Source organism: Astyanax mexicanus, chromosome 19 (assembly GCF_023375975.1).
Source record: "Astyanax mexicanus isolate ESR-SI-001 chromosome 19, AstMex3_surface, whole genome shotgun sequence".
In the NCBI taxonomy this organism is placed as follows: Eukaryota; Metazoa; Chordata; class Actinopteri; order Characiformes; family Acestrorhamphidae; genus Astyanax; species Astyanax mexicanus.
In genome coordinates, this window is record NC_064426.1 from 19,912,314 (window position 1) to 19,973,504 (window position 61,191).

Sequence of the window (61,191 nt, forward strand, 5' to 3'; positions counted from 1 at the left end):
TTGCTCAGACTTTATCCTTACAGTACTGCTTCTTTCTTTTACAGTTTTTTGTGATCCTTCTGCTGCTGTTTCTCACTGAAGTGTCGCTGATTCTAATTCTGAGCATCTACCACAAAGAGGTGAGACTCTGCAACAAACTGTACTTCTACAAAGCATCTCATTTCAGTTTAATTTTTTAAAAATCTATCTTTACTTTTTTTTCCTTATTTCCTTATAGAGTTTTTTGCTTCTTTGTTTGATTGTTTGTTTCTCTTCTTTCTAGCTGGACGAAAAAGCTAAGGATGATTTGGTAAAAGGGATGAAGGACTACAACAAAAACAACGACCTGAAGGACTCCTGGGACAACATGCAAAGAATTGTAAGATAAACAGTTACATTTTTCTGCAATTTTAAGAAAAAATAAATAAATTAAATAAATGCATTTAATAATTATTTAAAAATGTATTAAATATACAGCTCAAAAAATTAGAGAACACTTAAAATTTTTGATGTTTTTTTTTTATTTTACCAAATTGAAAACCTCTGGAATATAATCAATAGGAAGCCAGAATTTATTTCACCAAATATTGATTTCTGAACTTTCTAAAACTTTATTAATATGAAGTTGTTTTCTTTGCATTATTTGAAGTCTGAAAGCTCTGCATCTTTTTTGTTATTTCAGCCGTTTCTCTCATTTTCTGCAAATAAATGCTCTAAATGACAATATTTGTATTTGTAACTTAAACATAAACCTATAAATAGCAAAATCAAACAAACTGATTCAGAAAATGAAGTGGTCTCTTAAGTTTCTCCAGAGCTGTACGTGTATTTTTAAATGTCTTGTGGCAATCCTTCTAATGAATGCAGTTGCACAAATCCACGCTTCTTGTCGAGTCTCTATAGATAAGTATTTGAGAAGTTGGGAAATTGGGGTGAAGAGATGAGATGGGCTGGTGTTCATCCAACATTCTGACCTTACTAACTCTCTTGTCGCTAAATGAAATCCTCACAGCAGTGTTTCAAAAAAAGTAGAAAGTCAACCCTGGACAGGACAGACAGTTACTTGAGCAACAGCAGGATGAAATTATGTAATTATTGAGTAATTGAGTATTGAGTATTGAGTAATTCTGTAATGTACTTAATTAATATCTAAACGTGAATGGGCAGTGTTGAACTTCAGCTGTAAGAGTATGATTTCTGTCTTCTGCAGTTTAAATGCTGTGGAGTGAGTAATCACACTGACTGGCACAACATCACTGGAACACCAGGTCAGCCCCCCTCATCTTGCTGCAGGCCTGGCACTAAACCCTGCCACCTATGGGAAGAGGTCAGAACCAGTTATTAATTTTTGTTAGCAGAACACCATACAGTCTTTATAATGAAAACTATATTCAGTTAGGACATTCAAAGTATTCTTTTTTATCATTTTCATGTTAAAACCATTTTATGACACTAATAATAATAATAATGTGACAGTTTTTACCATTATCTGTGTGAAGCATGGTCATTTTTACTGTTGATGATTCCATTTTACTCTCTCTCTCTCCGATACAGCCGTGCTATGAGAAGGCCAAGAATTTTCTCCTCAGCAACATCACATCTGTGCTGGTGTTTGGCGTCTGCCTTGGCATTGTCCAGGTAATTTTAAAGATAACAGCTTACCAAAATTAAAAATTCTAAAAAGTTAAAGTGGCATTCCGTTAGGACTGTCAGGATAACAAAATTTTCAGGACGATACATTGTCCTAGAAATTATTGCGATAAACTATAATATTGTAATTTTAAAGGGGCACTATAAAAAATGCTTTTTCCTGCTTCTGGGCTCCCAAAGGAGCTTTAAGACAATGTGCCACAGTAATAAAATACTAGCACAATACTATTACACCATTTTACAGTGAAACTTACTTTTTATTAATAAGAACACACATCGGGCTTCCAGTATAAAAATATTTTAATATCCTAAATAAATAAACAAATAAAGTACAACCACCCAGGGACTCTGAGAAAACTGCACTAAATATTAAACAACAAAAACAACATTTAGATTAAAGTAACGTTTACATTGAATTCCTTTTTCTGATCATATATGCATATGCTATAAAACACACATTATCTCAGCTTCGTTTCCACTGTTTTAAAACAGTAAACATACCGGCTTGTTTGCGTTGATGGTTCTCATTTGGCCTAAAGCCACAATATTAACCTTGAATACGTTAGCAAGCTAACGTTCGCTCAGATGTGTGTGACTGTGTGCGCACGCGCATGCGTGTAGACGCCGTCACAGATGCATAAGCTCCACCTGCACTGTTCTCATTTCCTAACCGATAGATGTCGCTGTCGGACAAATTCGTCGAGAGCCGGCAAAAGAGCAGCACAGCGTGAACAAATCCACGCGCCCACTGGCTGTTATCGACGTCGGCAAAAAATAACGCGGTAAAAAAAATCGTAGGATAAGTCGACAACATAGTTATCGCGACTGGCCTACGTTCCGTATTATTTTGTTTCTAAACTGAAAGCAGAAGCATTTCTGAGTGGAGAAAGGACAAAATATTGTGTTTAATGGTACCAGTGTGCTGAAACAACCACCCCTGCTAAGCCTAATATATTCATTCTAAAAACTGGGGTGTTGGGTCTAGAATACACAATATCCTAGAATACACAATATCTAGAATTTCCAGAATACCAAAAAATATTTTGAGGGCATATCACATGAAATTATTGATCTTATTGATATATTTTCTTGTGGCCTCAATGTATAATTCAGCTCTAAAAGCAAGACAGTCTAAAGTACAGCTTTCAACATAGTGGAGGTAGTTTTGCCCACTGTAACAGCACCTTCCCAATTACATAGAAATTTAACTGAGAAATGTGATGAAGAGAGCTGGGTTTTATATCAGCATATATGTATGCTCTTAACAGGACTATTCTTAGATTCTCACTCTGTGAATGCATGAAAACAGACTGCGGAACCAGAAAAGAGCGAGCAGGATTTAACACTGCATCCCAGGAACCTAAAGAATTTAATTTTAATTTGATTTGATAGTGGATATACATTAATATTGTGCTTTGGTGTTTCATAAATACAGTGCATGAAGTTTTAGTTTTACATGTTGTGCGTTTATCTGTTATCTGATTAATGACAATTAATGACAATGATATTCTTCAGTAATGTAAATTCACTCAGTGATTCCTAAATTCCTGCAGTATAAAGATGTATAAACATACACGCATTCACAAACACAAAAAAGTTGATAACTGCACACACTGCATTTTTTCCTCATTCCTTCTCCAGATCTTAGCCCTGGCTTTCTCCATGCTGATGTACTGCCAAATCTTGCGTGCGGAAAAATACATGGACTGACCTGGCGATGGCCCAGCGCTGCCTGGGGCCTGGAGTTAACCAGGAGAGTGTGTAACAGTTAGGAGTGAAATGTACTATTTTAGAACTCAGCCAAACTTCAGCTTCAAGACTCAAGAGTGCTTTGAATTACTGAGGCAGCTGGATATTCTTACATGCATCAGTTTTGATTCTTAAAATTGCATCTTGTGTTGGATTGAAAGTGAGAGATATACTCTATGGCTTTGTTTCTCAGAGGGAGATTAAGCCTAGTCCTGGAATACACAACATTCTGAATGAAGATTCCTTATTTACAGCCAAATATAATCCACGACTAGACTGAATCTTTGCCTGGAAGCCTGGTCAAACGTCCAAAAAAATGTAGACAGCTGCTCTTCTAGTGTTTTTCTGAATATATGTGTATTAAAAGGGTGCCTATAATGTACTGGGAATGCTTTATACTAGGCTGTTGTACGGTGGCCGAGAAAGCCCAGCGCAGTGCAAATTGAAAAGCGCTGCAAAAGCACAAAACACATCCATCAAAATTACAACACAGGCGCAGCAACTAGAAAAACGCGCTGCAAAAAGAAAAACGCGCTGCAAATAGAACCACAATACAACGGAAGTGAGTCACAACACAACGGAATTTTCCCGGGGGACCTTAAAAGATGCTGTACCAGCTGTATACAAAGGACAATAAGTGGCAAACAAGCTTCTGAAAAGTAAGTTATGTTTATTACCTGTGATTACCACGGTTGTGTGCATATTATTAAAAGTTCTGCTTCACAAAACGCCTTGTTTGCCACTTATTGTCCTTTGTACACATAGTGAAGTCCGAGACGTTACTGAAGACGCAGCTTAGCTGGTACAGTATCTTTTAAGGTCCCCCGGGAAAATTCCGTGTTGTGACTCACTTCCGTTGTGTTGTGGTTCTATTTGCAGCGCGTTTTTCTATTTGCAGCGCGTTTTTCTATTTGCAGCGCGTTTTTCTAGTTGCTGCGCCTGTGTTGTAATTTTGATGGATGTGTTTTGTGCTTTTGCAGCGCTTTTCAATTTGCACTGCGTTGGGCGTACCTGTTGGGAGGATCTGATGCATTCAGGCAAGTTATGGATCACAAATGCTTACTCAAGCTCATTCCAAAAGTACCCTATGGAGCACTATCATTCCAAACAACACAGCTCAGTGCTGGTGGCTTTATACCCCCCTAGCTTAGGCTTATGTTCTGACAGTTCTCCAGAGTGCTCTGTTCTATTGGTCAATGCTTTTCTACAGTGCTGTGAGAAATTGAACAAATCAATGATGCCATAGAATAACTATATTTGGTTCTTTTACAATTTAAACATTTTAAAAGAGATTGAAGAAGCCAAAGCCAAAAAGGTTCTTCTTTGTGAAGGTCCTCTTTTGTGAAAATAGTTCTACTATGGTGTCGCCCAAAACACTTTTGTTGCATCTTTATTTTTCAGACTGTAAAATATTCGCCTACCAGATAGGTTTGTTTGGATATCAGCCATAACATTAGCACCACTGACAGGAGAATGTAATCTACAGCTTTGGAACAAAACAAGACACCTTTTAAAAATAATGAGTTTCTTTGATTTTACCAAATTGAAAACCTCTGGAATATAATCAAGAGGAAGATGGATGATCACAAGCAATTAAACCAACAGAACTGCTTGAATTTTTGCACCAGGAGTGGCATAAAGTTATCCAAAAGCAGTGTGTAAGACTGGTGGAGGAGAACATGCCATGATGCATGAAAACTGTGATTTAAAACCAGGGTTATTCCACCAAATATTGATTTCTGAACTTTATAAATATGAACTTGTTTCTTTGCATTATTTGAGGTCTGAAAGCTCTGCATCTTTTTGTTATTTCAGCCATTACTCATTTTCTGCAAATAAATGCTATAAATTAAAACATTTTTATATGGAAATTGGGAGATAGAATAAAATGACACTTTTCATACATATACCTATATATAGCAAAATCAGAGAAACTGATTCAGAACCTGAAGTGGTCTCTTTTATTTTTTTCCAGAGCTGTAGAGTGGCATTGGTCATAGGGGCTGTATATACAGTATAAGCAGCAAGGGAACAGTCAGTTCTTGAAGATGATGTGTTAAAGCAGCAACAATTGGCAAGCATACAAATTGGATACACTTTGACAAGAACCAAATTTCTGGTGATTGTTTGAAGACTAGGTCAGAAAAATGTCAGTCGGGTCTTGTGGGGTGTTACCAGTATGCAGTGGACAGTGCTTACCAAAAGATATCCAAGAAAAAACAGCCTGTGAACCAGCAACAGGATCATTGGTGCTTAAGGCTCATTAATGCACATGGAGGCCCCACCCCACAATTTACTGCAGAATCTGCTGCTAACATACTGCTGCCACATACCACAGAACGCTTTCAGAGGTCTTCTGAAATCCATGCCTACTCAGTATTAGACAGGTGGTGTTAATATTATGAATGAATGATTAGCATAGGGAAGGGAGTATATCATGTATTATAAAATTGTACAATTTAATAAATGCTCCAAATTGCTTTATTTAAAAGGTTTCAGCCCTCAGCTAGCAAAAATAAAAATGCAAAAGCAAAATGTGCAAATTGCACACTGTAGCTATTTTGAGCTTATTAGTATATTGTGTTTGATTGATTTAGTACTGAACGCTAATGAGTTTCAGTAATTCCTTCTTTGAGTTGTTATATATTTTAGGTCATAATGATTGATTAAGAAGTTATTTTATAATGTACGCTCATCATCTCAACATCTTAGGGAGAATCACACACGTTAGAAGACCACAGTCAGCCATAAACATTTTATGAGACTTATGAATAATTATTTTCTGTTGAATTGATTTTGACTTTATTTCAGTTATTCTATGAAACTATTAAACTGTGGTTTATTTCCTCACCCTGTTCTCTGTGTGTTCTGGTTATTGAGGTACAAAAAAAGACAAATTCACAGTTTTCCTTAGATATAACTTTTTTTTTATATAAAAAATGACAGTTTTGAAAAAATAAAACTGTATCAGCATTTTAAAAATATAAATACAACAGTAGAAAACTGACAGTTATCATCAGCAGTGTAGGTGTTCTGATCGTTTTGCTCTCCACCTCGTCACAGTTCATAGTGCAAAGTTCATATTCAAGTGAGATAGAGTACTCCACTTCTGCAGAACAGTTATAGAACAGGCGGTTAGTCGTACTCTGGAGCCTCCATCTGAATACTCTCCTGCACAGAGAGAGAGAGAGAGAGAAAGAGAGTTAGGACATAATAGCAACGGCCAATGAGCTCAGTGCTGCCTCTCTGTGGTACAATATACAAATCTACACAGGGAAAATGAGAATACAAGCACATAATGTTTATATAATGTTATAGAGAAGTAAGAAAGAAAAGACTGAGATAAAAGAATAAAGAGAAAGACAAAAACGTGAGATAAAAAATGTAAACAAGAAACGATTAAAAATAAATTTAAGGAAAAGTGAGAGAAAAAAGAAAAAAGGAGGAAAAAAATTATAATAAAATAATAAAATAATATATAAAATAATAATAATAAATAATAATAATAATAATAATAATAATAATAAAATAACAGATGAGAGACAAAAAATGAGGTTATAAAAAAATTGGAAAGGAATGGAAAGAAAAGTAGAAAAACAAGAAAAAGTGAGAAAAACAAATTGACAGAAAACAAAAGGAGTAACAGGAAACAATTTAGGGAGAAAAGAGAGTAAAGACTTAGAAAATAATAAAGAGAAAAAGACAAAAGCATGAGATTAAAAACTAAACAAGAAATCAAAAAGAGAATAAAAAGAGAATAAAGGAAAGAAAAAAAGAGGGAAAAATAAAACAAAAAGGAAGACAAAAAGTGAGCTTATAAATAAATAAAAAAAGGAAAACAGAAAAAAGGAGGAAAGAATGAGAAGAGAATTTGAAAAATAGGAAAAGGTGAGACAACAAATAAACAGTAAACAAAAGGAGTAACAGGAAACAAGTGATTGAGAAAAAAAGTGAGGAAATTAAACACGACAAAGTGAGAGACAATAACAATAAGTAAGATAGAGAAAGTAGTAAAGAAAAAAAAGAATAGAAAAATGTTGTGTGTGCAAGAACAGTGATAGGAATAGGAAAAGTATAGGAAAAGAGTGTGAAAAAAAGGGGAATAAGAAAAAATATGAGAAAAACAAAACAGGAAAAAGGGGGAAAAGAGAAAGTGACCAACAAATAAAAATATATGAATAAGAAGCAAGAGAGAGTTGAAGAAGCCAGAAAGAAAAAAAGGATAATTATAGAGAGAAAAGAAAAGGAAAAGGAGAAAAGAAGTGAACCTTGTACTTTGGGTGTGTATAGAGTTTAGAGTGTGAGCTGCTCACCCATCCTCCATGGCTCTTCACCCAGGGGACGAAGTTCTCCATGTAGCGCTCAGCGTATCCCTCCACTCGCTGCGGAACCCCGGTCGCCGTGACCACCCGCCGGGTCACCTCCATAGTAATAGCCACACGCCGGAGGGTGGGGCTTACCGGAGCGGGAAGGGGCGGGTCTACGGATTCACTCGCACATGTGTCCAGCAGCTTTGCAAAGGATGCGTAGGAGAGACGGTTGAGTGAGGCTCGCAGAAGCGGGTTAGCGTTAATCTGTAAGAAATAATCAGTCAGATTACTGATAAACATCTAGTCTGTGTTACTGCTGTTTTCTATCAAAGGTAAAATGTAAAAAAACTCATCTCACAATGATTATTTTATAATTCTTTACGAAGTGATTCATTTTTACCAAATAAAATACCATAAAACAATACCTCTAAAATTAAAAAAAGCCCAAATTTTATTGTGGCCAAAGAAGGAGTGCATACAAAGTTATAGTAATATTCCTACATGTATGCAGATAATGCTTCATTTCCAGGCTGATCCATAAAAAAAGAAGATTAATCCACCATAGTGATTCAATCCAGGATTATAGTGCATAGTGATATATCACTGTCATGCAAATTTCTTATACCTCCAACATAGCAGCTTTACAGGAGAAGGAAGAAACTGATACTGATACACTGATACAGACCCGGATTCTAAAGCACACAGGACAGTGTGTTTCAAAACAACAATGCAAAAAAAGAAATCTGAATGTTCAAAACATTTATACACAAATTATCATGTAACTGTCACTATGAGATTATCTTATGTACATGCAAAAATATTTTACCTCTCACATAATAACTAAAGAGGAGGTAGAGGAATACTTAACTTTGAATTAAATTTTAGTGTTACAATATTTTATTCTACTCATTTTAGAGCATTCCTATTGGGCCTGTTGTCATAAAGTATGGCAGCTGTTCTTTACTATCAGTATATTGAATCATCATTATGTAATTAATTAATATACTAATAATTAAGAACAGCTGCCACAATTTATGACAAAAACTGAAAAACAAAAAAACACAGTAAACCTAAATGACAATAATAACAAAGCAATAACAAATGGTGCAGTACTGAAATGAAAATTAATAATAAAAAAAAACAACAATAGAGAAAGATGTCCAGAAAATGCTACAATGAAATAGCTACATGCAAAAGGCATAATATGGCAGACTCAGTGCCTGACAGCTCAGATAAATAAATAATACTTAAAAAAAAAAAAATTTACGGTAACTGTCATTTTACATCCATACAAGTAGGTTCCATGAAGAAGTATGGTTATAACAGTTATGTGTAAAGGTCTAAAGAATATAAAGACTTTTTCTTTATTTGTAGTTAAGTTGTTCTTCTAAGTCATTCCACATAAAATTATGTGTAGCCTGTTTGTAAAAGACATTCAGAAAGAGGTTGATGCTCACCTTCTCATTGATGGCATCTCCTTCTGCCATCAGCAACTGAACAAGAGCTTGAACCTTATCCTGTTCTGCAAACACAAAAGTAAGTAAATAGTTAAATGCAGTTCCTGTCTGACAGGATCAGTGCAGAAACAGACTCAGTGCTGACGGACAGACTTGCTGTTGAAGTTGTAAACACTCTGTTTTACCTTTGGGCTGGATGGGTTCTGGTTTAACAGGGGATTTCCTCCTGACACTGTGCTGCGCGATTTTGTCCAACCTGTGGGCCACTCCATCGTAGAACTCAGGAGGATGGGCTGGAGATAAACAAGAGAAAAAATATATACAATTTTTATTTATATATCATATCATATGACATCATCAGCATAATCCTCATACCTCCAAAATAGCCACTTTACAGGAGAAGAAAAAAAAATCTAAAATCCTAATAGAAGTCAAGGTAAAAAGACAATTTAGGAGCATTTCTATATGTGCATTCATCAAAATATAATGGACAGCTTTATCAAAATATTATAAATAAATATAAAACCAGTTAATGGTGCGCCATATTGCCTTGTAAACAATAATATTGGCAAGATTTTGAATATCGTTATAGCAAAAATACCCTGAAATATCATTACATTATTTTAAGGCCATATGGGTACAACTTTTTGCTGTTTGTAGCAAAAGGAAAAATGTATACTGTTTTTATTTCTCATTAAATATCTACTTGAGACTACTACTAGAAATTATATCTGTTCACTATCATTTATTTTACATTAATCCTGAATATATGGAATGCATTATTAGTATCATGACATGTTGGATTATTAAGTTCTGTTCTAGTGAAAACTTGATTAGAAATTTGCCTTAATAATTGCCTTAATTAATGTATGCAATACAAAAATTAATGTATGCCAAATTAAGCTTAATATTAATTTTGTTGCAGTAGTATTTTCTTTATTTTCTTTTTTTATTAAATGTTTTGTCATATTGACAAGAATATTGTTATTGCAAAAATATTCAAACACATCATGTAGCAATTCACATCCATGCAGGAAAAAGCAGTCAGTGAGACATTAGTTAAAACAGTACAATACACCTACTATAATCACAAAAAAATAACCAACTACCATAAAATTACATAAAATAACAATTTACTAAGGGGAAGAAATGGATCAATAAATATTGATGTATTTTTTACATCACTTTCAATAAAATTTGCTCAATACATGAATAGAAGCAACATGAACAATTACTTCTTCTGTGCACTAGGTGGCAATATGCACAGAAGAAGAACTCTAAAACAGCCGTTTGCACCTTAGTAAAAATAAGTAGCACTAATTAATTATTTATAATGAAAACCATTACAATCATAGTTTTGTATATTATAACAAGAATCTTTTTTCTTCAACATTCAGAAATGACTCAAATTTGAAGCATATTAGGAAATACATTTATTAACTAGCAATAAAAACAGACATTAAATAACAGTAAATATAAACTTCTGGAAACTGGAGGAGGTAATGTCAGCCCTATTGCCTTCTCACAATGTCTAGCATTTTTGAAACCTTATTCTTTTGTTATATTAATAAAAATTATATATTATAATTATAATGGAAAAATTAGGAATAATTTTGTGTAATTGTATGTGTACATTGTGTATATTTTGTGTGCTGGTTAACTTACATGGTGACAGTACAGGTTGAGCAGGGTCTTGGTTCTTGTCGATGGGAAGTGTGGCCGGCCGCATAGGACGAACATCTTCTTTCTTTGTGCTCTTTTTTCTAAAAATCTCAGTCAGTTTTTTTTTGTTCTTCTTTTTCTTTTTCTCGCCTGTTTTTCGGTCAGTTTCCTCTTCAGATGCAGAAGATTTTTCATACTGATGGAAAACATAATCATTTTAACAACATTAATAAAGATATAATGAAGATGAAAATGAGAAAGATGCTACCTAAGTTGCCTTATATACAGTCTTAATGCAAAAGTTTGGACATGTTTAGCTGATTTTCTACATTTAAATGTTTAAAGTTAATAAGAAACAACAAACTACAAAACTACAACTACAAAAAATATATTATTTTCTGCATTTAATACTGCTGTATTTACGTATTTTAAGGCGCTCTGTATTATAATATGCACTCTCAGTGGATGTCTGTTGTCTGGTTAATTTTCATTCATAAGGTGCACAGGATTATAAGACACATTGTAAGCGAGAGTAAGGACAAGGGTGTCGCCATGTTGTTAATCTACCCAGATTTCTCTCCTGAAAACTGTTTATTTGGGTGAGTAAAGTGCTTCCTTTTATTTACAGTAAGCTTAGATTTCCAATATTTTTAACAGCTCAGTTAGCAGCAGCGCTAGCCTTGGTTAGCAGCAGTGCTAGCCTTGGTTAACCTGACTGGTAAATGCATAAGACACATCGGATTATAAGGCGCACTGTCGATTTTTGGTAAAATTAAAGGATTTTAAGTGCACCGTGTAGTGCGAAAAATACGATACGATTAATGTTTTTCTATATCATAGTTAGAGCTGTCAACATTAACGCATGCAGTTAATCATCTGATAAAATTGACAGAACCTGGTGACACTTATTGTTGAGTTCAAAAGGTAGATTACCTTTTATTTATGCACACACAAAGCTGACGGCATGTTTCTTCTTTTCAAACAGTTAAAGGTGGAATATGGAGCTACACTAGAGTATTTACTCCATTAAAACTCTCTGTTAAAGATATATTTATATATATATATAAATATATATTATTATATTTTAATTAAAAAAATATTTTAAAAAGCATCAAAACTACCCTGAGATTATTTATTATTATAATACAGTAAAAAGGATCTAGTTTGGCGGGTGTAAAAGACACTACACCATTATTACTGTTGTCTTTTCATAAATACAGTTAAGTACCAGTAATCAGGATTTTACCCATGATTAAGTCACAGAATATTGTTGTGATTCATACAATTATTTTTTAAGGGACTTTAATTCACTAACAATTCAAATCTAAGTGTTTCTAACACTGATTCTTTTATACACATGTAAATACTCATTATCAAAAGCTTAGTCTTAAGGAAGAAAAAGTGTGATTGTTCTTGATGAACATGTAATTTGAACGAGATTGCTAACTTTTGCATGACACTGTATACACAGTATTAGTAAGTAAATCCAAGGAAATGTAAGTGTAGATTTACTAATGAATGATAATACATGATTATATTAATATATAGTTAACTGCCCGAACAAAGAAAGAAAAAATAAACGTGCTGTCAAAAACAAAAAATAATAAATCGTATTACTATTTCACCTCATTGAGTGACTTAATAGTAACGCTGCCGTTCTTGGACGGAACCCCTTTCTCCTGCCCCGACTTCCTCTCCAGAGTACCCTTTTGCGCATGGCCGTGATGTGACTGATCAGCATTGTGGTCTTTTTTCAGGGGATGTGGCCTTAATCGCCTCTTTATCAGGTTTTTTATCCCGTGTTTCTTCTCCTCCGCTGCACTGATCTGTTCATCCAGAGAGTCCCACCCACTTTCTTCTTTTTTCTTCTTCTCTTTTACCAACGCCCTGCAGGAAACACAGACAGACAGACAAGTGAGACAGAGGTCATACATTTAACAGCATACACTTCTTTTTTAAGACACATCTCCAGGACAACAGGCAGCAGAACCTGAAACACCCATAGCTTGTCCAATGACCCACCAAATGTTATTCTATACCTTCTACCTTCAAATAATAAATTTTAGCTACTATTTTAGGGTGTGTTTGACCCATTGCACTTGACACAGATGTGCAAATGCAAAGTGATAAGGGGAAAGAGCGCCATCTACCCACTCAGAAAAGGCAAGGCCAATTGTGCTCTCTCAGGGTTCCGGCAGCTGATGGCAAGCTGACATTTAAACTAATGATCTTCCAATCATAGTGGCAGGGCTGGACCACTCTGGGCCCCTGAATTAGTTTTTACTTTACTGGAAAAATAACCCAATATTCATGGCTCACTCGCTGGCCACACACAAAAACACACAAACACAAGACGTATTAGGAGTTGCACATCATGTCAGACAACAGTAGCATAAAGAGTCCTCTCAGTGCAAAGAAAGTGGATTATAGGGGTGTGTGATATTGACATTAAATTATGTTTCGCTAATGTTCGTAATTTTATTGATAATCACAAGCCGCTAATGCTAATGCTGCTGCACCCAGCCTTAAAATAGACCAAAAAATAGACGTTCATCGATAGTGCCCCTCATAATTTGAAAAATACAGTAGTTCTCAAGCCATGCAGTAAAAGGTATGTGTGTGTTACCTGAATATGTTGGGGTCTTTATATGCTCCCCCAACCCGTCCAGGCCGGTCTGCAGGGGGAATTGAAAGAGCTTTCCGAAGGAAACTCTTCAGCACCAAACTTGTTTCTGCTCTCACCTCGATGAGAGAAGGAGTGGGGGAGAGAGGGACACCAACCTCTACCTCAGACATCCCTAAGAGAGAGAGAGATAGAGAGAAAGAGAGAGAAAATAAGAGAGAGAGAGGGGGTAAGATAGAGAGAGAATGTGAGAGTGAAAACAGGTACAACAGTGGAAGCTCTGGTATTAACTCAACTTGGGAGAAAACTCAAACACAAAATTCCAACATAAGAAAACACTCTTCTACTGAAGCTCACACTACTGTAAATCACACTCACACAACATTGCACAACATTCTTCAGAAGTGAAACGACATCACAACCATTATGGGCAGCTAAATCTGAGCTGAGCTAAAGGTTGGAGAATAGGTTTGGGACTTAATGGTTGTCAGTGCAATCCATTGGACTGGTAAAAACCCTTAACCTTCTTAGCTTCTACCAGGGTGCTGAGGTGGCTTCCCACTGCTTCAGGTGTGTGTGTTCATGGCCATGATGATCAGGAGTGCATGTGTGTGTGTGTGTGTATGTATGTGTACCCACTATGATGCCTCCTATGTCACTCCACATCCTCTTGAAGCATCCTGGAGTCCCCTGGAGTGCCCTCACCATACTAAATTCCAAGTAGTGATACACATAGTTGATGCATATGCAACACTGGAATGTATTATTATTTGCTTACTAATGCTATCGGAGTGCCCCATTAACAACAGCCTTCGTCACATTGTGTAATTTGGAGGTCTGACAGTATATGCTTCCCTAAAAATGAGGAATTCTTAGTTTTACTTTGTTTTTACTGCATCACTACTCTCATTACTACATCACTACACACGTACACCAAACATGTGATGTATCTGTCAATTTAAGCATCACGTAGGTGTTTTTTATTTTGTGGCCAGTAAATAGAAGAAGAAGGCAAGGGTTTCCAAAAAAGTGACCAGTGAGTGATAGCACAAAGTGAGTGTTTCTAATAAACTGCCCAGTAAGGGGAAGCACAAGGTATGTGTTTCTAATAAAATGTGCAATGTAACTTCTAAATATTAAAAAAAAAAAATAAACAGGTTAAAAATATTGGTCCTGACTCCGGCAACTTATTATGTCTTATTAATGTAAATCATTCCTCATGTAATGCCAACAAAATCATCATTAAGATGCCAGCCCGTGTTTGTGTACTAGGGGGTCTTAACCTGAGGGTTATGACCTCCAAGGGGGGTTCTGAGATGTTGTGTTGTGTGGGGTTGTGAGACTGATGCCAATTAAGAGTTTATTCTCTGCACAATGTGTGGAGTATGAGATCTAGACATCATCCACAGTCATCCTTATACTGAATCAGATCGAATCTTTTACCATTCTACTCGACCCTTTGAGTCGACTCAGGTTAGAGCGATTTTTAGAAGACATGCATAAAAGCTTGATTCCAGAAAATCCAGAAATGTCTCAACAGAAAAAGGAAATAAATATGATGCAAAGTACTGGAAGTTCTTGAGCCCTTGAAGCAACATGTGTGATTACTTTGTGCAAACCTAATGCAGGCCAACCCCGCACATTAAGTGTGATAAAATATTTATTAAGTATATTTATTATGGTTTAATTATTATTTATTAATTGGTAGAAAGTAATACTGTACTGTATTGCTTGTTTACATTATTGACTTATCATACCATGTATGGACATGGCCGCAATAATGTCCATTAAGTTTTTCTTTGCAAATGGAGCCCATTAACATCAATAAGACAGTATGTTGATTTAATAAACTATCCTAATAATTAAAGTTAATTGCTCTTTAAAAGAATGTAATTCCATTGGTAGATGCTAAAATGACAAAAGTATTACTTATTACGATTATTTCTGGTAAAATATACTGTGCAAACAAAAACAGTTACAGTGACAGGGCTACTATGAAATGTATCATATAACAATGTAGTGAATGCTTTATTACTATTATCTACTGCTATTGCTACAAAATGACAAATGTGAATCACATGAAGTGTGGCACCACTCTCTCAGAGAAGTGAAAGCAAAAGTGTCTAACACACACACACTGAGTCAAACCTGGAAGTTCCAGTGTGATCACATTTCAGTCATTCTACGCACGATCTAAACCCATTCCTCATCAGAACAAACCAGCAACCACAAAAATGTGCAGAGGCTGCATGACGCAGACTTAAGGCCACTAAACTCTGCCTGATCAGTCAAGCTCAGCTGCTTCTCTGAAGGTCAACGGCACCATCAGCTAATACAGAACAGACCTAATGTATTTAAAAACAGCAGCAAAACAAGTGCTTGCATGTTTAACCACATTCTATAACAAGATTCAATGCGTCTAAAAATACAAATGTACTGAGGAGCAGTCGCATGCTGTTCATAGCTGCAGAAACAGCTGATGCATTTTTAATGATGCTAGCTTCACACTACATACACTGATCAGACATAACATTAAAGCCACTTGCTTGATGGACATCACAAGAACACCAAAATGTTAGCAGCAGATTATTTGAGTCCTGTAAGCTCACTGTCACTGTTTTACCAGTTGCTCTTTTTCCATTTGTCATTTTTTTCCCATTTATTTTGAACTTTTTTCACCACTGAATAAATTAATTACCTGGGTACACCTGGGTGTATTTTTGTCTTGCTTTTCAAAGAGGGACAATATAAATATATATATATATAAATATATAAAATAAACAAACAAATGACATGTACAGTAAATGTATGAGACTCATGTAATGACCCTAACAAAAAAATGTTTCAGTAAGTTTACAACAAAAATATAAGAATATAGTAAGATTATAAACTTATAAAGTTATTAACATATTTGTGCACATATACTGTACATATTTTTATTTATGTACCACTGCCTCATTGTATTTGATGTAGATATGCCTTGTAACATTACAAAAAAAATTAATACATGAAAAATAAGATATGAAATTGAATAGTGTAACAATCAAAAACGGTTTGTTGCCTGAGAGCAACATCTTGCCATAAAGGGTTAATATGACTAAAAAAATAAGTCATTGTTTGGTATAGATTTTCACTTACTTTCACTTCTACTTACACTACCTTACACTGCTAAAGTCAATAAAACAAATGAACAATGAATACATGATGTGTACAGTGTATGTATGAGAATTCATTCATAAAAGAGATGCAGTCCTGAATTCAGGGTCAATATTTGTTGACCGAACAATGAAACTCCCTGAGGGCCAAAGCAACAATGGGGGATGAGTCAGGTGCTTTGGCAGACCACAACAAAAGACTGCGGTAATGTGTCAAATATAGTCACGGTTACAAACAACTTTATATGACCATGTTTGCCAAAAGATTGTCTGGCTTTTTTTTTACGATATGTCAGAATTTCATTATGAATGGACAAAGAGAAATGCTCCAATATGTTTTAAATTGAATTTAAAAAGAACTTTCTTCTTTTCTTAAGCTCCTATTCTGAAGATAAAAGGTTTAAATTTGGCAGCAACGATTTGTAAGTAGGTAATTACATGATAATACATTTTAGTTGTGCTGTAACATGGGATACTGGTGTGGGAGTGCTGTGATGGAAGACACCAAATTGAAGGCCATATGCTGAATATAAGAGCCACTTTTGTAATATTTATTGGTCTTTGGATACAAAAACTGATTAAAAAGAAAGCTTATCCACTTTTCTACCATTAAAACAGTGTAAAGCAGTTCCCATTAAGGCATGTGATATCTGGCAGCAAAGCATATTCTGAGATTTACACCTGCTCAGTACCTCATCTGTGTCCTCCAGAAAAGGGCTGTCCAGCCGAGCTGTGGCACTAACTTCACACTTGGCAGTGTATAAAGATACACCTTAACAGTATGTAATAGAAATGTTCGGGTTTGCTGTTGATTCGTATTGCCTTATTAGCTTACAAGTAATATAGCAGACCTGGATGCATTTGGAGTGCAGTTATCTCAACATATAGGAACTGATATACTGCCTATCAGCCAATCAGATTCCAAAGCCAGAATAAAATGTGGTATAATATGTTAATAGTGTTGGTAATAACAGTATCAATATCGGTGTATAGTAAAATTGTATATTGGCAACTGATATAAGCAGAAATTAGTGCTGGGTGGAATATCATGGGGGAAAAAATAATAAATCAAGTCTGAACTGATCCTGAAACACCCCACACTCACGCACACTTTGTGATGTGATGATGTCAGCAGTGACTTTTTTCCATGGGGAAATTCAGTTTTTTAACTAACCCGAGAAGTTTTAACCCCTGAATTATTATCTTAAGACAGGAACCCTAGGTTTATTAATCAGTTATTAGCCCTAATGCAGAATAATATTAAATTAATGAAATCAATTAAGGGGCACAGGTGAAATTATGCCCTTCACAATACCCTAACCTAAACCCAACTGAAATGGTGATTTGGGATGAGCTGGAGCTTCACAGCATGAAGGAAAATCAGCAACTATTGTTTAACTTCAAGATACTGGGAAAACTATTCCAGGTGACTTTACCTCATGAAGACACAGAGATTAAAATAACAAGAGTGTGCGAATCAAAGCTAAATGTGGCTACTAATAAAAATCTAAAATATAAAACATAATATGCTTTGTTTAACACTTGTTGTTTACATACGTTTTGCATGTGTTCTGGTATAGCTTTAATACTGTCTTCAATATTAAATCAAAAAATGTAAAATGTAATGTAAGAGTAAAAAAAAACACATTGAATAAGAAAGGTTGTGTCCAAATTTTGACTGGTACTGTATTTGAAAAAAAAATAGTATTAGTATTAGTAAAAAGTATTAGAAAATATTAGAAAATATTGTTGTACCCATGTTTGAGTTAATATTCTCTCTACATGTTGTTGATTGGGTTGTTTGGGTGAAGGCTGGTTGTGTTGGCATTACTGTTGCTAACATACAGGACTGTCACAATAACTATGATAAAATGTTTGTACGAGTTTATATTATTAGACAAAATGTTATGTCTGAGATGATAAATGATAATATAACAACATTAAAATACAGTTTTAATGAGCAATGGACTTAAAACATTATTATCGTGACAGGCCATAAACACAGCTTAAATATTGGAGGTTTATCATTTAACATAGGCCAGACAGATCTAAAAAGTGTTAAATACTCTTTAGACTCTAATAATCTTCAGTTCAGAAGTTGATATAACTACTACTGGTTCCAATGCTATACTTGATCCCTATTGCCTGCACATTTTAGTTGTTACCCTGTGCCTAACACACCTGATCCAATTTAATCTCTGCTGAAAAAAACGTGTTAAGAGTCTGGATACTTTTAGCTAAAGTTTCAATTAAAGTTAACATTCAGGTAGATGGGTTCCTCGATGTTCCTTAGAGAAGCAACAGTATTTTGAATGTGGTTTTAGGCTGATCTCCACTCCTCTGCTGGTCTGTAAGTTACCCTCACACTGATCTGATCTCTCCTCTTTCAGCACGGTGAAACCCAACACTGTATACTTCTTCCTACCTGTAGTGATCGAGGTCAAACCCAGCAGCAGCGCGGCGGCCGAGTGTCCATACAGCAGCCTGAGTTCCTCCGGGACAGCAGATCAGGAACAAGCCCAGATATATCAACCAGGTCTCAGACTGTAGAAAAACTCAACTACAGTCCGAGGAGCTCAGCTCAACTCGCAGCAGAGACAACACGAGAAAACGCTGTTTATCTGTAGCTTCGCTGTCCTCGGATACTGTCTGAAGATTCATTTGAGGAGCTCACGTTCATATCCAGGTTGGTTTCTGGCGATACTCTCCTGGAGACGCTCCGCCCGTTTTTTCGAAAAGCCACGCCCCTCTGACTCTGTGATCGGCCAATAGAGTTCAACTTTAAAAGTTGTTGCTTCCTTCACACAAATCCCACTCGCTGCAGAACCACAGGTCCATGGGGTGGTTTAGCTATTTATAGGTATATGTTTGAGTAAAATGTACAATGTTGTTTTATTCTATAAATTTCGGACAGCATTTCTGCCAAATTCCAAATAAAACTATTGTCATTTAGAGCATGTGTTTGCAGAAAATGAGAAATGGCTGAAATAACAAAAAGATGCAGAGCTTTCAGATCTCAAATAATGCAAAAAAAAAAAAAAAAAAAAACAAGTTCATGTTCAAGAGTTCAGAAAGCAATATTTGGTGAAATAACCCTGTTTTTTTAATCACAGTTTTCATGCATCTTGGCATGTTTTCCTCCACCAGTCGTACACAATGCTTTTGGATAACTTTATTTCACTCCTGGTGCAGAAATTCAAGCGGTTCAGCTTGATTTGATGGCTTGTGTCATCCATCTTACTTTAAATTATATTCGAGAGGTTTTGAATTTGGTAAAATCAAAGAAACTAAATGGACAGTATAGGCAACTTTAGCTCATTTTGAAATATGATCTTTTTTTCTATATGTGGTATCTCTAGATAATTCTCTAAGTCACCTAAGCAGAAATGCAATACCACCCCAGTCCATTAGGTGACAAGTGCTTATGGTTCAGTGTGGATGCCATGTGAAATCTTCGAATAAAAGAGAGTAAAGCGTTTTTCCTTGAGAAATGGAATACGTATCTCTGATGATCAAGTTATCACACTATATTATAATAATAATGTATTTTTTTCCTGACACGTGCTTTGTTATGACATGTTAACATTTCTGAACTGCTGCTGTGGTTCTGCTGGTGTGCTTTCCTTCAGTGAATAAAGCGGGATTGTGAAATGAGGAAAATTCCTCTGTAGCGAATGTGGGACACTACCAGCCAATCACGGCACGGGGGGCGCTATAGTACGAGCCAATGGGGGCGGAGAAGGCGAGAAGGCGGGACTTGGCGGAAGGCTGGTGAGAACGAAACAGTAACTTACACAGTTCACTGCGTAGAGACAAGAGACCAAAACCACAGCGAAGGAAGTACAGTGAAAGGTTAAGTGAGATAAAAAAATAAGTAGATAAGTAAAAGTAGCCCAAACTGATCCAGAACTCTCAGACTTTAGAGTATATTGAACTATAGTGGAACCGCCCGAACAGGTCTGGACTAGCCTCAGCCTGGTTAGCATAGTATTTAGCAGCTAAGCTAACTTACCATTCTAGCTAAAGTGCTGTTGTAGTTCACATAAATGAGAAGGTACCTAAACTGAATACATATGGTTTTATTAATTATTTGTGAACTGTAATTAATAGAAATGCACAGAAGTGTAAAATGTTAGTTTTTTGTGAGAGAAAAAGTTGCTAGAACACCCCCACTTTTGTGCTGTAGTCCCCATTTACCTCAAATGTCAGATGTAGGAATTGATAATGATGGAGTTGATGACATTCCACTAAACCTCTCAAAACCCTGCATCCACATATGGCGACATTACAATTATTCTACTCTGCATTATTATAGTTTATATTTTAAAACCAAAAAAACTAAATTCCATTTCACCCCTTTGACCCACCACTTAACCCCTTCTTTTCCAGTGTAACTGTTCCCCTTGAAACAGAGTTACTAGGGGAAGTCATCAGCAGTGCTAAAGTTCAGTAACCTATCTGCTGGTTAACTAGTTAACTTTAGGACATTGTATGTCTTTAGAAAAGGAGAGATGGTGCAGAAATTAATTATTATTTTACATTCCTTAATTCCTCTGTGATGGGGAGCTGAAATTAGCTTTTATCAGCTGTTATTTTAGTGTTCTGCTGCAGCCCCTGCCGTCTACTGAGGTGAACTACTAGCAATCTTTTTTATGCTTGTTATGAAGAATCGTCCATAAAACATTAAAACTACTAAGCCTATCCCTTCCCCCCACCCCTTTAGCCTAACAAGAATCTGGACACAACTACCCCTTGGCGTGAATGTGCAAAACAGAGGGGTATGGGGTAAGTGATAGGGCCAGAGCGTGAAATAGGATTGGTTCTTTGACTATTTGGCCTCCTATGGAGACACTGACTGTAGCGTCTAATACTTGCATGACAACATTACACTCAATTGAAACATGGACCAGGTAAACATTCTCATCAAATTTTATTTACTTACTGTAGTAAATGCATTTTTTTGGACTAACTGCATTGGTCTGATCCCAAATGGCAGGGATCGTTTTTTAAATGTTAAAATACATGTTAAAATAATTTTTTTTTTCTGTTAAAAAACTTCCTGTACAAAGACAAAGATTAGATTTTACACTTGTTAGGTCTTATTAATCCCAAATATCTGTGAGAAATAAACAATTCACCCCAAGCAAAAGTCTCAGGAGGCTAAACATACAAATAAGCATTTCCTGTTTCAAAACATTTCCAAAAAAATATTAGCTAAAATTTTTGGAGTTTTTTTTTTTTTTGGAGATTTTTTGTTTGAGAATTTTTTTACTGGTGTTTTTTTGGCAGATCCACTCAAAGAATTTTCGTAATTTTATGCCTCAGGTTATTAGTTTTAGCATTGACAAAGGTTAGCATTGTTACATGTGATAACAGTGTATAATATTATAATATTTTGTGCACCCAAACATCATGAAATGGCATGTCCACAAGTAGAAGCTGGACAGTACTGTGTGTACCATTGATTTAATGAGAAACAAATACAAATAGGCTTTGCCAACATCTGCAGATGATTAGAACATGGGTTTGAGATGATTTATTACTTATTTAAACCTCATTAGACATTCATTTGGTTTGCTCATGATTGTTGGCCATGTACTAAGATCTCTCTGAGGCCTTCGGAAAGAAGGGTTTTAAAATATATAGATAGATTAAATCATTATGAATCAGCTATACCAGTGAAACAACTGCCAGCTTGGTCAGGTCAGACCGTCCAAGAAAATTTAGCCCAAGAGCAAACCACAAGATGAGCAAAGGAGTCTCCATCAATTATAAAAAATGTCAACACAGGACTACAGGTAGCTCCTACCTGAGTTAATGTCAAAGTGCAGCACCTACAATCAGAAAGAAACCAAGCTTTTTTTTATATAATTTTAATAATATTATGTGCAAGGGAGAAAATCTCACTGTCACCATATCCATGTATTTAAAAAAATGCAGTTTTTACACATATTTTGCTTTTCTTGCCTGTGAGATTTAATTGCTTTCACTGACAAGCACATTAGTGAGGTAAACTAGTCCATCTAGTTATGAACTTCTTACAGCCAAGTTGAGGGTTTGCTTAGCCTGGAGGTTGATCCATGGAATGAGTTGAATATCAAAGGCCATGTATTAACATAACAAATGAACTCTATTAGACTATTCTTCTCTTTTTACATCTTTGTGGTGTAAAGCAAAATGCTAATGCCTCAGACTGGGAGGTGTGATCAAACACTAAAGCCGTTCCAGGGGCTGAATCAACACAACTGAATGAAATCAAACCCATTTCTTTACTAGCATCTTTGCAGATGAACAGTAGTAAAAGAATGAGGGTAAAAAGGTGCACAGAAAAATGTTTTCAAAGACACAGACAAATGATTCCCAAACAAGTTTCCGACTTTTTACCCAATTTTCTTTATTTATTTCATTATTTCATTTGATTTACATAAAAAAAATATATAATGCAAACCTGTGGTGGTATTAATAATGCTGGTTAACAAACTGAATTAAGAATGCTGACTGTACGTGCATGTTCTTGATGGTGGTCCTCACTCAGCCCCCCCCAAACCCCGTCCAGCGTCACTGTAAAACTAGACACTGGTACAAGGATTGGGAGAGGTGGGGAGAGGAGAGATTTGACGAGAGCGATGAGTGACACTGTACATTCTGGAGAATCTAAAGCATCAAATTAACGTTGATGGCAGATTATATGTTAATTCAACACTAACACTGCCAAATTTCCTGTGTACAAGTATTGTCTGTTGAGAATAGCACAAATTGTGATATTAGAAAAAGAAATATCTATTTTGACAGCATTTAATTTTCCTTATTGAAACCAGTTATTTAGTTACTTTATAATTCATAGTGAGCACTAAATAACTCATAGTGTGTACTAAATTAATCAACTTAGTTATGGAATCATTCACACTAGGTACAGAATAAATCATAGGGGTTACAAAATAATAATTTATCTTATTCTCTGGATAATTCTTAGTAGTTACTAGATAATATTCTTTTGTAATTACTAAATAATATATGCTAATTATAAATAAATCATATTGATATTAAATAGCAATAATTCATAGTTACTAAATATAGTGGAGTCTATAGTAGATGCTGAATAATTCAAAGTGGATACTGCATATGCTATATTAGATGCTGTGTAATTCAGAGTAAATACTACATATTTTGTAGTAGATACTGAATAAATTATAGTGTTCCCTGATTAATTCGTAGATGACACTGAATGATATATAATAACTGAGTAATTCATTTTGGCTACTGAATAATTATTAACGTGCACTTAATAATTAATGGTAGATATTGAATAATACATAAAATGGACTGCATAAAAAACTACAAAAAGGCTATAATAAGATGTCTGTCATATTTTCATCCTAAAAATATGAAAATGTAAGTAGATATATAAAGCTTGGCTTGTTTAAAGCTTCAATAACTTTTCAATAATAATTATTAACATTTTTTAAATATTAAGTCTAAACCTTTTCTCCTTACAGAGCCTGAATTTCTGCAAACAGCAGCCTAACAGAAGAGGAAATGAACTGTGACAACATCCACGGACTGTAAAGACTAAAGTTTTAATCACAGTCTGGTTGTCCAGTTTGGTTTGCCAGATGTTCGGTAAGTATTCCCCAGAAACATCAACTTAAAGAAATTAAACATAAGATTTTATCTAACATTAATTCAGTTCAGCATAAGCAGTAGCACTGCTGCATCGATAGAGGGAGGAAGAGAGAGGACCGTGACCCTGGCCGTGAGAAAATTGTGACAGATAATGAAAAGAGACGTGAGACAGACAAAAACATCTGGAACCGACATCTGTCACTTAAAAACCTCAGATAAGTCAACATTTAAAAATAAAAATAATAATATATAAATCTAGAAGGTCAGATGAGTCTAAAGGTCCAAGAAAGGTAAATATGGGAACATTAAAGTTGTGGTTACCAGCAGAAGATATGCCCAGGGTCATCATAAAGTTCAGATCAGTCTTCACTACTCTACTGACCTTCTTCTCTTCTCTGTCCATCTCTGCATCCGGCTCTCGCGCTGTCAGTTATTTCCTCTTCAACAGAGTTTGTTCTGTGCGCTGCTCTGCACTGCACCTTCTCCATCTCGCCTGCTTTATACTGACCCTCACACACAGACACACACACACAAACACACACACACACACACACTGTGCACAGCCCGGACCTCCTCCTCCTCTCCTTCTCTCTCCGTCCCGCGCTCCCTCTATCTATCCCCCCGGCTGATCTCCCTATCACCCCCCAAATCACTGTCCCACCGAGCGGCAGCCAATGGGGAGCAGCCATCAACAGGCTGGGTGAGGCACTTCCCCTGTGACAGGAAACACACAGAAAAACAGAAAGAGAGAGAGAGAGAGAGAGTGAGTTATAGATAGAGAGCAAGAAAGAATTAAAAGGGAGAGATATGCAGAAGATGAAGAAAGACATACAGACATGAGAGAGATAAATATAAAAATAAACGGAGAAAGATAGACAGGAATAAAAAAGATAGTAACAAAAGAAAGGGAGACAAAAAGACAAGGGATAGAGACAGAAAGAAAGAGAAAATAAGTCAAGTGAGACAGAGAAAGAAAGAAAGAAAGAAAAAAAGAAAGAAAAACAGCAGAGACATAAAGAAAGCAAAAGAATAGATGCAGGTGAGAGAGATATGCAAATTAGAGTAAGAAACATAAAAAACAGAAAGCCGTGTGTGTGTGTGAGAGAGAGAGAGAGGAAGAGCTAAAATGAAACAGAAAGACATGCACAGAACTGAAGGGAAAAGAGAGATTGTGAGAGAAAAAGAGTAAAGAAAATGTTAAGAAGAGAAATGTGGATTTGAGAAAGACAAGTGAAAGAGTCAAAATTAAACAGAACAACAACAAAAAACGGTTGTTGATAGTACACAGAGAGAAAGACAGAAACAGAATGAGAGACAAACACAAGAGCAAGAGAGAGATAGCAGAAAAAGCAAAAGAAAGACATATCATATAGGAAATATAGAGAAAAGCAGACTGAGAAAGAGAGAGCACCCGACACTAACATTTATTTCATTAAGAGAATCTTGACTGTTTACTGGCCTCCTCAGTGTTCATTCATGCATACACACACACACTGCTGTTCACTAACATTACACACCTCTAGAGAGAGATAAAAAGAGTAATTCATGTTAGCGCAGCATCCTGTAGAGGCAGCGCTGTGGTCTGACAGGGCTTAGATGAACTGCAGACGCTGTTTTGCATGCTTGTGGTACTTGTGGTTGGAGATTGGGCCTTGTTTTGCAAGGTGAATTGTACTTTAATTACTGTACTGGCATTTAGTGTAATGCAATTACCATTCACACTCATTTAGACCACGCAACATCCACTATCACAATAAAGCTTCCAAATACCAGCTGCTGTGGCAACTGCGTGGGCCTTACTTGCTTTTGCAATCTGCAAATTATTGATGGTTGTCTCTGGTTGATGCATTATGCCTACTGAGACTTGATACAGAAAGAAAAAACAGGAGTGCACAGTTATGTAGTGAACCACAGGGTCAGCATGGCATCCCATTAAACCCTAGGTCAATATTTCAGCTAGGGTTCAGTAGGCTAAAGTGGAGCTCCACAGGGTTCCAGTTTAGGGCAATTGAATCTGCTGTTTATAATGAATCCATTAATAATGTAGCTATAGGAGCAGAGAAAATTTGTGAAAGCTACAGACAAAATATTTTATATTTTTTACTTTATATATACAATATATGGCACAATTAATGGGACAACAATGAAGATATGACACATGATACATATATGAAGTTGTCAGTGTACAGCTTGTATGACAGTATAAATGATTTGCTGTGCCCTCAAATTATTTCAAAATAACACAGTAATTAATGTCTTATAGCCTGGGCCATCTTTGTGGAAAGCAACAATTCTGTTTTTCAAGTTTTCTTTTCATGTGCTTTCAAGTGCTACGTTAAATATCCACTGGCCAGTATGAGAAAATCAAACCCAAAACACCTACAGTGGCTTGCAAAAGCATTTATATATTTTTCACATTTTGTCACCTTATAACCACAAACTTAAATGTATTTAAAATGTAAGTATTGCATAAGTGTTGTATTTAGCTCTATCCATCTTCCCTTTAACTCTGACCAGCTTTTCTGTCCCTGCTAAAGAAAAGCATCCCCACAGCATGATGCTGCCACCACCATGTTTCACAGTGGGGATGGTGGGTTCAGGGTGAAGAGCAGTGTTACTTTTCCTCTCCATTTAGTGCTTTTCATGTAGGCCAGAAAGTTAAACAATAGAATTCTTCTTGACACTCTTCCATAAAGGCCATATTTGTGGAGTGCATGACTTATGTTAGTTTTCTACAGATACTCCCACCTGAGTTGTGGATTTCTGCAGCTCCTCTAGAGTGACCATGGTCCCTGGGCTGCTTCTCTGCTCTCTTTACATTGTATCAAAGTGTCATATCGTCAGTGTTGTCCCATGAAGAGATGTAATAAAACATTTACAAAAATATGAGGGGTGTACTCATTTGTGTGAGATACTGTATTTATGCTTTTAATCATTAATAATTTTGTGCATTCATCTTGAAATGCTTTGTGTCATATACCTCAGTTTAAGAACCACTGCTTAAGGTTTCACCAAGGATCAAGGTGCTCCTCTAAGAACTTATTTTTTCCTCTATTAATGCCTTTTGCGGATCCTCACATGAAGCCTGGTTCCTCTTATTACCATGTTTGAATTAAGGTTACTAGAGGATATTTAGGCTACTATATTTGGACTCTCCATTTTTGCCTTTCAGCAGTGAGGAACTTACATCTAGTGAAGTGAAATGATCTTTAGTTCCTAAGAATGGATTCCTCTAAGAAGTTTTTAGAAGGATCCTTAAAGCACCCTAAGCGGTTCCTCCACAGCTCCTCAAGTATTGTTACTTTAACAGTCATTCCTCGTACTTTCACTCAATAATCAATATATTAAATGCCATGTTCCTTTAATCACTGGCTACTTTGTCAGAAAACCCTACCTTTTGCTTTCAATCACTTGAAACTTTTACAGAAACACTAACCTTGTGCTTCTACTCGCTGATGCTAACAGTCACTGGACACATTTATTAGAAATATAGCTTCTAGTCTTTAGAGTTGTATCTGGTTTGGACAGGTCATTAAGGAAGGCAGGATGTGTATGTGTGTATCCACAAGAGAAAAGTATGAGTTTAGGGCAAAAAGGATGAGAGATGAACAGATAGAGGGAGGGGCAGGGATGAAGAGATGAAGAGATGGAGCCGAGGAAGCATTCTGTGTTCAAACAGACAAGATAAGAGTGTCCTGCTGGAAGGCTTGGGGTCTTTGGGGGATTTAGGCGACGTGACGGCTCCAGTGGTTGTGCACTCTTTGCGTGCTGAACAGTTCATTAACATCAGGCTGGTTAGGTCCAGCTCACAGGAAGTTCTGAGAGTAAACCTCTCAGGGAACAGCACGGCCATGGAAAAGTTGTATGACCATATAAAGTCTACCATGGATTTTATTTTCTATATATATACAAGGATGATGTAGTTAACAAATAAAGATAACATATTAACATTACCAGTCACTCTTCCACTAGCAGCACATTTAATTCTCTACTGTCAAATAAAGAAATGAATACTTTTTACACTGGCCTGTAATGTAATGTAACCTAGGGTCATTCACAGTAGGGATTTGATGTAAAATGGTTCACTGTAGAGCATCAGTTCTCAAACTGTCACACTTCAAGATGACCGAAATATTCATTATTAAAATCTTTTTATTTACAATTCATTTACAGCTCTAAAAACTGGTGGAGAACATGCCAAGATGCATGAAAACTGTGATTGAAAACAATATATTTTGGAAAAACCCACCAAATATTGATTTCTGAACTCTTAAAACTTTATGAACATGAACTTGTTTTCTTTGCATTTTTTGAAGTCTAAAAGCTCTGCATCCTTTTTGTTATTTTAGTCATTTCTCATTTTCTGTAAATGACAATATTTTTATTTGGAGTTTGTCCATAGTTTATAGACTAAAACCACAATGTTAATTTTACTCAAACACATACCTATAAATAGCAAAATCAGAGAAACTGATTCAGAAACTAAAGTGGTCTCTTATTTTTTCAGAGCTGTATCCTTTTTTATATATTTTATTACTTTGTTTGTGTTTAGTGCTTAACCAGTTACATCATGTGTGCAAGTTCAAGTTTTAATTATTTACTTTCATTAAAGAAGTACAGTACTATTGTTAATCATTTTAACCTCAGTTTTGGAGACCCCACAACAGAACCCTGTAGTAGGATTCCATTAATCCACAAAAAAACTTTAGCATTAGGATTAATAGCTGAAAATTAAAGTTTAAAGAGATGCTGTGTAGACACTGTAGACTGTTTTGCTGGCACCTTTACAATATTAGACAGATGGCTGATTTGTGAGTTATACTTGTCTGTTATATTGATCCAGTTAAAGGTAGGCCCAATGCTATCCCCATACCAGCACATCCCTAGCGGTGGTTGCAATCGAATAAAAAAAAAGAAAGTACATAGGATTAATAGCTGAAAATCAACCTAGAGTTTAAAGGGATGTTGTGTACACACTGTATTTTACTACCTTCTCTCAGTCTTTCCAAGATATCTCAGTAGACATAATGCATTTATCATAATAAATATTCAATAATTTGCAGATAAGCAGCCCACACAGTGGTAGTTTTAGTTGGTACTTGGAAGTTGCATGTATCCCGCTATCATGAATGTTAACAGAGTTAACAGCACATTTTGAACCAAATCATCTCAAAACTATGATGAGTGTATTAGGCATTAGCCAGTGTATTCATAACCACTGTGTGTATGAAACCATCTATGAGGGAGATTTTAGCGTCTTAAAACTATTCACTACAATTGTGAACCATTCTGACTGGTACAAACCCACTATGAATGACATACTTGAATGGTTTTACTTGTTAAAGTTTTAACAGTGAATCTTTTAGATGGCAAAAAACATTAAAATTTGTTAGAAAAAACACGAAATGACTTTTTTTGACAGTTTGACTTGCATAAAGTTTGACTTGCATAAACTGTAGTCAAGCTGATCTGAACCTCCCTCTCTCTCTGTCTCTCTCTCTCTTGCGCTCTCTGTGTTTTGGCCCCTGTGAGAACGGCTTTGCATTATTTTCAGGGGGTGTGGTAACACAAGCAACAAAAACAGGAAATCCACAGGCACATAGGCAGGAAATGCTAGTGTTCACTGACAGTAAGAAGTAAACAGCAGCCAAAAAGCAGCCAATAGAGCAACTCTGCATTTCTCTAGAGAAAGAGAGCGAGAGATGGAGATAGATGGAGGCCTATAGGAGCGAGGGAGTGGTTAAAAATGATATTCAAGTAAGAAAAAGGAGAGGAAGACTGTGGGTGGTGCGATTAGGGTAAAGCAGTTCATGCATTTCAGGCCCAAAGCTGGGGAAGAAGAGTGCGCAGCCGTCTCTGCATTTCAGTCTTTAATAGATTCACAAAAGGGATTACACTAAAAATATTCACAGTTCTAATGACAAACACAGTAACAATGCTGCCCTCTCACACTTACTCTTGATTTCGCACCCGGCATCCAGACACACACATACGCTCACACACACACACACCATACACTGAAAGAAGGAATGCACTTAATTGACATGTTGAATTCTATATGCACATCATTCAAATTTCGTTAACATATATACTGTATTACTTTAATAGATATGTTGTTGATGATGTTTTGTGTCTGCATAGACAGTGATATTATAATTGTATTGGTATCGTCAGAGTATAACAACCATAACATTAAACATTCTAATTGTCACCATAGTTCCAATGCCCACTATGTGGTGAAATCAGGAGAAACGGACAAGCGTAAGAATCTAAACTACTTTGACAAGTGCCCAATTGCGAAGGCTAGATGACCGGGAGCATTAGAACATCAGGTAGGTCTTGGTGGGTGTTTTTAGTAGGTAGTGTCTGGAATCTGCCAACAATGTTCCAAGGAAGGACAACCAGTAAACCAGCAACAGAGTAATGGAAAACCCAAGGCTCAGTAATGGATCTTCTTGTGGAAACCCCACCCCACAAATTCTAATAGAATATATTGGTGCCACACAGCACAGTAGACCTTTAGAGATCCTAGGGAGTCCATTCCTGGAACAGTCAAAGCTGTTTTGGTGGCACAAGTTGGACCTTCACAAAATTGAGGCAGGTTGTTTTAATGTTATGGCTGATCCATGAGTTATATTTCTTTGTTATATTGATCCAGTTAAAGTTTGTCCCAATGCAAATCCCAGACCACCACATCCCTTGCTTGGTGTACATATTAGATTAGATCAAGTACATTAAATGCACCATTTCTTACAGTGTATCACACTCACACATACACAGATACTTTAAAGTGATCATGATTTTTTACAGAAACAAAAAGAAACTGTCAAGTCGTGAAATAGAGGAATAAAACTAAAATCACAATGGAGAGCTTTATCAGTTTTTACATTAATTGATCAATAAGGTAACCCTATCCACACTACACTGATTGTCTGATTGTTCTGGTTCTGCTTTTCACACAGTTCCTTAATTTCTGTCCTTATCCAGCCTGGGGTCCAACCTTGATTGAGTGGGATTTGATGCACTTTCAGCAACCACGGATCAACCAGCCCACTGTTTTCAAACGTTTCAGACCAGTTAGTTAGCAGCTGCACTTACCCTTACATTAAATATACTGCATTTACTTCATTGAAGTATTCACATCATTTGCACATGAAGTGATTATTTATAAACATCAGACCTATTCTTAATCTACACCAATGTTTTTGGATAATCTTTTAATCTATTCATGATGACGCTTTCCCAAATAGTCTTTAAAAACAAAATGAGTTACGTTTTTAGTGTAACAGTCATACAGATACAGTATATGGACAAAAGTATTGGGACACAGAGGCATTCTATTTTCTTCTGAGATCAAGGGTATTACAAACGTTTAGATATTTATTTGCTTTTGTTGGAGTAACTGCCTTTATTGTCCAGTAAAAGCTTTTACTAAATTTTTGGGGCATTAGTATGAGGATTTGATTGCACTCCACCTGATCCATAGCTTTAGCATAATGCATAGTGCCAGTAGGTTAATGTTTATCTGCTCCAGAAAGTCTTATTCTACTGGCAATACTTCTTTCTTTACAGGAACTACACAAGTTGTGCGTGTGCATTTGTATTCAACTCAAACTAAGCTGAATGCATTCATTAAAAAGAGTGTCCCCAAATATTTGGACATACAGTGTATTTGTTATATATGTGGTATTCATGTGCACACATTTTAACCAGTTTAACTCAGTTTAACACATTTATCTCTTTAGTTCATGTTTAATCAAATCACTCCAAGTTAAAGCAGTGCCAAGCAATCTAGTGCCTAATAGCCTGGAGGCAGGAAACTGCCCCACCCTGAACTCTCATCTACCATCTCCTTAATGATTTCTCTGCTGATTACCAGACTGTTTAAATACACAGACAGGCTGGGTGGATCACAGTTAACTGTAACTTCCTCTAGCTTTCTAAAAAAGCTTAGCTTATCCGACATTTAGATCAGTTCCCATTCATATATTCATCATATAGATCCACTCTAACAACATATCCTCATACTTGGGATTAGTTGAAGTTTCTTACTTTTGGCTCAAAAAATGCTGGTTTGTAACACCATTCTTTATCCAATATACTTCAAAAATAAAACTCCTACATAGGGTTCTTCAAGCAGTTCCATAAAAGAACCATTTTGATGCCATTAAGTACCATTTTTGTAAAAGAAAGAACATAATCTTTTATAACTATAGAACTATAAGCCTTAATAAATTTTGCATACACATAATTGGTCTTTATGGAACAAAAAATGGGGGCTTTTGTTTACATCCCTTCCCTATCCCTCTGTCACACTTGGCGTGACTTTAGTTTCCTTCCATTCTCGTTTTTCTGCCCGTTCTTAGGCTCTCTATCTCCTTATAAGGGCGTTTTTTTCCCAGCCGTGTCCCAATTCACTAGCGATCCCGCGTGAGGAGCAGTGTGGGTTTTTTTTCCTTTCTTCTTGGGTTTACCTGCTTCAACGAGGGTTCAACAACCCTCTGAGTTGGAGAGCTACTAGTCTGTAGCGCCCCATCCCATTACACTTCATTTTCCAAAACAGATTTTTTTTTTGTGGCCCGCCACGTAATGGCTTGTAAAATATCTGGCCCGTGGCCAAATGTAGTTGCCAACCCCTGCAATTGACGTCACAAACTGCTGTTAGAGAAATGGGGGAAGCGACTACATATTAATGCCCACAGGATGTCAAAAGATCTCCTGTAGGTGTAATGTGTAAGTGACCCAATATTTTGTCTATATAGTATATCTTCCTAAAAATATATATAAAACACATGATAATAATAATAATGATTGGGTTAGGGGTCTTGCTGGAATGTATATGTTTGAATCATTCTATGATGCAGTGCCTGTATGTTTTGGATATTAGCATCTAAATAAACATTAAATATATAAATAAGTAAGTATGTGATGTAAGTAAGTATTCAAAAGTGGTTTGGCTAATGCTGCTGGCCTAGTGAACTTTAATTCTTGGGTACTAGCTATAAATGCTTTCATTTGGTTTGACACGACTGGCTTGAACCTTGAGTGTTTGCTTCTTTTTGCTTGTATAGGACTGGCTGTCAATGCCCAGATAACATGCCCACGTGGGGTCTGTATGAGAAGACCAACTTGGCATTAGGAGGTTTTGTCCATGGGTTCCATATTGTCCACACATCTGGAGGTCATTGAAAGGCCTTATCAGTGTCAGTGATGAGACCAGGAGGGGTTAAATGAACTTGGTGCCCATATGGGGCCTAAAAAGAACCCAGACTAAGACTTAGACTAAAGTGAGCTATATCGATGGGGCCATTAGGAAGCCCAAATGGGTCCTAGTAACCACAAATGTACAAACCCACTCAAGATCCATGCCCATTTGGAAACCAACTAGCCCATGTTCCACCCATGTGAAATCCCCACATGAGTATATTATATTCATCTGGTTGCTTGATGTCCATTGTCCATCATCAATGGCTAAGACTTCTCCATGCTTGATTGTCATTGGTTGCTTCATATTTGTGCTGCATTGTAGTAACTGCTTTCATGTTGTCCCTTTGGTTGCTTTGGTTGCCACTGGCTGTGCCATGCCCCTTATTGATTGTCATTGGCTGAAGAATAATTAGTTTTCAGAGGTTGTTTTAGGTCTGTGCTGCACTATAATTGGTTGTTTGATGTCCATGCTTGTTTGTCATTGGCTGAGCAGATAGATATGTAGATAACATCAGAGTTGGCATGTTGATTGTCTGTTGCACATGTATACAGTATAAATACAGGTTATGTACTTAAGTCTATAGAGGCTTACTTGACTGACTGGTTAAAACTGGATGATGCTTCACTTTCCCGGCAAAATTCTTAGCAATTCGTGGGCAAAATCAGAGCTCGGTGAGTGTGCAATTTTGCTATCAGCGGTGAGCTTAGCTTACATACAGTATTTGATAAAAATCCACAGTGCTAATCTGTCATAGTTGTTATTATGGATCTTTATTTCTTGCTCACTACCTTCTCAATGCTGGTGAGGATGATACTTAGAGCTTCCTGCTGTTGAGTTAGCTTTTCGATTCGTTTTGACTGGCCATTTTCTGGAAAAATATGTCTAGGAACTTCTTCCCTGATTCCTCTGCAGTAGTAGAAGTTGTTGGAAGGATGTTGGGTTGTGTTGGGCAGCTGAAGGAGGGATGCAGTGGCAGTGGTTTTGGTCGTTATGGGGTTGAGGTTGCTGCTGTAGCGGTTCTGAGGCATTTCAGACTGGACAGCTTGGTGTTTGGATGTGCTGGTTGTATTTTCTTCTCTCGTGTCTTGTCCTTTTTTACTGCAGCCTGGTCCAGTACTGACCCAAACCTTGACCCATGTCCTGGTCACTGGCCTGCACGGCTACTGGTCCCGCTACTGACACTCCGGGGAGAAAACCTGCAAAGGAGGAGTACAAATGAATCCTGCAGGACATATATATGTAAAAATGTAATGAGAAATGATAAAAATAGGATGCGATAAACATTTAGAACTGTTTGAGTCATTTTTCCAAACTGGAATTAAGCCTAGTCTTGGACTACACAGCGTTTTGAATGGAGATTTCCCATTGAAAGGAAAACTTTGTCTAGAATTGTCTACGCTTAAACCCTGACCTGGAAACAAACATAAAGATAAACATGAATCTATTGGCACCAAGTCTAATGTCTAAAGACCTGTAGCATTAAGCTGTGTATTCATGGAACTGTGTTCTCTGGTATATTGATAATCTATCCAATACTTTTAGGATGAATTAGTTGGGGAGTTGGGTGATCATCCAACATCCTGACCTCCTGACACACGTTTGAGGCTGAATGCATTCATAAGGTTAAATATGTTGGAAAAGCATGTGAGCTCATTCACTCACCTGTGTTTGTGCTGGCTGTTGGAGGTGGAGGAAGGTGTGGGGAGGAGTAGGAGGCGGAGTCAAATTTACGAGCTAGAGGAGGAGGAGCAGAAGGGGAGGGCGGCATCATGCTGGAGTACGATGGGGTAGACTGAGGGCCCAGAGACTGCACAAAAGAGGAAGCATGAAGAGAGAAAAAGAAAAAAAGGTGAGAAGTTCAAGTTATTTGAATGAGAGTCAAAATCAGCACTGAACAGTTTCTGTTCTGCCACTCCTAGTTCACACTCACACACTTCATTAGAACCACACATGTACTAAATACTTTCAAATATTGAGCTAACTAATTGAGCTCCACTTACTTTATAGCGCCACTGTACTCTAATAAGCCATGACATTAAGACCACATGCACATCTCCAAACACATAAACTTCAAGATCTAATTGTTTACTTGCTGTCTAAAACACCCAGTGACAAAACATAACTTAATCATACCAGGAGAGGGTATTAAATTATTTTCCCACACACCCTATTCAAAGGCTTTCAGAGACTTCTTTCAGATAGTTTACCTCTCGGTGAGGGATTGTTGACTGCTACACATGCCTCTATGACGCATCTAAAGAAACTTAACCTAGTTCCCTTCGTTTGCAGTGGTGTTGTGAATGAGAAACCTGAACTTCTACAGGCTGGAACCAAAGTGTCTTTAGATGTGATAAGCCCAAATTATGCTTCTACGTCGAACCTACTCCGCAGCCTATGCATATCCAGCTATGCAGCGGAGTGTGTTTATACTTCTGCGTGCGCGTATTAGTGGCTCTGCATCACTGTGCAGTTCAAACCACAAAGGCGGGAATGTGTGGGAGGGGGCGAGAGGCCTGGCGGACCAATCCCAGCTGCAACTGTCCGCATCGCGTGACGCGTAATTACATTTCCAGAGAGTTGCGCATAGAGCTACGGCGTAGGCTATAGCGTAGGGTACTCTGCGACGCATAGGCTACGGCGTAGGTTTGACGGAGAAGTATAAATTGGCTTATAGTTGGTTACCCCTGCTAGTAATACGAGGGACACTTAATTGTTCAGCAATATGTGCAGGACTTCCTGTGGCCACATGTGTTGCCTCTCACAGCAGGGCTTTCAGTTTGTAATTTTCAGAAGGATAATGCTTATCCATATACAGTAAGTGCATATTAGGCTGGGTATCAAAATACGCTGCCAAAAAAGGCACTGACCAAAATGTCTCGGTACTACCAAGAACCGAAAAGTCTAAAAAATGTGTTGTCTGTTTGGGTGTGACGTGTATCCAGTATGAAGTCGTCCATACTGGTGACCTGTATGTGTGACCTAAATAATAATAGACATGTGGTTTTAATGTTATGGCTGTTTAGAGCAAATGAGTTCTGTTCTAAATGCTTTTGTGTCAGGGCTGCTTATTGAAACACTACTCACCCTCAGAACTGTAGATTATGTAGTAATAAGGGTAAGTAACTAAATTTGGACCCACATATGGGTTAATGAAAAGGGTATATATTTTAAATCAGTTGAAATTAGGCTCTATGTAGTTCACTGTTCAAATGGCTGTGGCTACAATAAGGGGGAGGGAGTGTGTGCAGTATGTAAATAAGATTAATGTGATTTAAATATGTAGGCTGAGTATGAAAGCGGTTTTTGGTCCTTTGGTTTGACCAATATGCAGATATTCAGGTTTTGATTTTTTGCAGGACAACTTCCGTGTTAAAGCATGCTGCATTGATTCACTGTCAATAAATACTCATCCCTCACTCATCAGGAGGAATTTATCAGTGTTATTACCATAGCACCTCTCTGACGTCACCCCCCCCCCTCTGGCCTAGTTTCACTCACGGCTTCAGGACACACCCTGTTGTTAGAGCAATGATCTCATGAGACAGCTTAGTGACTCACATGGATTTGAATGCTCGTAGAGAGCACCTGAAAGGTATGCTGGCTGTTTGTTTACGCTCAGAAAGAATTAACAGCTCACAGACGTCCTTTAGCACCTGAGTTGTTGCTGCTGCTGCTGTTTTTAAAGTAGCTTTTCAAACATCATTCAGACAGCATTTTAAAATGCTAATACTAATTGTAAATGCATAAATGCTTGACTGTAAATCTGGTGATCTTGGAAGGGCAGGAAGGGTTGAAATCTGGTGGAGAATTTGCTAGTAAGCACTAGGGCTGGGTATCATTTAAAAAAATTTCGGTAGAAACAAATAGTGAGCATATTTGTGGCAATTTATTCAGAACAAAAATCATTGCTTGTGCTTACACTACAAATATTTTTCCTATGCATACTGCTTTATGCATTTCAGTTTTAGGAGTGTTTTTTTTTCCTTTTTTTCTTTTTTTCCAAAATATCAGCATTACAAAAATAGAAAATTATAGAAATTCTCCAAAAGGACCTGATATAAATTATTTTTACATTGACTTTCTCTCTGCATGTTTTGGTGATACTTGTTTTTCGTTGGACAGTATCAATATTTATTGTTATTTACTTGACTTTGGGATGTTTTTAACATTATGGCTATTCAGTGGTGGTCCTAAAGGCAATAAGAAATTCTCAGAGATTCAATGAAGCTGAATATGGGTAATGTAAAATTAAACTGTACTGTTTTTGGAACATGTATGGCACAAAAGTGTTGTTTAAAGTGAAAATAAATAAAGCCTTTAAAGGAAAGGGTCAGTAATAGCTATTGTTTGGTAATTAAGTTCAATAAAGTCTAAATGAAAGTTTAAAACAAAGATTGACTCTGAACTCTTAAACCTTTATAAATATGAACTTGTTTTCTTTGCATTATTTGAGATCTGAAAGCTCTGCATCTTTTTTTTTTTTTTGTTATTTCAGCCATTTCTCATTTTCTGCAAATAAATGCTCTAAATGACAATATTTTTATTTGGAATTTGGGAGAAATGTTGTCTGTAGTTTATAGAATAAAACAACCATATTTATTTTACTCAAGAATATACCTATAAATAGCAAAATCAGATAAACTGATTCAAAAACTGGAGTGCTGTCTTATTTTTTTTTCAGAGCTGTGTATAAGATGTATGTGTATAATATCCTTGAGTTCAATTCCATCCTTAACCACAAGAGGGAGCCAATTTGTTGCCATTTTTGCTGCTGGTGACGTCAAGGCACTACTCACTTGCATAACAGATACATGTACAAACAATTCAGACTGAATTATTCAGTATTTTGTATGGAAGTACTTTGTTTGGTACTCTTTAAATAAACAATTATATGCAAACTACGGCTGCGCATCCTGACAGACCAAAAGCATCTTACAGATGAATTAATAATCAAAAAACGTCCTGAACACGGATAAACCCGGGTGTGATTGTGTGTTTTTTTCCGCATGTGAACTGGATTGGCCTTGGTGTTGCATGTTAGTGAAGGAATTAAGGGCATCTCTGGATCCCAGTGCATGTCAGAGCGTGTGTGAAGAATAAGTTCTGAAGTAAGTAGAAGATACCTGCACGCTGGAGAACACAGAGAGAGAGCCGTAACCAGAGAGAGAGGAGTCACTGCGAGTGTGTATTGAGGCTGAAGGAGAGAATGAGAGAGAGAAAATATACAAGGGTTATTGATCTATAGGAAAAGCAGCCAGAAAAACACTGAATATGTGGATTAATATAAAGCATAATTCACATATAGTTATGTGTGACCCTTTATTCTGACTACAGTAGATACTCATATGATATTCAGCTATGTATGCATTAAAATAGGACAAAATATCCATCATGAATTTGACCTAAAGCAGTTTGAAGTAGTTCATAATCACTGCTATCTTCAGTATGTACTGTTCACTCCCCAGTCTACACATTTAGGGTGCAGAAGCTTAAAGAACGGACTCTGAACCAACTTTTTTAGGATGTCCTCCAATCAATTACCATATATAAATCAGTTTTTTTTTCTTTATTTATATATAGTTGTTTAGTTATTTTTATATTCACTACCTTCACAAATAAAGAAACATATGTCAAAATAAATAAATAAAGCACATTTTATGTAAAGAAATACGATAAAAATAATAAAATAAACAGTATCAACGGTCAAGTAGAAAAAAAATACAAGAAATATACAAAAATAAAGAAAGACGAATAGTTTGAAAAAGTTTGAAGAAGAGAACAATGGAGGAGAGAACAGATCATAAGAGTAGAAAATAGAAGAGCAAATGAGGAGAACAAATAAGAGAAGAGAGCACAAGAGAGGAGAGATAATAATAAAAGAGAAGTAGAGGTGAGAGGAGAACGCACAAGAAGAAAAGATAAAAGGGAAAAGAAAATAGCAGAAGAGGAGATAAAAGAATAGGTAAGATAAGAACACACAGAAAGAACAGATTCAAGAAGATTAAAGAAAAAAAGACAGTGTGAAGGGAAGAAGATGTAAGAAAATATCTCACAAGAAAAAAGGTAAGAGAGTTGAGCAGAAGATGAGAACCGACAAAATAGGAGAAATAAGAACAAGTAGGAGACTAGAAGACACAAGAGCACATTAAGAGAACTGATAAGAAAAGCATTGAAAAGAACAGAGATGACATAAAAAGAAAGAAAAGAAAAAATGGAGAAGAGACAAGAGCAGAAATGGGGAACAAACAATAAAAACAAAAAGAATGGGTTCTTAAAGGGTTCTTTAGACGTTCTTATAAGGGTTTTTTTCCTGGGTAAAATCAGTGCAATATAGAGAATGTGCAAACCCTAAGGAATCTAATCTTAACTTCAAAATAAATCTTAACTTAACTTAAACCTAACAGCCAGTTAGAACACAGTCTCTGTGTATAGGGGCTTACCAGAGCCGTTGCCATGGTGCGAGTGATAGACAGGTGAGTTGAAGGATGTGCTCAGTGGTGTGTGTGTTTGGGAACAGGAAGTACTGCCCCCTAACCTCTTCTGGTTCCTCAGCTTCTCCTCCCTCCTCCACTTAGCTCTCCGATTGGAGAACCACACCTGTCAATCATCAGGTTCAATATGGGTCAGTGCGTGACAGCCGGGTTTATTCGGGTGATGCATTATTTAGTCAGGCATGGACTTAAAGAGGCCCCAAAATCACATGATCATGCCTTCAGAAGAGGTGCGTTCTGAAGATGGTGAAACTTAAGATAAAGGTTTCTTGATGGCTCTTTGTTCTAGCTTTTACATCATGTGACTTTTTTTACGTGTGTATTTTTGTTTTACCTGGATTCGAGCTTCAGGAAGGTCAATCTTAGCTGCCAGTCTCTCTCTGGCAAAGACATCTGGGTAATGTGTTCTTTCAAACTCTGCCATAATAAAGACAAGAGGAAAATATTCAATACAGACACTCCAAAAAACTCCAGAGAGAAGAGAATAGAAAACTGAAAAAACTGTAGAGAGAAAAAAGAAAAGAAAAATTAATTGAGAAACAGAAAAAAAGATAACAGAGGAGAAGAAGAAGAGAGAGGACCAGAGAAAAAGTAGAAGAAAAATAAAAAAAATGCTGAAGAAAAATAAACAGCATAGGAAAAGAGAACAGTAATTAAAGGAAAAGAAAAGCACAGACAATAATATAGATGAAAGGAGAAGAGACAAAAACATAGAACATAGTAGAAGACAATAAAATGAAAAAGACAAAAAAACAATAGGAATGTATCATAAAAAAGAGGAGAACAAATGAGAAGGTCATGGAAAAACACAGAACACAAGGAAATGGAACAGAATAAAGTAGATAAGAGATGAAGAAAGCAAATAAAAAGAGAAGGAGAGAGAACACAATAAATGAGAAGAACTAATAAGAAGTAATAAAAAAATACAGAAAATGAAAAAATAAAAGCAAAGAAAAAGGAAATAAGAAAAGAACATAAGAGGAGAAAGAAGAGTAGAAAAGAAAAGAATATAGATGTGAGAAAGATGAATAGCAAATAACAAAAGAAAAGAAATAAAGGAAAAGAGGAAAATGTAAAAACAAGAAACACAAGATAAGAAAGGGAGGAGCCCCCAAATGGAAGGAAAAAAAAGAAAAGCAACCAAGAAGGGAGAAAGATAAAGAAAGCAAATAAGAAACAGAAAAAAGAATAAACTAGTTAAAAGATAAAACAAAGATAAAATAATACAACAGAATGGAAGAAGAAAAGATAGAAACACTTAAGAGAATAAAGCAGAAGCGATGGACAAATGAGAAGAACAATGTAAAACAAAAGAAAAAAAGAATGGAAAAGGAAATTGGACAATAGATAGATAAAACAAAAGCAATGGGTCAGAAAATAAAATAGAATGTGAAAAGAAAAAAGAAAATATCAGGCAGCAAAACAGAATGGAAGGATTAGATAAAAAAAGAGAGGAAAGATAAAGAAAACAAAGGGGAAGAGAAAAGACATGAAGGGAAATGTGAAGAGGAAAGAAAAGGACAGAATAGCAGAGAAAAGGAAAAGAGGAAACAAAGAATAAAGAAAAACTAAATGAAAGGAGAAGAGAATAGAAAAGGCAAGAAATTAAAAGATCTAAATACTGAAGGAGAGCAGAGATAGTGCTGTATTGTATTGAAGGGTGTGGTTGGAGATAACCACACCTTCACACTCTTATTCTTAAATGTTTTATACATTTATATATACAGTTTTTATTTTTACTGTTCACTTAATAATTCACATAATAATCTTATGAACTTTGCCCTCTTTTTAACTGTCACAATGACACAAGGCTTTGGAGATTGTACTTTTTCAGGAATCAAGAAGGTCAGAGTGTTTTCATCAACAGTGAGAGCTGTGAGGAGAACGTGACCCTGAGTGGCAGAGAAGCTTCACTGCTGTTCTGCTGTTCTGGGACCAGTGCATATGAACTAGGAAAGACAACAAGCTCTCTGAGTGAAGTGCTGGGAACCTCTCCTCTCCGCCAGCGCATGCCTATTCTAAACGGCGTAAAGTCGCACACAGGCCAGAAGATCTTTCCATCCACTCTTTTCCTCCGTTTCATCTTCTCACAGACTTTAGGACACTTAAGGACTTTTTGATACACAAGGACTGTCTGCTGTGTTCATGAAGGACACAGAGCTGAACAACATCATGATAAGAACTTGTTGCTCAGACAGGCTGGAGCGGATCATGTCATTGGAACTGGACAAAAAACTGTTAACTGGACTCTGAAGACATAATCATATTGATAAGTTCTGTCCAATCACATGTCATTTATGTATAACTGCTTGGATGGAGTCTGAGGAGTGCTCTCTGTCCCTCGACTGGCTTTAGTTTCTTTCTCTCTCTCTCTCTCTCTCTCACTCTCTCTCTCTCTCTGTATCTGTAATGCTGAAACTATTTTTCAAGTAAACTTTAATATATTTCAAATTCTAAGCTCTGACTCATTGGTCATCATTTCATGTTCTGGGATTTCTCACATCCGAGTTTTAAGTAATAAGTAATGCTATGGTAAATTACCCTACAGTATAGAATAAAGATTCTCGTGTATCTGAATCGCTGATACAGAGAGCAGAACTCCCAGAACACGCAAAGTTCTCACATCACATTACGATACAAATCCTAACCAGTGACCCTCATGTCTGCGTGTGTGTGGTGTACAGCTAGGGGCCTGGACTGGATGTGCTGACCTTTCTCCAGAGCATCGATCTGCTCTTGGCTAAAGCTGGTGCGGTTCCTCTGGAGCTTCCTCTTCAGCTGCAGGTGGAGCTGCGACTCCTCCGCCTCGTCCCTCTCGCCCTGCACCACCCTGTCCGCTCCTCCCACCATCCGCAGGTTCATGTCCTCCACGCAGCCATCTGAGAGATTGTAAAGGTAGAAATCAGAAGGTCAGAGCTTCTCCTTCCTGCTTTGTTCTGCGTCTTCTCCAGTCTGACAGCAGACAGTGAAGAGCAGGCGACTGAATAGCCACTTCAGAAACAAGAAACCATCCCAAAGGGGAAAGCACACTTCAGTGTCTGGAGCTGCTTCATAACAATGTAGGAACTGCACCTCATCCACTTAACCTGTGAATATGTTTTGAGTGTGTTTTTTTTCTTACATTTACTTGCATTCTTTAAACAAATGCTCCTTCTTCTCCACAGCACTGTGAGACTGTGAGAGCTAAACCAACAGAATTGAGCACTGTGAGAATGGGGAATGGGTTTATACAAATACACTCATCCTCCTGTCAGACTCCAATGTTATTTGAATGGAAGATTAAGATCACCAAGAGCAACGACTGATGAAAAAGGTAGACTGATAATAGCAACAGCAATGTTTATGCAATGTCTATTTCAACAGGACTATGCTCATCCACATACTGCTGCCCCCTTTAAAAGCTTCCCATGAAGACCCAAATACTACGCCAGGGAGTCGTCATGTGGCCCAAAAGCATGAAACGTCTGGCGCATGAGATTGTTTAAACTATAATGAACAATATAAAAAAAAATAAATAATAAAATTCTTCTTTGGCGAGCTTTTGTTTACATTCCTCCCTCTGTCACGCTCGGCGTAACTTTAGTTTCTGCCCGTTCTCATTTTTTCGCCAGTTTTTGGGATCTCCTTATAAGGGCATTTTTCCCAGCCATGTCTTAATCCAATAGCAGGGCCAACATAATGTATGGTTTACGCTTTTTCAACTGAGAAGCGGGGGGGTGGGGGGTGGGATTGGTTTGGCTTGGCGCTGTTTCTGCACGTGCCTGCACATAATGCTGCCTTCTCAAGAACTTCCCTTGAAGACACAGATACTATGGCATGGCTAGCCTCATTGCCAGACCTGTTCCTGGTTGATAATGTGTAGGATGCTACAGGACACCATTAGGAACCTCTACAACTCTACAACATGTTGAGATGTCTGGCATGTTCCACTTCACAATATTTCTGTATGTGTAGCTCAACAAAAATTGGTCATGTCAGTCTAAACCTGACACTGCTCTCTTAGTGCAACAAATTTTAGGTGATGATGGTACACAAACTAACACAAATTTAGCCATTTTGAAGTATGCTAAATAAGGTTTCAAGACTTTGTCCTGCATTTGTTGGAGTTACTGTCTCTACTGTACAGGGAAGACTTTTGACAAGATTTTGGAGCATTGCTCTGAAGATTTGATTGTTTCAGTAACAAGAGCGTTAGTGATTTCAGGGTGTTGGATGATTTCCAACACACCTCATCCCCAACTCCACGGCTTATCCCAAAAGTACTGTATGTAGAGCCATCATACCAGATATTATATTTCTAGCCCACACCTGACAATAGACATTAAGGTGCCAATAGTAATATGTTCATCTGATCAAGATAAACAGATAAACTCTCTGGATCGGATAAACATATTACTATTGGCAGTATTTCTCCAAAGGAAGGAGATAAGCTGTTTCTGCTGTAATGGGTGCAACTTAAAGAAGATTAATGTATTTATTGGAAGGGGTGTATGTGCCTGGATGCTAGAAAGAAAACAAATCATTTTCTATTAAATTTGTATTATTGGCTTTTGTAGCTATTGTCAGTTCTGGATAAAACCGAGCCAAACTGTATGTGTGCAAACATATTAATATAGAAATATCAACCCATTAATTTTTTCCTTTTTATTAACATGTTCATTACATAAATTAAACCAAGCTTTTTTCAAGCTTTAAAAATGATTAAAACAGTTTTTCCTGCATTTTTATACATTGAAACAGGACCTTATGACCCACAAAATAACAGGACAGTAAATCCATTGGCAAAAAACAGCCAAAATATATGTAAAAGAAGATGTACAGTATATGCTTATATTAAGCAAATAATCTGTCAATAGGGTAGGCACGTTTTTCTTCGTAAGATTTCTTAAAATAAGCAATTTCAAAAATTTTAAATGAGTGAAGTAAGATTAAATCAAGCAAACCCAGATTGCTTGCATTCAATTTTGTGCTTTTTGTGCTTATTTTAGGTTTACATTACTTTAAATATGATGACAATTCTAAGAAATTAATATTCCTAAAATAAGGATGTCCCCATTGTAATACTCACAAACTGGACCAAGACCAAATTCTCAATTTATCTCTCTCTCTTTGTTAATTAAAAATGACTAATTATGTTTTCTGTACTAAAACAAGCATTTTTAGTCTTCAATTAAAGAAGAATACTTGTTTACTGGGTTGCACCATATTATGCACAATAATATCATTACAGTTTTTGATATAAAAAATAATTTTAAAAATCCATTTTGTGATGATAGCAGTTTATGTTGTATTTGTTTTGCACTGTGAAGCTTCAGTATTTTATGTCAAGCCTGATTTTATGTCCCTGATTTTGTGGAAATTACTTCAAATAAGACAGACTAAGATCATTATTCCTAAAATAAACAAAATAATCTTATGCTTATAATGCTTAGTCAAAGTCAAAAACAAAATAAATTATCAGAGAAAAAAATAAGATGTATTGGAATAAATTGAGATCATTTTATTTGCTAAGATTTCGTTTTTTGCATGTTAATAAATGCAGCTATGAGTGCTTTACAGGCACACAAACATAATATTGCACTGTAATTGTCACTTATAAGAAGCCACAGATGATCTGAAGCCTCTGTGCTGAGACTGCATTGGACAGCGGCTCCTGCTGCAGCTACCAATGTTACTTGCAATTGGCTGTCTGACCCTGTTTGTTCTGTATGAGTGAACGCACACCACGTTTCAGGCATTTCGCTCCGGCTTTGACTGAGTCCAAATAACATGCTTAGGTTTTGTGTGTGTGCGTCTGTGTGTGTGTGTTCTGTGAATATGTGGACTGATAGTGTAGCTATTGGCACCATCTTTTGGGGCTTATTCAAGTGTGTGATTGGCCAGTTCACCTCAAGCTGATTCCACTTGAAGCATGCACACACACAGAACCACACACACACACACACATACACAAGGTGTCATATATACGAAACACAATGCTATAATGATCTATTTCGTAATATTATGGTGAAACATGAAACTTAAACTGGAGATTAAATGTTTTGTGTCACAGGAACATTATTGTGATGATAATAAATACCATATGTATTAAGTACAGCTCTGTAAAAAAAGTAGACCACTTAAAAATGATGAGTTTCTTTGATTTTACCAAATTGAAAACCTTTGGAATATAATCAAGAGGAAGATGGATGATCAAAAGCCATCAAACCAAGCTGAACTGCTTGAATGTTTGGACCAGGAGTGGCATAAAGTTATCCAAAAGCATTGTGTAAGACTGGTGGAGGAGAACATGCCAAGATGCATGAAAACTGTTTTGAAAATTGATTTCTGAACTTTTAAAACTTTATGAATATAAACTTGTTTTCTTTGCATTATTTGAGGTCTGAAAGCTCTGCATTTTTTGTGTTATTTCAGTTGTTTCTCATTTTCTGAAAATAAATGCACTTTTAAATGACTTTTTTTTGGAATTTGGGAGAAATGTTGTCCGTTGTTTATAGACTAAAAAACAATGTTAATTTTACTCAAACATATACCAGAAAAAAACTTATTTAGAATCTGAAGTGGTCTCTTATTTTTTTTTTCAGAGCTGTATGTTTGAGTACCTTTATGTAATAACAAAAAGCTGTTATGTATGCAAGCATATGCATGTAATAATAGTATATCCTGTATAAATTCTATACATGAGCTATATGTAATGTATCCATTATGTATTATATGTATGCTAGCACCTGTATGTAACACTAACATGACCTATAGTAAATAGACACATGTAATAAATGTAACAATGCTAATTATAATGCTAATAAAGTAATGATAATATAAATGCAATTTCCTAGATGTAGTAATGTAAGGGACATTTTATATATTTATTAATTTACTTTTTATTTGCACTGGTAAATAATAACAATATGTAGTAGACATGTAGTAAACATGCTCACAAACTGGACAAAAAGACCAAATCCCCCCCCCCCCCCCTCTCTCTCTCTTTGTTGAACACACTACAGGTTGGATATGCAGATTTTTAAAACTGCAGTGTTTAGTTGTATTCAAAATGAATTACTCCACATCTCTCTGTATTTAATCAAATATTTTTCAGTCTTCGCTACAATTTATTTATTTACTGCGGAGTGCCATGTCGTATTGTACACAATAAACACCACAATTACCACAGCTTTTGATTAAAAAAATTAATTAAAAAACGTGTTGTAATAATAGTCTATTTTGTATTTGTTTTACACTGTAAATTTGTTGTGTTATTGTTTATTTTTGCAGTTTATTTTTATCCACTAATAGTCTGTGGTGCTGTGGTAGATTTGTTTGTTACATTACATTTTGTTCATGTAACATACTCAATTTTGTTTGTTTGTTTGTTTATCACATTTTACACTAATGTAATTCAAAAATACCCTGAAATATTTTGATATTATTTTGGAGCCCTATTGCAAACCCCTAATTGTTCATCACAAAAAATACTGGCATATTGCCACCTTTAACACACTTACACACACATTTTGTCCATACCTGCTGTGTGCTGGGGGGTTATTGTGTTGGTCTGATGGTACCAGTTGTCGGGGTTGGTCCAGTTGGAGGTGTTTTGGAGGTTCAACATGATTGGTTTTTCATACATAACACTTCACACACACTCTTCAGTGGCCTGCAGACCCTTTCTCCACCACGTTCTCTCTGAGATCCAGAGCTGATCGTCGTCTCTCTGCTTTATAAACCTAAAACAGACAGAAAGAAAGACTTGTTTTATATGTTTTTTTTTTTTAAATCAGAGATCATGTTTAGCCCTATCCGGACGGGGTTCATTTCTCAGGGGGTCCTGTGGTAATATTTTCTTTTATGAGGGGTCCTCTGTGATTTTATTCCAATCCGGAACAACCATGTATGTGTTTTTCTCAGACGTCCTCTGAGAAAATTCCAGGCTGAATTGCTTATTGTTTTTGGATGAACTACTTCTCTCTGAGTTTCGTCACCTCGTGTTTAATAAAATAGCTATTTATCCACTGCCACACACCATAATTACACTTTAGGCGTGCATTTCCATTGATATACACATAAGCACAACAGAAAGTGGAAATGGAGGAGCTACTGAACGTAATGTCATGTGACGAGAAAGCCAAAAAACTCACTAGTCCTCCTGTTTTTTTAATTGCTGTCCGGATGCAAGAGTTTTAACACTGAGTAGAAGTGTGAAATATTTTTCACAGACGTCCCCCTGAGAAACTAACCCCATCCTAATAGGGCTTATGTGTCATGTATAAGTGACCAAATATGTAGCTAATTGAGATATTTGCTCATTCAGATTTGACCAGAAATTAGTACAAAAAAACATGTCCAAAAGTTTGTGCAATAAAAGCTACTTATTTTTATTCAGCTACTATAAGTTATATGTACAGTTGTGCAAATGCATACATTGCCAATAGAATAGGACTGTCTACAGCAGATAATCATAAACATAATGCATGATGAATGGGCTAGAGGGGTATAAAGCCCCCAACACTGGGCTATGGAGCAGTGGAACTGTGTTGGGCTGAGTTGGGTATAATGAGAACATCCTGACCTCTCTAATGCTCTTGTGGCTGAATGCAATCAGATCTTTATAGCAATGCTCCAAAATCTAGTAGAAAGACAGTTACTCCAACAAAAGCAGGATAAACCCTGTACTTTTTAGTACTTTTCATTTCAAAAGAAACCATGAATGAGGAGTTGTCCCAATACATTTGTCTATACGTAGTGTCCCTATACCCGGCAATACACACAAACACACTCGTTAATTAACCACAACTCAATTGTCTAGTTTTGTTATAATAACCCTCAGGATATGGACACACAACAAGGCCTAAGGGCTTATCATTAATATCACTAATATTTAACTTCGAATTTGTCTTCTTTTACACCTCATCACTTTCTCTTTCTCTCACACACACATGCTAATAATACACACATCACCCCCCCCCACACCCTCCCAGCCCCCCAGTTCCCCTGCCACACAGTTCATTACATACACATAGAGAAATTAAGAAATACAGAACATCCAGCCTGACATCGCTGTACACACGCATGAATGGACAGAGTAACACTGTCGGTTAACGTTAGCGACAATATACGCTGCGCCCGCAGAGACGTGCACACACACTCCAGACGAGACACGGATACACTAATACACCCCTCATCACACAAAGCACACAATGAGACCGATAAACACATTCACTATCTGCCACAGAACACTGGAACTACACACTACAAAACTACACGTAATGCAGTTTCACATGCTGAAATATGAAAAACTCTACCAGAGCTTTTTACGCTTTAAGCTTTTTGAGTTACGAAATGCCATTTCAGGCCTGAATTATTAATGCAATAATAAAAGTAATATAAAAATATATATATGTATATATTAAGATGTTTGCTGTTTATTATTTATCATGTGTAAGTGATTAAATAGCTAATCATAAATATTATTTAAAAAGTGTTACAAGTTTTAATAATGACAATATGGTAAAATATAAGACATATTTATGATACACAAGTATTTTACAAAAAGAAAAAAATGATCAGTAATAGTGGATCTATAAAACTGCAATCCAAATAATACACTAAACTCAGCACAGTGGTTTATATTCACAATTTCCTGCCCTTTATTTAATTAAACAGGGCGAATGTAAAATTTTAATGAAATGTCTAGCACTGGTCAGTGTTATTCATGCACTGCCTTTTGTCCACAGCATGCTTAGAAAACACATGTGCTCAGAAAAATAGCATTTGTTGCATATATAATATAACAGGACAATATGTTATAATATTGACCAGCCTTAGAATAAAGCATTAATTATAGAATTTATTTTTAAAAATTTAATAGATAAATAATATATAATAAAATATGTAGTAGAATATAATTATTTTAATAGAATAGAAACTAATGAGTCAACAAATACAATACAAATACAAATACAATATAATTTAACTGAATCAATCGATAGAATAGAATGGAATACAAAAGAATAGGCTAAATCAGTTAAACAATTATAATAGAATAAAAATGTATATAACTAAATAATTGATTGGAAGATAATACTGGAATGCAATATAATAGAATGGACTGATGAAAATAGTATAGAATAGAATCGAAAGAATCAATAAATATAATAGAATGAATCAGAACAGAACTGAATGAATCAGTAGAAATTAAGCACACTCATAAGTAAGTAAGTAAATACATAAATAAATAAATAAATAAATACCATTTTAAGTGAAGCTGGTTCTTTACAGTACTTTACAATGTATCAGAATGTCACAATGAATGGACCAATATTAATGCACATATAATTGTATGTAAAATATGTATATATACAAAACTCCTCTGTAAATTAATAAACAGCTGTTTTTAATGAACTTCAAACAAACTATTTTGATTTTAAACATGTTTGTCAGCTTTGAATGTGTTCAGTCTAAAGACAGTACTGAACAAATATACATTAATCCAAACAACCACTTAATCCAATGACCACCTCTATAAATCTGCACGTAACGGTAATACAGGTCACTGTCATAAGACACGATGCTCTATTTCATGATGAACCAATTATCCAGACTGACTTAAAATAATTTTCTCTCTAAAGTTTCTGTATTAGAGACTCTCTGCTTTTTTTTTTTTACAAAAGCAGCATTCATAGTAAAAACAATTATCACTATAAATAATGAAGAAACATAAAGATGACACTACTACTACTTTATTCATACACTAAATAAAGTGACTTGATACAAACAAAACACTCTACTCTAATTTTACTCTAACTGAATTTTACATTTTATTTGACATACTTAAAAAAGTAGTTTAACTAATTGTTTCAAATTTGATATGTTTTTGTTTTCTTTTCTTACTTTTATAAGCAGGAGGTCACTTCATTTCTGACTCAGTGTAAAGGAGGATGAAGACTCACCTGGTGGAGGAATGCTGGATGAAAGAAGCCACACTCGTTCTCTCTCTCTCACTCTATCACAGAGCACCCATGTCTCTCTCTCTCTCTCTTCCTCTGCTCTCAGGCTTTGTTGATGTTAGACTATGTTTGAGAGAGTGAGAGAGTTGGACTGTGTAAAAGAGGATAGAGAGAGAGAGAGAGAGAGAGAGAGAGAGAGATGAAGAGAGTTAGACAGGGCGAAAGAGAGGAGAAGAGGGAGGGGGGAGTGGGCTGGGGAGAGAAATGCATCTGCAGGCACTTTGGTCCTCAGAGCGATGGAGAGAGAGAGAGAGAGAGAGAGAGAGAAAGAGAGAAAGAGAGAGAGAGAGAGAGAGAGAGAGGATGACACACAGAGTCAGTGTCAGTGTCAGGCCTAGACTTAATGCCAGGAAAAAAGGGGTGATGAATGAGAGAGGGGTGGAGACACCAAAAAATGGCTGAAAAAGAGACTGAGGGAGGGGTGGGAGAACATAACCTATAGCAATTTCAAAAAGCCTCCCAAAGACATGTGTGCGCTTTTTGTGGTTGGACGTTGCGCTGGACACAATTACGCAGCTGGCCATCGCACCACCTCCGTTACTCATGACCTTTACTGTGGAGAGCAGCGGGGAAGAGAGGAACTGGAGGCTGGGTGGTCAGTGGTCCAAATAAGCCGTGGACTTCAGAATGGAAAAAGCTACCACAGAAAACTCAAAAGCTCACATTGCACCTACAGGAGCTTTAATGACACGCAATTCTAAATCTGTAATCATTAATGTGGAGTCGGTCCCCCCTTTGCTGTAAAAGCTCCAACTAAAGGTTTGAAACAGGTAATGAATCAGCAGAATGTGGGGGGCTTTGTGCAACTTTATAAGGTCTGACACTTTGTGAGTTGCTGTGGTTGCTAAACGGGAAGAAATTTCACCATGCTGGAATTTGGTGAGCTCTTTAGAAGCATCAATTCTTTCACTATTGCCTGTAAAAGCAGACTGCAAGGCTAGGTGCTTGATTTTATACACCTGTGGCAATTGGACTGAATGAAAGAGATGTGTCATAATATACTTATATCCATATAGTGTAAGCACTGATAGGCTTGTACAAAGAGAAGAAAACCAAACTCTTGTGCAACAATAACATGATTTCAAGAAGAATAATCTTTTAATGTGAAGACTGAAGTTTTCCTTGGAATAAAACTGCATAGATATTGTATTGACTAAATTGTATACATTTATTTTTAAATTATACCTTTTTTAATTTGTGCTATCTTAACTGTTAAGATTATTGTAACTTATAATAATCATTAATATGCCATACCATATGTCTGTGTCTTTGTTAAAGAACATAATACAAAGTATTTCAGCATGAAAGCTCATATTTGTAATGTGTGACAGTGTCCTGAATCGATTCTAGGTCTCTGCTGTTCGTAACAAACCAAACTGTGTGAGCTGTGATTATTATAGGTGTATTAAACACCTTCCTCAGTATAAATAAATGCACTGGGCGATGGGAGGCAAGCTATGCGGAGTCTGTATGCCTGTCATTATCAGTACAGTCATGGCAGCACTATGGGATGTAAACAGTGGCTTTTAATAAACTGTGTGGAGCTACTTTGACCCTGAATTACGATGTAAAAAATGATTTACCGGGGCAAAATATGCCTCGATACATCCGTTGTACAGAGTGCTGGGCAAAAAGCAAGTTTTTTACACCGGATTTCTCCTTTAAGTCCATAATTTTTGTTTTGATTCAAAAAAGTAACTCTTTCATTTACATTCAACCTCCACACAAAGCTTACAGTGAGTTAACCTCTCACTAAAGATAAGATTTGTTTATTTTGATCATTAATTTTTGCACATTTTCAGTTTCTTACTGATTCCAGTCTGAGTCTCTTTAGATTTGTGCTTGAAAATGTATGAACCCTTTAGAATTCTTAACATTGCTGCTAATATAAGTCCTAAAAGTGCTAAAAATGAGAACCAAATATAACAAATGAGAGAAATATATATATATATATATATATATATATATATATATATATATATATATATATATATATATATATATATATATATGAGACCTGTTAATTTATTTATTGAGGAAAATTATCCAATATGTCGAGTCGATGAGTATGTGAACTCTTGCTTTTTGTTGATCCCCTTTTAAAGCAGTAACTTGTACCAACTTGTAACTGTTACTGAATTAACTGTGAGTACCTTGTAACTGAATTACTCCTGTACAATTAGCTTACAAAATAGATTTTCTAATATTTTGCTCTTAAAATTCATAATTCCTTGTTCCATCAGTAGTGGCAAGCTGTCAAGGCACAGCCCACCATGTTTCACAGATGAGATAAGTTTTTTATATATGTTGGAAAGAAATGTTTTCTTTTTTACAAAGATAACAAGTCTCATTTAAACCAAAAAAAATATCCTGGCTTGGCCATGTGATATACTGCAAGCTGCAAATAGGCAGCAATGTTCGTTGTGGAGAGCAGAGGCTTTATCCTTACAGCTCTGCCATGCACACCATTGTTATTCAGTGTTCTCCTGGTGGGACTCAAAGAATATTAACAGTAGCCAATACGAGAAAGACTTGTAAATACGTAGAAGCCTGGGTTTTATTGTGACTCACAGACTAATACTACACTCCTTTCTCTTTGAGCGATCTTGGTTGGTTGTCCACTCCTGGAGAGGATAACAATGGTCTTGAATTTCTTTCCATGTTTACACAAACTGTGGATTGGTGGAGTCCAAACTCTTTAGAAATGTTTTTTTAAGTCTTTTCAGTCAGATGAGTCAACTCTTTCTTCTGAGCTCCACAGAAATCTGATTTCTTTGTGACATGATACACTTCTACAAACATCAGACTGTGAAGAGCAGACTTTGATAGATCCCGGTTCTTTATATAAATCAGGGCTCCGCCCACTCAGGCGTGATTGAAAAAAATGACTTTAATTACCTCTATATCTTAATGAGCTAGCTTCAAGTGCCATTCTGATATGTCTATGTTTGCAGCAGCTCTTGTATCAGCGTCATTAGCAGTAACACGGGTGCTCAGCTAATTAAGGAAAAGCTATTAGGGTCAGGAAAAAACCCCTGAGAAACTACCAGACACTTAGCAATACACTGTAAAATGAATATGGAGGGTGATATGTAACTAATGCAAATTGTCTGAAAAATACTCAAATATATTAGTCAGCAAGTGGAATAAATTACAATAGGTAAATTCTATCAACACTTGCAGCTCTGAAAAAAATAAGAGACCACTTAAAATAATGAGTTTCTTTGATTTTACCAAATCGAAAACTTCTGGAATATAATCAAGAGGAAGATGGATGGTCACAAGCCATCAAACCATGATGAACTGCTTACATGGTAGCACCAGGACTGGCACAGAGTTATCCAAAAGCAGTGTGTAAGACTGGTGGAGGAGAACATGCCAAGATGCATGAAAATTGTGACTAAAAGCCAGAGTTATCGTGAGGTGACGAAACTCAGAGAGAGTCCAGATGGAAATAAAATTACCGAAGGACCACAGATTTCAGCGAAAAAAAAATGTTAATTTAGCCTGTCATTACCTCAGAGGACATCTGAATAAAACATGTTCATGGTCATTCCGGACGGGAATAAAATCACAGAGGACCCCCCCATAAAAGAGAAAATTACACCAGGACCCCCTGAAGAAACGTAACCCGTCTGGATAGGGCTATAACTAATACATTTAGGTAATCTTTACTTAATATATGAGGTGAAATTTACCCAAATAAACTAAGTGCAAATTGTTACCTCACATTTATTCAGCAGATTCTATAGGTTGTTTTGTACAAAAATACAGAAATGGGAATCGGCATTTGGAAATTAAATGCTGCATCCTGTGTTGAACCAATACGCTGTGCGATCTGTTCAGTATTTCCATAAATGTTCAAAACACGTCTGTCACAAACACTTGTCAACCTTTAATCTAACAGTAATGGGAAACAATCCTTACCCCCCAGACCTTAACCTCATTGAGAATCTTTAGGATGTGTTGGAGAAGGCTCTGTGCAGTGGTCAGACTCTACCATCATCAATGCTGCAAGATCTTGGTAAAAATTAGTACCGGAATCATAGCTTAAGGCGGCCCAACAAAATATTAGTGTGTGTGACCTTTTTTTTTGGTCAGGCAGTGTATAAAAAACGATTTTTAAATGGAAAATTACACTAAAATACAGTGTTTGGCCTTCACGCACAAACACACTACCTTCACACTCCAAAGAACTGACATGCTAACACAGATTACGCATCACTCATGTGCGAACGTGGGGCACACGCTCATTGGGTCTGGAGGCCCGTTGAGCTGCGTGTGAGGGTCTTACACGCGCGCACACACTCACTCACTTACACAGTCACGCACACACGCACACACACATACACGAGTGTGTCACACCATATACACCGTGTTTTCCCTTCACTGCTCTTTGTCACTATCCTGACGCTCCATTTGCATATTTTATTGGATTAGCTCAGAAAACCAAAGAGCCTGTCACACGCCAAAATACTGGAGTAAAAGCAAGAGAGAGGGGGAAGAGAAAGAGACCAGTAAAGTGGCTCGCTGAAGTCACAGTAGGTTTTTGATGGGGCAAATGGGTTCATCTGAGGGCTAAAATCATGTGATAAAGCTCGGCCCACTAAACTCGGGTTTATGAGGGGTCTGGTGTCTCTGCTGATTGTGGTTGAAGGACAACAATCGCTGTGGGTCTAGACTTGCAGTCTGACCATGTGTGCATCGTTGCAGTGATTAAATGATTGTACAAATAGACACACTAATTGAACACAATACTGAGATACCTGCTTAATTACTGTTTCTTCCTAAAACAAGAGTAATAAACAGGAATGGTTTAGCCTAGGTTTGCCAGACCACTATTGCCTGCATATAATCATCAATGATATTACAGAATAACGTGAAACACATATTTTATATACTGTAGCTGTATAAACCATTATTACCATCAGTAAATTTTGCATTTTATTTGGAAATCAAGGGACCAGAGTCTGGAAGAAGAGTGGAGAGAAACACAGTCAAAGCTGCTTGAGGTCTAGTGTGAAGTTTTTACAATCAGTGATGGTTTGGAGAGACATGTCATCTGCTGGTGTTGATCCACTGTGTTACATCAATTCCAAAGTCAGGGCAGCGTTTTTTCCAAAAAATCTTACAGCACTTCATGCTTTCTTCTTCTGACAACTTTTATGGAAATGCAGATTTCATTTTCCAGCAGGACTTGGCACACTTCCCGCACTGCGAAAAGTACCAATTGGTCTTATTTAATATTCTTATTTTCTGAGATACTGACTATTAGGTTTTCATTGGCAGTAAGCCACAATCATTAACAATAAAAAAAATGCTTAAAATAGATCACTCTTTGTGTAATACATCTATATAATATATGAGTTTCACATATTGAACTAAATTACTGAAATGAAGTTTTTTTTTTATTTTTCATGAAGTTTTTTTATGTTTCATGTACTATTTAATATTATCCTGACTGGTAAACGAATCTGTCAGAGCCTTTGTCAGATCTAGACCATATATTTACTAGTTTGCAGATGCTCTGGGCTCTGGTGAATATGATTTGTGACTAACATTGTGGTAACTGAAATTAGCTAAATGCATTCACTGATATCGACATACAGTGTACCACTATTAACTGCACAGTTTAGCACTGCTCTTCTACACCCTCAAGAAAGTCTTGCTAATATTCACTAGATTATATAAGACTGTATGATCAAGAGGGGAAATGAAATTCTGCTTTTCATTGCCTGTTCTTTTCCAAGTAATGTGTGATTTTCAATTAAGCAGGATCATACTTTTCAGTTAAGCAGAAGAAAAATCCCTGCAAAGCAGTTATGAGCTAATCCTCGGAGTGTATTTAGCTTTACCGCTTACCGCTTTTCTCCGCTTAAGTGTCCTCCTTTGAAAATGGTTTAAACACCTGAAAGGTTTGAGTGCTTGAGTGAGAGCACAAACATCACAACAAGAATTTTGACGTTATTGCCAAGGTAGTACTGACAACTGCTATGACGTGCTTCTTTCCACTGAATAATCCTGCTTAGACTTAGACAAAGTCTGCAATTGAGTAGGTCCCCCTTGTCCACAGGGTCCACAGGATTCCACAAGATCTCTAAATTATGTTTGTGATGTTAGCAGCAGAACCCCTTTTTTAAAGACCATTAAAGGTACATTCTGTAGGAACTGAGAGCGAGCGTGTGAAATGGCTACAGCAGTCCAATTTCAAAACATCACAGAGAGTAGTCTGCCCCGCCCACCCCTTCCCAGCCATGAAGCTTATTTGGGTTGCCAAATTCAGGAGGCTGAATCTACACAAAGTTTAGACTAGTAGGAGAGTCGGAGAGTACGAGCGAGAGGAGAAATATAGCAATTCTAAACTCTTCTAAAACGCATATCTAGCGTTATATTGACTGTATATTACATGAGGGAGAGCTAAAGCTCCGCGATGTGCCGGACCACGAGAGCTTCGCGAGAGCTCTGCGAAAGTACCTGACTGAATTAGCTAGCTCTGGGTTGGTCTTGTAGTCTATTTGAGCACTAAGTCTCCAAACTCTTTCAAACTCACTGCCAATATTCACTCTTGTTATATTCCTTCTTTGTTCACTGAGCATTTTTGTACGTGCTGGCAACCTCGGGGGTGGAGTTAGTGTTGGGGAACAAGCAGCAGGCGGAGTCAGAGGACAAAACTGACACAAACTCCGGGACCGAATGCACACTTAAAATAGGAACGTACAGGATGAATCCCTGCTGACAAGAGCTGCTAGTGCTTTTACTCAACGTGTTTCCTTAATATCTGATGATACATCCTGATCATTGTATTATTTACTACTGAAAATTTGTTACATATTGGTCCTTTAAGGATTATGTTTTTTGTAACACGTGACACTATTGATCTATCAAGTGACAAAGCAAATCCATGTGTGGAGGCACCGTGGTGAAAACAGTTCAGTAGATCAACAGTTTGCTGTCAAATGTCACACATCCAGAAGACCTGGTGTCATGAAGTGTGGTGCAATTTTGTACAATACCAGCTCAACTTTGGTGTTTATTACAGGCATTTTGACAGCCCAACATTGACCCTACCTTTTCTAAATGCACACTCATGTGCACTGTTCCAATAAAACAATACTCGCCCGCATACTGCTGCCTTATCAAAAGCTTTCTTTGAGACATAGGTTCTATACCATGACCAATCACATTGTCAGACCTATGCCTGTTTAAAATGTGTGGATGCTTTTCTCAACACGATTAACAGTTTGTTGTCACATGTCACATGTCCAGAAGGCCTCGTGACATGGTGTGGGGTGCAGTTTTGTACAATGCCAGATTACCTTTGGTCTTTTTTACAGAAAAGCTTTTCATGAAGACATAGATACTACATCATGACCATCAGGACCAGGCATTGTCAGTCCTATGCCTGATTAAAAAAAGTGTGGATGCTTTTGGATGTGCTGTCATCACTTCATCACTACCAGAATATCTGCAGCAACTGTGTAAAAAACATTCAAGCTGCAAGGAATGCGTTATTGCAAGAAAACTTTAGGAACCTCTACAACCCTGCACTGATCAACATTAACACTCTGCATATATACCCATCACACGTACTCACACTCACACTCACACACAGCTTTAGCTCCCCATTATTTATTACGTGCCCATCACATTTTCACATTCATAAATTAGTACCTGTTACATTAGCTCTAGCTCTACATTATCTTTCTGTTCTGTTTGTTCTGTTATTTGTTTGTACTGAGCGGGTCGACCCAAGGGGGTTGGGTTCCTCTGACTGAGTCTTGGTTACTCCTAAGGTTTCTTCCTCGTAATGTAAGGGAGCTTTCATTGCCACTGTGTCTCCATAATAATTGGCATCTTTGTGGTGCTGCTAATTGAATTAAATTGAACTCAATGCAGAGACGCATGGCATGTTGTGTTACACATGCATTTACATACTTCTTCTATATGTGTAGCTCAGTATACTGTAAATGTCCACGATTTGCTTGTGTCAGTCTAAATGTTGAATTATTTATTGTTTCTGGTAATCTTTATCTTCCTTACCAATTGCATTGTATTTTTGCAACTATTTAGTTGACGATGAGAATTTTATATTAAACATCCCAAAAAATTATTTCCTAATCTTTCCAAACACACTGGACACTAATTCCAAACACACTGGACACTACGACTGATTACTTCCACACTTTGTATAGTTTTTGTATTTATATATTTATGTATATATTTTTAAGTCTCAGTTTAGAATTTTATAGTTTAGAGTTTAATATCCCTCACTGTGCTCTCTTATTGTACTACACGTATTGTTTGTTTCTACTTTGTTGTGTAACTGCTACTGGCTGCTAAATTTCCTTCGGGATCAATAAAGTATCTATCTGTCTGTCTGTCTGTCTGTCTGTCTGTCTGTCTATCTATCTATCTATCTATCTATCTATCTATCTATCTATCTATCTATCTATCTATCTATCTGTCTATCTAACTAACACACACCTTTACACTTCAAGTGCAGCCTGTCTGTAAAGGCCAGAGTGTACAGCAACGCCAGCCAAGAAAACACGGCCCTGATTGGCAGCACTAACATACGACATGTGTACAACATCAGCACGGCTTTACTGAGACCGTCTCATTCCAGATCTCTGGTCAGGGTTTCTGTCAGCGTCCACCATGAGAACAACAGTCAAGGTGCTTTGCGTCCACTGAACTGATGATGAAGCGAGAAAGAAAGGATGGACAGAAATAAGGAGGGAGGGAAGACATAACGAGGGCACGGCTGAGTATTTGCAGAAGATGAGCAAAGGAGAAAAAAAGGGGGAAAGGGAGGGCACGAGAACGAGGGATGAAAGGGGGTGGAGGAGAAGGAGGGTGCCAACTTTATTTATTTCCGGTTGACGAAACCCTCCGCCGCCTCAGCACCCACCACCTCCCTCCCCCCTTACAGCTCGCTTCTTCCTCTCTTTTTCTGGGCCTATGTCTTTCTCTGCCTGTCGTTTGCTTCAGTGGGAGACAATGACGTGGAAAACGGGGATCGGGTTGATGAGAACGGGAATGTGATGGTTATGGAGCACTTTTTGGTGTGTGTGTGTGTGTGTGTGTGTGTGTGTGTGTGTGTGTGTGTTTGAGTTTACAACATAGCTCGGGACACTTTTTGAAAAGCTAAAAACTACAAGTCTACATGAGCTATAAGTACAAATGTTTGTAGACACCTATTCTGATGAATGCAAGACAGCAAGACTGTATATTTCAAAGTAAATTTTACAGGATTTTTGTTTAAATGTATTGGGATTTAATAAAATAAATTCTGTGTAAAAAACATAATACATAACAATACATAAATTACCTGTTTTAGCAGGCAATTGTAAGCAAACATTTTCTTTGTTACAAAATAATGAAGCTTTTCTGTAAATATACATCTGCCAAAAAAAACCTGAGAATTACTGGGTGTGTTGTACTACAACTACAATATTGGGCACAATAACAGTATTTATGACAGTAATAAACACAGTTAAATGGTTAGGTTATGTCTCAACTAATTATTAGTTAACAATAATTTTGACATGCTCAAGAATATTGCAAATAATAATGTCTTAAATAATGTTAATTAATGTACCCATATTGTAGAGTGTTACCAATTACAATTCAGAAATATATACAAAAAGTATTAAAGTATTAAAAAATGGAATGCTCCCACTGCATTCAGTGAGAAGCAAAGGACATTCAGTAGTAGTTTTGTGTTGTCATTTTGTGTTCTTTAATGTTCTACCAGGTGTTTTGGTGAAGTCAGCTGGATTTACTTAATTTTTTTGGCACACCTGCTGCCACAATTAACTGTTTTTTTTTCCAGTGTAGCTGAAGCCTCAAACATTAAGCTGTGGAACAAGGGAACTAGTTGAGAGACCTCATTGCTACTCTTGGCGATGAATGCAATCAAATTCTTACAGTAATGCTACAAACATTCGTAGAAAACCTTTTCTGGACACAAGAGTCAGTTAGGACAACAAAAACAGAATAAACTCTTTTGTTAATACTCTAAAGTGTCTCATAACTTTTGTATTTATAGTGTATATATGTGTGTATGGATATCCCAGCATTATCTGGCTAAATTATCAGCTAATATGTAAATAATATGTTAATAAGTGTCTGTGTGTGTGTGTTTGTGTGTCTGTGCTGCTGCTGTATGCATGTACGAAAGGTTACTGGCCGTGTGTGTGTGTGTGTGTGTGTGTGTGTGTGCGTGCTGCTTTAAATTTGCACTGCTTTAGGCCACAGTTTTTCAGTGTCTTGTTAGTT

General features: G+C 36.7%; 3 protein-coding genes across 3 annotated transcripts in view; 1 reads left to right on the forward strand and 2 right to left on the reverse strand.

Moving 5' to 3' along the window:
- Positions 1 to 3,781, forward strand: part of tspan4b (tetraspanin 4b) — a 10,418-nt gene extending 6,637 nt beyond the window's left edge. The window contains exons 4-8 of the mRNA XM_007251046.4: positions 45 to 119; positions 263 to 358; positions 1,190 to 1,306; positions 1,534 to 1,617; positions 3,271 to 3,781. Coding sequence (XP_007251108.2) covers positions 45 to 119; positions 263 to 358; positions 1,190 to 1,306; positions 1,534 to 1,617; positions 3,271 to 3,339 — 441 coding nt within the window. The 3' untranslated portion in view covers positions 3,340 to 3,781. The remainder of the gene's footprint in view (positions 1 to 44; positions 120 to 262; positions 359 to 1,189; positions 1,307 to 1,533; positions 1,618 to 3,270) is intronic.
- A 2,501-nt stretch (positions 3,782 to 6,282) lies between these two features.
- Positions 6,283 to 19,305, reverse strand: bcl2l12 (BCL2 like 12). The gene is made up of 8 exons (XM_007251048.3): positions 19,011 to 19,305; positions 13,434 to 13,605; positions 12,433 to 12,694; positions 10,811 to 11,003; positions 9,331 to 9,438; positions 9,146 to 9,210; positions 7,692 to 7,952; positions 6,283 to 6,549 (listed from the first exon to the last, which is right to left on the reverse strand). Exons 2-8 carry the CDS (start codon positions 13,601 to 13,603, stop codon positions 6,514 to 6,516), a joined length of 1,095 nt encoding a protein of 364 aa, XP_007251110.2. The 5' UTR covers positions 13,604 to 13,605; positions 19,011 to 19,305; the 3' UTR covers positions 6,283 to 6,513.
- Positions 19,306 to 30,065: 10,760 nt separating this feature from the next.
- On the reverse strand, positions 30,066 to 50,957 carry pax10 (paired box 10). The gene is made up of 8 exons (XM_022677407.2): positions 50,854 to 50,957; positions 47,429 to 47,631; positions 42,619 to 42,786; positions 40,242 to 40,324; positions 39,857 to 40,013; positions 38,540 to 38,610; positions 35,079 to 35,223; positions 30,066 to 34,612 (listed from the first exon to the last, which is right to left on the reverse strand). The coding sequence occupies exons 2-8, from the start codon at positions 47,532 to 47,534 to the stop codon at positions 34,512 to 34,514; spliced, it is 831 nt and encodes a 276-aa protein (XP_022533128.2). The 5' UTR covers positions 47,535 to 47,631; positions 50,854 to 50,957; the 3' UTR covers positions 30,066 to 34,511.
- Positions 50,958 to 61,191: the final 10,234 nt, after the last annotated feature.

Coding starts and splice junctions, on each gene's coding strand:
- bcl2l12 (XM_007251048.3), bottom strand. CDS start 13,603: ATGTCTGAGGTAGAGGTTGGTGTCCCTCTCTCCCCCACTCCTTCTCTC. Junction 9,439..10,810: donor TCAACCTGTACTGTCACCAT/GTAAGTTAACCA, acceptor GTTTATCTCCAG/CCCATCCTCCTGAGTTCTAC. Junction 9,211..9,330: donor AGAACCCATCCAGCCCAAAG/GTAAAACAGAGT, acceptor TTGTGTTTGCAG/AACAGGATAAGGTTCAAGCT.
- pax10 (XM_022677407.2), bottom strand. CDS start 47,534: ATGTATGAAAAACCAATCATGTTGAACCTCCAAAACACCTCCAACTGG. Junction 35,224..38,539: donor CTGTGTTCTCCAGCGTGCAG/GTATCTTCTACT, acceptor TCTTTTGTGCAG/TCTCTGGGCCCTCAGTCTAC. Junction 34,613..35,078: donor AACAGCCAGCACAAACACAG/GTGAGTGAATGA, acceptor CCTCCTTTGCAG/GTTTTCTCCCCGGAGTGTCA.